The sequence below is a fragment of the Pituophis catenifer genome, unplaced genomic scaffold (genome assembly GCF_029215685.1).
Source record: "Pituophis catenifer annectens isolate HBS135680 unplaced genomic scaffold, rPitCat1.0.hap2 SCAF_5, whole genome shotgun sequence".
NCBI lineage: Eukaryota > Metazoa > Chordata > Lepidosauria > Squamata > Colubridae > Pituophis > Pituophis catenifer.
In genome coordinates, this window is record NW_027256885.1 from 74,592,892 (window position 1) to 74,664,980 (window position 72,089).

The 72,089-nt window shown below is 42.2% G+C and overlaps 1 protein-coding gene across 1 annotated transcript; it reads left to right on the plus strand.

The window, feature by feature from the left end:
- Positions 1-47,779: 47,779 nt before the first annotated feature.
- On the plus strand, positions 47,780-48,667 carry LOC139317715 (uncharacterized). Its single transcript, XM_070944790.1, has one exon. The coding sequence runs from the start codon at positions 47,780-47,782 to the stop codon at positions 48,665-48,667; it is 888 nt and encodes a 295-aa protein (XP_070800891.1).
- The last annotated feature ends 23,422 nt before the right edge of the window (positions 48,668-72,089 follow it).

Below are 72,089 nucleotides of genomic sequence, written 5' to 3' on the forward strand. Positions count from 1 at the left end.
CTTTCCAAGCCGATAGTACTTCCGCATTTTGAGAGGTGCAGACAGCGTTGCAGATGACGGTTTTGTACAGGCAACCCTGACCCGCAGCCTATGCGCAAGTATTAGCAACCACCACCACCAGAACCCATCGAACCGATCACCACTCCTAACCCGAATGTCTAACAACAATCCCCACTGCCTTTCTGTGGATTTGCCAGCTGGCCTTAGATGCCTCTCCTGCTGACAAACGTGTTGAGCTGATGTCGGGCTCGACAGCTCTAGGTTTTTGGCCCCTAGGTTCAGGTGATATTTCATCTCTGACTCTGGACAGAGTGGCACTTCCATGGGCTGAGGTGCAATTTCAGGGTCCTCCTAGACTCATGGCTTCTGCTTGAGCAGGTAGCAGTTGTGGCTGGGGAGGGGGGCTTTGCAAGATTCATCTGGTGCACCAATTGAGTCCTTTGCTGGACCAGGAGGCCTTGGATGTGGTCAGTCAGGCCTTGGTCACTTCCTTCTTCTTTTTTTTTCTTTTTTAATTTATATGCCACCCTTCTCCGGAGACTCAGGGCGGCTTAAAATGCGTTAAGCAATAGCCTTCATACTTTTGTATATTTATACAAAGGCATCCTATTGCCCCCACAATCTGGGTCCTCATTTTACCTACCTTTGAAAGGATGGAAGGCTGAGTCAACCTTGAGCCTGGTGAGATTTGAACTTGCAGTAATTGCAAGCAGCAGATGTTAATAACAGTGCTTTAGTCCACTGTACTTCCTGTTTGGATTACTGCAGTGCGCCCACCCACAGGGGTGTGATTCAGCCGGTTTGGACCAGTTTGGGAGAATCGGTAGTTACAGCCAGAGGCTGGGCCTGCCCACCCGCCCTAGCGCTATCCCGTCATATACAATTGCTGTATTTTTGATGCAGCACGCATGTGTGCAAGGCGCACGTGCGAGCAAAGCTATCCCGTCCTATACAATCGCCGTGGTTTTGACACAGCACACATGTGTACAAGGTGCACGCGTGAAGCTATCCTGTCCTATACAATCGCTGTGTTTTTGACACAGTGCGCATGTGTGCAAGGTGCACGTGCAAGTGAAGCTATCCCGTCTTATACAATCGCCGTGTTTTTGACGCAGCGTGCATGTGTGCAAAGTGCGTGTGTGAGTGAAGCTATCCCGTCCTATACAATTGCCGTGGTTTTGACACAGCACACATGTCTGCGCACGCCCTCACATTTTCGATTCTGGGCGAACTGGTTGTTAAATTATGTGAAATTTATATGGTCCAATGATGGATGCCCTTAGGTTTACCCATGTAACACCTCTGTTGTATTAGATGCACAAGCTCACAGATTCCATCCAGGTGCAATTCAAGGCTCTGGTTATCACCTTTAAATCCTACATGGCACAGGGCCAGGTTATCCACGGGACTGGCTCTCCATAAGGACATCTACCCATCCTTCCAGATCAGATAGAGTGAGCACACTCTTAGTCCTTTCTCTAGAACATTGCCATCATATGAGATCTAGGAAGCATACCTTTTCTGTGGCAACCACTACCCTATGAATGTTTTAAATAAATACATCTCTTTTTTATCGCTTTCTATTTTTTGAAGCATCAGTGTCTTCTCCAGTGGCTCTTGCCTTAGCATTGTGTGTCCAAAATATTTAAGCTTTGGCTTCATTGTAGTGCTTCCAATGTGTTTTCTGATTTTACTTCATCTGCTATTGCATTATTTGTTCTTGCTGTCTAAAGTACTATCAGCAATTTTGTTCAAAATTACAGATGAAATACCTCGATTTTTCTTCATTCGGTCCTTCTAATGATGTGGCTTTCAGAGTCATACATAAAACAAACAAGTATTGCAAAGATTTTTAATGCATTGAAAGAACTGCAGGCCCTTCTGGAAACAAGAGAGAAAGCCCTGAATCCTTTGCAGCAACTCTCAGGTCTGTTGTAAATTGCTGGGAAAGACATTCATGTTAGTATGTGGACATGATCAGAAAGGAAAGAGCAGTTGGTCACAACTTGTCTTCCTGAATGGAGAAATGTCTTACTAGAGATATTGGAGAATATATCAAACTTTAAAAAAATTAGTAACAAATGGTGAAGAAGTTGGGATATTGTGAGAGCTTCCACAACAGGACAGGAAAGTTTGATGTGACTTCAGAACCTTGATGGCCATTCCAAGTGTTTGGAATGCTGGTGAAATGCATGTTAAGAATTTCAGGGAGGCCCACCATGCTTCAGGGGGGACCACAGGCTGGTCTAAATAAAGACAGTTGCAAGATGGAGTCTGAGCTTCTCCCAGATAAATTGCACTATGATTCAGAGAACTATTATACTCTATTAGTGGCTATAAAGTAGATCAAGGTATTATATTTGAGGCTTAGGTTCTGCAAGAATGGTTTTAGTACTCTCCAAAACCTTTAAAAGTATTTTCTAGAAATACCATCCTCTGGTTGCCAGTAATATAGAAAAACTGTTTTTTTAGCAGATGCTCAATGGTTATTCTGCCATCTGGACTCTGTGATACTGCCCCCTTCCCATATTTTACTGTAATTAATTCCAAAATTTCTTTGTTCAAATTCATATATTGTCAGGAGCAAGGTAGTAACAGAATAATGCTTATGGAAAGGAAGACTAGTTTAATTAAAGATCAGCCATTGATTGCATGCTGCCCAAGAAACAATTTTATTTTGCTCTTTAATGGCAAGTTAAGTTGTAAGAAAGTTGAAGTTTAAAGTTGGATTGATTTTGCATATAATACCATTTTACATATTTATACCAGTGGTGAAATCTAAAATTTGTTACTACCGGTTCTGTGGGCGTGGCTTGATGGTGGGGGTGGGGGTAATGTGACTGGGTGGGCATGGCCAATTTTTTTTTTTTTACTTTTAAAAGCATTTTTTCTACAACCTCTTCAGCGAAGAGGTTGTAAAAAAAATGCTTTCAAAAGGCTCTGATGATCCAGCTGAGTTGCCTGATTGGCAGAGGCTTTTTAAAAAACTCAGCTTGGATTGTCAGAGGCATTTAAAAGAAAAATAGGGTTTTTTTCTTTTAAATGCCTCTGACGATCCAAGCTGAGTTTTTTAAAAAGCCTCTGCCGATCAGGCAACTCAGCTTGGCTCGTCAGAGGCATTTTTTTAAAAAAAGGGGGGGGGGGTTCTTTTAAATGCCTTTGACGATCCCAGCTGAGCTGCACGATCATCAGAGGCTTTTTTTTTTACTTTTAAAAGCATTTTTTCCGCCGAAGAGGTTGTAGAAAAAATGCTTTTAAAAGTAAAAAAAAAAAAGCCTCTGATGATTGTGTGGCTCAGCTGGGCATGGGGGGGAGGCAGGGATTTTTGCTACTGGTTCTCTGAACCACCCGCCTCCATCGCTACCTGATCGGGCGATCCGGTCTGAACCGGGAACATTTCACCCCTGAGTTATACGAACTAGCCTCCATAAATCCTAGCTATTTGCTAAATGGCACCAACTATATTTTGGAGTATAACTCCTTTCTAAGGAAGAACACTTTATACTCACACTAGATTTTCTTGTTGGAGCAATCGCAATGTGATCTGATGTTGCATCTAAAGTTACAGCAGAGGGAACTGAGGGATATACTGGGGTGCTCTGATGCACAGTCCTGCTGAAGCTTTGGTTACGTCCTGGAACCAAAGGGTAGCTGAGGCTTTGGACAGAATCGTGCCTGTGTGGCCTCTCTTGACCCATCGCTTCTGACACTCCCCATGGTTCATGGAGGAACTGTGGGTTCTGAAAAGGGCCAAGAGACATCTAGAGGGTCTCTGGAGGAAAACAAGGATGGATGACATGATTTAGAGCTGCTATTAAGGCCTACCTCATGGTACTAAGCCCGGTGAAACTGCGTTATTTCTCTGCATTTATTGCGTCCGCAGCATGTTGCTTGGCAGCCCTGTTCAGGGATAGGAGGGCTCAGGTGATCATCTTTAGGACCATGCAGAGGAATTTGTGGAACACCTGATGGACAAAGCCACTCAGATTGAGACCCTTTGCACAACTTCATGTTGTGTGCCTGTTGCACCCTTTCCTGGATCGGTAGTCCCTGTGCTCAGTAACTTAAGCCCTGGTCATTTCATACTTGACTATTGCACTGTGCTCTACATGGAGCTACCCTTAAAGAGTATTTGGAAGGTTCAGCTGGTGCAGAACACAGCTGTGTGGGCAGTTCTTGTGACCCCTAGGGTGGCCCACGTTACATCACTGTTCTGAGAACTGCACTGAGTCCCAGTTTCCCTCCAGGTCCAATTCAAGGTGTTGATTATCACCTTTAAAGCCCTTCATGGCATGGGTTTAGGCTACCTCAGAAACCAGCTCACCCCAATGGGATTAGCCCGTCCCATCCATGCTGGCAGAAGGGGCATTTATTTATTTATTTTATTTTATTGGATTTATATACCGCCCTACTCCCAAAGGACTCAGGGCGGTGAACAGCCACAGAATAAAACTGTCACGAGTGTTTTCAGAATTGCTGTAGCTACTTGATCAGTTACAAACAGTATGGATCCAATCAAGCCATCTCCTGTTTGCAATTAACTGCAAGCCTTCCCCGCCCTAGTTAATTGCAGGTTAACTCCCCATATAAGCACGGACCTTTCTGCTTGCTATTCGGGCCTAGACGCTGTTTAGGCCTAGATGCAGAGCCAGTGCTGAAGCACCTGGACGCAGAGCCCAGAGCAGAGCTGCAGAAGGGAGGAGAACTCAGACTCAGAGCCTTGATAGTACAGGGGTTTAGTGAACCCTGTTATTAACACAGCTGCCTGCAATTTCTGCTGGTTCGAATCTCTCCAAGGCTCAAGGTTGACTCAGCCTTCCATCCTTTCTAAGGTAGGTGAAATGAGGACCCAGTTTGTGGGGGCAATAAGCTGACTTTGTATAAAATATACAAAAGAATGAAGGCTATTGCTTAACGCATTGTAAGCCGCCCTGAGTCTCCGGAGAAGGGCGGCATATAAATCAAATTAAAAAAAAAAAAAAAAAAGATAAGGAGTCCTGACGGCTGCAGCAGAGATAGCAGCAGAAAAGGAGCTGAAGAGCTGTGTAAAGATACTCCCACAGAGCTAGCTGCAACTGTGAGTTGAGATAGCTGGGAGCCTTTTGAAGTCTCCAATTTCAGCTTGCCTTTTGCTGAGTTGAAGCACGCAAGCCAACATCTGAACTGTTGCTGCTGTTGGAGCTACGATCGGAGGGAGAGCTGGACAGTTTCCCTCCCAGGAGCTTCAAGCCACGTTTGCTGATTGAATTGTTTTTCACAGGTGACTTTTAGCTGTGAAGCTTACGCTGCTGTCCTTCTACCACCTCGATGATGTATCGACACCGAAGCTGTTTAATGTCATGTTAGTTTTTTCTTATGGACTGTTTCGGTATTGTGGAGAGGAATTTAGGGAGATGGCCTGGCTTCATTTAACCAAGATAAGACTTTGTTGTTAATGTGCCTTTTTTAAAGATATAGTCTTTTTTAAACGTTTTGAAGTAAAGTATATTTTTATACAAGACTCCTCTGCTAGTTTTATTTCAGTCCTAGTGTGTTTGCTTGTGAGCTGGTTCGGGGACAACCCTCAACCCCATCCTGACAATTGGTAGCAGAGGATGGTTTAGCGAACCTACACTCACGTGGCAATACACTAGACTGAAATGTCTGCAATTGAATTAGAGCAGCAAAAACAGATGTTGACTAGGGCTGCAGTGAAAAGCATGGAGTCACAAAGTGGACTGTCTGGGGCTCAGGCCAAAACTGTTTTGGCTGAAAAACCCCAAACTCTAATTGACCAAGAGTGTAGTGGAGCTACAGGTTTTGGAGCAGAAGCCTTATTTTTTGAAATGCCTTGTAAACCACCATCACCTAAAGAAGTAGAGACTAGAAGAATGCCACTTCAGACCTCAAAAACAAACTTAGAGGTGGATGATGAACTCAGGAAGGCAATCCTTCAAGCTTTAGGTTTGCCAGTAACAAGTGAGAACCCGATTGCTGATTTTAGCGAATAATTGAAGAATCCAGCCGTGATGACAGCTAAAGGAAAGAAGATTGAAGTCCTAGAAAACACCAGACCGGTAAGAGACTTTCAATCCTTTTCTAAAACCCCTATTTCGGACTATAAGTGGAGAATGGGGGATAACAGACTGCCTGATTTGAATGTCCCTGCTTCTTCATTAAACCAGCATGGCCAAGTTGATACAGTGCCACCTGCTGTCGAAACCATTATAGATCAGGCCATAAAAATTCTAGCTCCCTTGATGACGTCAATGACTTCAGCTAAAAACTCAAGAGACTCTTATGTTGAGTGTAAGGTTGCAAATGCAATAGAAACACTAGCAACCATTCTAGGTGATGGTTCGCAGGCGCCATCGGCTCAACGAATAGTAGCTGCACGTACCAACGCACCCCTGATGTCCGCGATCAATTCAGCGCACGCCACGAGTGGGACATACCCATCCGTGACAACACTGACATCCAGGGCGATTCCAGAGGCTGCCTCAACTGGAGATAGGAACCTAGGAGCGCGTCCAAAACTTCCTAGAGATGAGCACCAGAGAGGACCCTCGAACTCTTGTAATCAAACCAGAACAAGCTTTGCATCCGCACAACGTGAGGTTTTAATCCCTCCCATTGGGGAGGAACAATTGTCAGAATGCCAGATGGAAGACACTGTGCTGTGTGCTTCCATTCCAATGCCTTATTGCCCGTTCCAGGACGGACCACACCCTGAACATCAATCAATGTCTGTTTCTATGTTTAACAATGTACAGGTTCTTCCTCCTAATTTTAAAAGTTTAAGTGTGGGTGGAGGAAATTTTAAGGAATGGGTTAAGAGTATTCAAGTCATCTTAATGAAAGAGAATGCTTTATCGTTGTTAAAACCCCCACCTAGACCATGGTCCTTGGAAATTGATCTTTTACATCATAAGGCCTTTTGTATCCTATTGATGTCCATTGATCCTGCTTTATACCCCAGTATACCTTATAACCTGACTGTAACGGAAGTCTGGGTAAAACTGCATAAGTTATTTTATTTTAAAAGCTCCCATGCCACAAACAGAATTTACAGGGAGTTTTATTCTGCAAGGTTGAAGGCGGGAGTAGATATTAATGAACACTTATGTGAGTTAAACAGGTTAAGGGAGGAGTTGATGTTGAGGGGGGAAACAGTGTCTGAACAAACCCTCATTACCGTTATAATCAATTCCCTTGATTCTAGCTGGGATAATTTTATATCACAATTGGATAATGTCAATTACAACAATTTATCTCTAGAAGTGCTATCTGGTAAATTAATAGCAGAAGATAACTTGCGAAAATGTAGGGCATCTTTCCACAAGAAAGAAAAACCCTTAAGAAGGCCCGATAGTTCAGATAGAGCATATACTATCGGAGAATGCTTCAACTGTGGTTCAAGAGAACATTACAGAAGGGATTGCCCACAAAATGTGAATGCCAGGGCATGTCCAAGGACACCTTCTGGTAGTAAGTGCAAAAAGAGGTCATTCCCTCCAGGCAGAAAGCCAAGTGGAGATGTTCCTAACCAGAGAAGGGGTAAATGGCCAAATAGAGGCAACAAAAGGAACAATCTTAGGTTTAATGATGGTTCTGTAGGCATAGTAGAAACCACTGAGTCGGAACTTACGAGGGAACAACATGAGCAACTATGGTTAATGGATAGTGGGGCTAGTAACCATGTTGTGAGTGACCGAAGGTTGTTTGTTAACATGAGAAGGCATAAATCCATGGTCAAAGTTGCAAACGGTAAAAAGGTGAATGTTGTTGGCATTGGAGATGTTTATATTCCTGGGATAGGATAAATTAATGAAGCATTGTATGTACCTGAGATAGACCATAATTTGCTAAGCTTAATGAGGGTATGTGAGAATCCCAGAATAGAGATTCTGTTTTCAGAAGGAACAGCTGTAATTACAAATAACAAATGTGTGATTGGGGAGGTGTTGAAGATAGGTGGTTTGCCTTACTATTCCCCCAATGCGAATGCTGAGGCATTTAGTGCTAGCAATTATACTATCTCATCTGGTAGTAATAATGGATCCCAGCTAGAATTGGGTAGTGAGCATCAAGACTTTCAACAGAGGAAGTCTTGTAATAATGTTTGTAAAGTTAATATTAAAAATAAAAGGTTTGTAAGTTTTAATTTAAAGTCAAATAATAAGGAACCTGAGAATGCCAATACAGTTTCTATAGGTGAACCGTTGCACAATGAATGTGCTCATTTGATGCATCGCAGGTTAGGTCATGTGAGTTTTCCTATAGTGAAAAAGGTAACCGAACACTCAAGGGGAACCAAGATCAATGATTGTAACACGTTTCTAGATTGTTCAATTTGCAGGAGTGCGAAACTGAAAGTGAAATCTGCGCCCAAGAGGTCTCAGCAGTACTCCGAACATGCATTCCAGCTTGTCCATATAGACTTGGTAGGTCCATTCGCACCTTCCATTGGCAAGAGACAGTACTTCCTTACCGTAGTTGACCACAGTAGATTTAGGTTCGTCTTTCCCTTAACGTCTAAAAAGGAAACATTGGCTAAGTTCAAAGAGTTCTGTAGCTTAGTTGAGAACCAGCATAAAGTCAGGGTTAAAAAGATCTTAACTGACAGAGGGACTGAATTTAATTCAAGTCAGTTTTCTAGCTGGTTGAGGAGTAAGGGCATAATCCATTTATGCACTGCGCCTTACTCCATGTTTCAGAATGGCGTCGTAGAACGACGCAATGGCATACTACAGACGATGATGTGGTGCGCCCTAGAGGATGCCGAACTAAACTTTGCGTACTGGGTGGAAGCGGTCAGCTACACAAATTACACCTTAAATCGAGTGTGGTCTAGCGTGGTGCAGAAGACCCCATACGAGGTGCTATACGGCCATAAGCCTTGTTTGGCACACCTTCACGTTTTTGGGGTGATGGCTGATGTTCATGTCCCAAAGGAGCTCAGGAGGAAAGGAGATCGAATCTCAGTTAAGCTGAGATTTGTCGGTTATGAGCAGGGCTCCAAGGCATTTAGGTTTGCGTACCCGAATGGGAAGCTGGTTATATCGAGGTCTGCTACCTTTCATGAAGGGGCTAATTGGAGTAAGATCCATGCTAATGAGATTCTCACTCAGAACCCTTCCCGTAGTTTTGGTAAACAGATGGAGGATGTATCAGAGAACCTACCTGACGATAGGGATACATCTAGTTCTGGGAAGCGTGCATCCCATGTACCCTTGAAAGGGATATTAAAGCGTAAGATGGGGGTGGCCGGGAAGGATAGGCACCCAACTTCAGAGATGCACTACGAAGATTATGAGGAAGATGACCCATCAGATGATTCTGATGCGAATGATGCGCCTGGAGACAGACCAGTTAGATCTACCAGAGGCAAAAAACCTAGGAGGTATGATGATTTCATTACCTCAGTCAATCAGGTTTCGGCCACACCTCAGAAATATGAGGATGTGCTGGCCTTACCTAATTATGAACAACAAAAATGGCTTGCCGCTATGGATACGGAGTTAGATAGCCTGAAAAAGCTAGACGTATTCATGCCAAAGAGATTGCCCAAGGACTGTTGCCTTCAGAAAGAGGCCCAGGAAAGGATGAATGACTGCGTAAGTGAGAGACAAAATATAAATGCTTTCAGTCTTGTAGTAATTGCTGTAAAGTGAGAAATAAGGCCATAAGATTGGAGTCAATCCTGGGCGTGATATAAGCACCTGGAAGATTAAAAATAAGTTGACACACATACTGAGAGTCAGAGATCAGATTAAAAGACTGTTGAAAAAAAGTGTGGAAAGCTAAGATAGCAGCAGACAATTCTGAACGTTGAGATGAAGACTGCACTGCAGTGTAGGATACTGTTCTGTCCCCTCCCACGAGTGGCCTTGCAGAGGCTCAAATAGCCCGGCAGTAACAAACGCAGGCTAGAGAGGCTGAAGCTGGCCCTTTAATAAATAGTTCTCTTCCAAAGAGTATATCAGTCCAATAGTTACCTGGCAATGTTCCAAAGGTCTTGGCAGACGGCCAGCAGGCTAATGCAGGAATGTAGACTCTTGTCAAAAAACCCTCCAAACTAACAGTTGTAAATCCACTGCATCCAAAATGCCAACAAATTGTTCACCATGCCTTTCCAGCCCAGTCACACCCCTTTTATATTTTGTAGGGTGTGGCCCTACGTCTCCTGACCACACCTCTTGGGACGTGGCAATAGCTGTTCTCTACGACATCTCCTACATCTCTCTCTTGCATTTAATAGGGGCTCCCCCTCGTCGTTACCGGCCTCTGTTTCCTCCTCAATTTGGCTGGGGTCCAGAGGCACGTCAGCAACTGTCAGTTCTTGCTGACTCACCAGTGAAGATGGCCCCTCCGGCACATAGCTCGTGACAGCTTCCTCCTCCTCCATATCATCCTCCAACTCAGCATGCGAAGATAAATCAGCCTCCGGGGCTGGGGTCACAACAGATACTTTCCAAATATAATCATGAGGATCCTTGTAAGCAATTGCTCCTCTTGTTCGTCCTCCATCAGAAAAAACAGCAAGAGCTTGCAATAGTGGAGAAAGAGAAAGCAGTGGACGGACAGGAAAAGAGGAAGTCATTAAACAAGTAAGCTAAGGATCTTTAGGCAGATGATATGAAATACAACCCACATAGTCAGTTAGTGCACACTGAAGAGATAAGTTAGTCTGAAAATAAAAGTGAAAGTCAGATTTTGAGATAGAAAGAACAATATTTATTAAATGAGTTCCATTTAATGGGTGAGATCATCCGTGGTTTCCGGGTGAAGTACCACCAGTACGCTGATGACACTCAGCTGTACATCTCCACCCCGGACCACCCCAATGATGCCCTTGAAGTGATGTCCCACTGCCTGGAGGCTGTACGGATCTGGATGGGGAGAAACAGACTCAGGCTCAACCCATCCAAGACCGAGTGGCCGTGGTTTCCGACATTCCGATATAGTCAGTTGGTGACATTACTGACTATTGGGGGCGAGTCATTGGCCCCCACGGAGAGGGTTCGCAACTTGGGTGTCCTCCTGGACTCACAGCTGTCTTTAGAAGGGCATTTGACGGGTGTGGCCGGGAGGGCATTTTATCAGGTTCGCCTGATTTGCCAGTTGCGTCCCTTTCTGGATCGGGACTCATTAAATACGGTCACTCATGCCCTCATCACTTCCCGCCTGGACTACTGCAATGCTCTCTACATGGGGCTCCCCTTGAGGAGCACCCGGAGGCTCCAGCTGGTCCAGAATGCGGCTGTGCGGGTGGTTATGGGAGCGACGTGGCGCTCCCATGTGACCCCCCTCCTGCGCAAGCTGCACTGGTTCCCGGTGGTCTTCCGGGTGCGCTTCAAGGTTTTGGTTACCACCTTTAGAGCACTCCATGGCCTAGGACCGGGGTATCTACGAGACCGCCTTCTGCCACCAGTAGCCTCTCACTGACCAGTATGCTCCCATAGAGAGGGGCTTCTTAGGGTGCCATCGGTCAAACAATGTCGACTGGCAGCCCCCAGGGGAAGAGCCTTCTCTGTGGGAGCACCTGCCATCTGGAACGAGCTCCCCCCGGAGATATGGAGGATTACAGACCTGCGCACTTTCCACCGTGCCCTCAAAACATTCCTATTCCAGCAGGCCGGCCTGGCCTAACCTCTTTTTTAAACTGTTTTTAAATTTTTTAAATTTTAAATTTGTCTTATATATTTGGGGTGTTTTAAATTTTGTTTTCTGGGCCAAATTATTTAATTGTATTTTAATGGTTTTTTAACATTTGTATTATATGTATTTTATCTTTTGGCTGTTCACTGCCCTGAGTCCTTCGGGAGTAGGGCAGTATACAAATTTAATTAATAATAATAATAATAATAATAATAATAATAATAATAATAATAATAATAATAATAATAATAATAATTTCTTCGACAAGCTCGAGTGCGCCCCAAGGATATAATTTCAGCAATGGCTTGGATAAAGGGCAAAACATTTTGAGATGGTGTATGAGGCAAATAAAGCCATTCAATACAATATACTTTTTGCTGTTCTAAAACAGCCAATACTCCCGTGGGCAGTTTACTAGTAGGGAATATTAAAAGAGATAACTGACAATCTCTATGAGGGATTCGATCCACAAACTGAGTACTCAAGATGTTGTTAATTTTCTCAACTGTAGTAAGTACTACAGATGGAACTATAATTAAATCTCCAGGCTTTTTTCCTTTAGTCAATAAATCAAATAATGGATTAAGTAAATGCGTAGGCAAAGAAAAATATGGGCGGACCCAATTAATAGTACCCAGCAATTGTTGCAAATTTACTAAGGAAATAACTTTGGGTAAATTTAGACGAGTGAGAGAAATATGGATTATTCCTGTAAAGAGTATACCCTGAGCTACGCCATTTTAAGTACCTTATTTTACCTTGTATAACCTGATTATATAACTGAGCAATAAGAACATGAGAAGAGGAATTGTTTTGCTTCTGTGATGCTTATTTTGCAGGATATGTGATGCATATTTTGGAGGAAATGGATGTTCTGGTAAAATTCCGAAATGGGTCTGTTTGGGGCCTGCCCATTCCAGAAGGGGAAGTCCACAAATAACGATACCATTTAGCATGGAAACATCTGTGTAGGGTATTTTCGAAGGGTATTGTTGGATGGGAATTTCCAGGGTGGAACATGTGCCAAATATTTATTTATTTATTTATTTATTTATTTATTTATTTATTTATTTATTTATTTATTTATTTATTTATTTATTTATTGGTTCAATTTATATGCCACCCTTTTCTGGAGACTCAGGGCGGCTTACAATGCGTTAAGCAATAGCCTTCATACTTTTGTATATACCTGCTTAGTAGGGCTTTCGCGCCCCCCCCCCAGCGGTGTTCTTTTTTATACAAAGTCAGCTTATTGCCCCCACAAACCGGGTCCTCATTTTACCTACCTCAAAAGGATGGAAGGCTGAGTCAACCTTGAGCCTGGTGAGATTTGAACTTGCAGTAATTGCAGGCAGCTGGTGTTACTTAAAAGTGCTTTTTAGTCTGCTGCGCCACCAAGGCTCTTATGTTTTGTTATATAACAAATATGTTATATAAGACCTGAAACCAATTCCCTGGTGGACTGTTTGTATCCGTTTGTATCGGGCTTCTGTATCCTGAAAACTGTATTTAAACCGTGTAATCGAAGTGGTCAGACGTCCTCTCTTTCATGGGAGGACCCTTTTGCAAAAGCTTGATATATATATATATATATATATATATATATATATATATATAAATCTGCTGTTTTTTCTTGTTCATGCTCTCTGTGTCAATTATTATAAGGTAATGCTGATTTCTGCATTTAACAATTGGCGCCTGAACAGGGACTTGAAGACGTCCTCCTGGAGTGGAATTTTTACCTAAGGGCCGGTGGGTACCCACGCTGATTTTAGCGGTCTGGACTGGGTGGTTCTTTTCCAGAGGGAATTGCTCTTCTTTAACCTGATGTGACAGAGACCTGAACAACTGAACAGGGAAGTCTGAGCTGTGTGGGACCAGGAATACAGTGCACTGAACCAGAGTGAGTATAAGTACGGGGTACTTATGGGGTGTCTCGCTGGGGTGGTCTGACTCCTTGAATGTCTGGTGCTGTGTGGATGTTGAGATGCATTAGACGTGATTAGTACTCACGTTGAACATGCTAACCTGAGCTTTCCTCTGCGGTTCCATTTTCTGGGCGACTGGAGTGGCCAGAGGCTAAGTGTGTTGAGTGGCTTTTTAAGGGAAAAGGAGTTCAAGGAGGGAAGTATCGGCTTTAGCTATAAATAGATAAGTAACTATGGGGCCCCGATATGGAGTATTTGTTAAGGATCCTGAGAAATTTACTGATGGAAACATAATGAATTTATGTCTCTCCTATCCCTTTCACTATGTTGATGCTGTTATGGGTGGAAGGAGTAGAAATACTGTACTGGTATACAGATCTTTCTCATTCTTGAAAGAGGCAGAAAACTCTGAAAGAATGAGGGTAAAGAAGGAAAGGTTTATTGTTCTTCCTACCTGAGGTTAAATGCTAATGATTTGTCTTTGATTAATGTGATGTGATTTCTGTTGTGATAGTGATATGTGTGTGCTGGAAAATTAAGTGAACTTCTTGGCTTGAGCTTGGAGCTGTGGAAAGCAGGTGGTGGTTAGGGCCCGAAATCATGTTTTTGATTAGAAACCACATCCTAAAGTTTTCCACTGCTTGAGGAATAAGCTACAAGATGTCAAAGATGGAAAAAATGGGAATATGAAGGGATAAAACCTTCCCAGGTTTTATTCCAGGTTTGCAAATGTTGTTAAATGGTATGTATGTGTGAAGGCATCTGTGTGTAATGAGAGTTGCTCATTGGCTTGTAAAAATAATAATAATAATAATAAGACTAATAATAAAGCTCCCCGAAATGATTATGCTGACTAGTTGGCAGGGAGAAAGCATGTGTGTATGTTAGTGTACACTAAAGGGTCTGATTGTAGTACAAATATGAGTGTGTGTGGAAAGCCCTCACACAGGAGTGACAAGGTGATCCTGACACTTGTGAATGCCTGTGCGCTGAACCCCCCAGAGATCTCCTTTTGTATAATGAAATAGTAAGTGGCAAGGGTTTGTTGTTGTTGTTATGAAGGTAATAGCAAGTGTTCGAATGAGAAAGAGAGATAAGAGAGATCCTACGGAGAAGTGGGATTAGAAAGAGGTATTCACGATGTTAAATGAAGACAGGAGTAGTATTTTTCCTCCCTATGTTTCCCCTTTCTTTTTGTTTTGAACAAATGAAATAGGAAAGTGGGGGGAGGTGTGGTTTGTTTTCCCCTTTACACATTTTTTTTCCTTTGCTGAGTTTGTCTGAGAGAAAGGAGGGGGGAATGGGTGACTTGATCCTGCAGCATTGTTTCTGACTGCATATGGCAGCTACGCAGATATATTTCCTGTCCTGCTCTTAGTTGTGATTATGATTCTATTGTTTGAGGTGTTTAAATAAATCTATATAATAGAGAAGTGACATTAAAAGTTTGAAACAAATATTTTTCTGGAGTAGAGACCCAGAGTACCTCTATTAGGTGATTTTTTTTACTTTTCTTCTAAGATGTTCTTTTTATCACCCTCTTTTATGTCTTTATGTCTGTGCATTTTGAATGATTTTGAATGATGAGAAGTTAAGGAGATTTCTAGGATAGCCTGGATAGCCTGGATATTGAAGAGCCTGGTGAATAGTTATCTATGTTATTTTAGCTTAGTGTTGCCCAGATAAGGGAATGGATTTTGAGGAGTTTAACCCAGAGGTGGGAAGGAAAGACTAGTCTTCCCCTGAGGGAAGAATTACTTACTGGTAGAAGGTAAAGATGGACTTTTTGGTCTGGCTAGCAAGTTACCTGTAAGTTAGTCTGTACAGACTTGTGATTTAGACTTGTGAATTAGATCAAACTTTGTATTTCTCTGAAGCTTGTGGAAATAGTTTAGCTAACTTGTGATAGAGGTGTGGTGTGATTCCTCCGAAGTGGGGATTCCTCCGAAGTGGGGAGAGTTAGGTTATTTTTTTGATGAAAAGCCATAGGAAGTTGTTTGGAAGGAAGATTATGAGGATAGGTTTGAAGAGTTGAAGAAAGCAGTGATACAGGCTACAGTGTTGAGCTTGCCTGATTTAAGGAAAATCTTCCACTTGTCTGTAGCAATGGAAGATGGCATAGCCAAAGGAGTGTTGGTTCACATGTGGGCTGGGAAGAAGAGACCTGTAATATTTTTGTTAAAATTGATGGATCTTGTGGTGCAAGGTTAGCCCTTGTGTATACAAGCTGAAGCTGCAATTGCACCTTCAGTGGAGGAGAGTAGAGAATTAACCTTTGGTGGGGCATTGGTGGTGAGTAGTCCACATCAGGACAAACCTGATGTGGAAAACTGAGAGACGTCCGGTTGGTGCCGCGGCGAGCAGATGGGAAATAGCGGGGCTCTTTGGAGCCACGTGAAAATCCCATCTTTTAAGCCACTGCCGGCAGGTCTGCGGACCTACCCTGTCCTGGAGGGACAGGGGATTAGAGAGGGACCCCTTGGACAGCCAAGAGGAACGGGCAGGTTCCTTGGGGCCGGAGGATTGCCCTCTGCGCCGGCGGTGGTGGGAGAGGCAGCCATGGTGGCTGCCCCAAAGCTTCAGCAGCCGGGACAAGCAAAGTGCAGGAGGAGACACAGGAGCAAGATGTTTGAATGCCGGGTGAGTAGGATTAGCCCAGGCGAGAACAGTCTTCAAACATTTAAATACTAATAATGCCCTGGCCCTAACAGCGGCTAAGAACTATTTGGGCAAAGAATTTAAACAATTAACAAGGAGAAGACCCATTAAAGGACAATAGCACCAATTGACTGCTTTTGGAATTTAATGTCCCTTTGGATGGATTTAAAATTTGATATTTTTTTTGGTCTTTAATGAGAATAGATTAGCTTGGAAGGAGAAGAGGAAACAAGCAGAATGTTTTTTTTTAAAGCTATGAGAATAACAAGTGGAGGAAGTTAAAATGGCTGAGAGAGTGAAAGTGCAAATTGCAACTGTGGAAAGTTTGCTGTTTAAAGAAGAAACTTTGTCTCTTGCTTCCAGAATTGGATTATTTTGAGGAAAAATTAAGGAGGCTTGATTTTAGATGTACTTAAACTGTCTTTGGACTACTTATGGACAGTTGGAAATAAGAAATTAATTGGAACAATTAAAATCGCTGACTAATGGTGTTCTAACAGACTTCCAGCGGCGACGTCACCATGCCAGGAACAAAGGGGACCGAGCTCCATTCCCTAAGTTCCAAATTTTTGATCTGGAAGCTGATTCTCAGCGCTATTGACCACGAAGAGGTAAATAGATTAAAGGGGAAATCCCGAGGACCTCAGAGGCAACAGCAATTGCCCCGAAGGTTCAGGGAAAACCCCTTAATTCCGATCGGAAAAAACCCAGCCATCCCTGGCTGGTCTGAACGTTGACAGCTGACTAAGAAGGAAGCGAAGATCGAATAAAGAAGACATCGGCAAAAAACAAGAACAAAGCAAAATTTTGAAAGGTACAACTATAGAGTGGAGGGGAAAAAAAGCATATAATTAAGAGAGAGTCTCCAAACTAATTGGCGAAGCGGAGCCAAAAAGAAAGTGGCAAAGTAAAAGTAAACGGAGCGGAGCGGAGAAACCAACCAGAGGGTGACTAAGTGGAATTGATAGGCGATGGAAACAACATGGATTCAAAAGAACATACATTAGAGAGTTATGGATTATATATTGAATTTGACTTGATTGGGATTCGGAACCTGGCGAGGATTGATTGGACTGCGAAAGGAGTACGGGAATATTAAAGAACATTACAAGGCGATTGGAATAAGAGACTATAAGAGACCATAAGAACAGTAATTAAAGACAAGGAAACTGGAAACTAAACTAAACTTTGGGGTTATTAACAGCATCCAGCATAGACTTGAAGAAGGAAACGCTGGACTCATTACAAACGGAAATGGAGCCGTGGCGATTGAGGAGAGGTAGTCACTGAAAGTGAGAGTGGACCTATAGAACTTTTGTATTTGGAATTAACGAACGAACGGTGGACTCAAATAAGCATATTAGGGTATTTACCCTGAAATAACTAAGTGACATTGGGGTTTTGATATTGTAATATTAACACTACTGGGAAGTAAAATTGAAGGACACTTGCAATAATTTCTACAGGAGACACGTTTGAATGATGCAAGATCATCTGAGAATTACAACGACCACAAATTTGGAAGCTGAATCCAGCTATTAAGATTTGTATAGTAATTATTACTTAAGTTGATTTAGTGATATATTCAATTAATTAATTAATTCAATTAATCAAACCTTCTCTATCCTCTTCTAATTTTCCATATTTATATTATATTGTATTATAATTTATAAAATTAAATTTTTAGTACATAGCAAATTGAATTGATAAACTCAGAGAATAAGAAAAGAGTACATATTTACTTATAGGAATATAAGAAGGAAAGATAGAATAGTATTTGACTGTAGTAATATATTGATAATATTTTAGGAATTGAATAGACAGCAATATTATAATCAAATATCTTATTTTCTTTTTTTTTCTCTCTCTCTTGTCTTTCCCCTGTTCTTTTGATATAATTTATTATAAACTTGAGCCATTGATATATTAGTATATTGACAAATCAAAATAGAGTATATATATACTATTGTTTAAGATAAGAATTGACATTTAATATAGATAAGATTAAACAAATAAGCAAGAATTTAATAGAATTTAATAGCATATTTAAGATAGAATAGACACATGATTTGCTGAAATATTTGACTTTTTCCCTGCTCCCCTCTAATGATATTTTGATCCTTATATAACGATATTGAAAAGTGAACTCCTGAAAACTGATTTGAAAGTTAAATAACTATATCCTGTTCCCACAATCAACATAATCTATATAAACAACTTATCAACAAGAAATCCCAACGAATTGACTTTATAAAGTAGGTTCAACCTACTAGGTTGTGTATGAAAATTTGGGAAGCGGTGAAACAGAAAATTAAGATGACAACTACAGGCCCATCTGCAACAACTAAAACAAGTAAAAGGATAATTTCCAACCAGACATCGACCACTGCATCATCGATACAACAGAAAACGATAGATACAATGCTATCTATAGAAAAAGAGAAAACTCCCCCAACATTCAATATTCAATATATACATTCAGTTTTGGCGATGATACAAGAGGGGATGAATAAAATACAAGAATCAATAGCTAATAACCATGAGGAGAGCAGAAAGAATCATGAAGAACTGAAATCAGATGTAGGAGAGATAAAGGACAATTTTTAAAAAATGGACAATAAGATGGAAAAGATACAACAAAACATCACAAAAAATGAACAACGGATCCAAAACATTGAAACAAAAATGGACCAAGAAGAAAAAAAATTGGATAATATGGAAAGTGATCAAATAGCATGGAATAAAGAATTGGAAGATTCAATTCCGTACTTAGAAATGGAGAAGGCATCCTTCTACCTAAGATTTCAAAATATCCCTGAGACCAGAGAAGAGAATCTGAGAGATTTGATAGTGGGGATTCTAGCAGAGGCGACCCAAAAAGATAAGGAGGAAATTAGTAAAGAAATAGATGAGGTCTATAGAGTATACACAAATTACACCCGAAGGAATAAATTACCTAAAGAGATTCATATTAGATTTGCAAGGAAATCGGTGAAAGAAGAAATATATAAAATAATGAGAGAGGAAGTAATCACTTATAAAGATAAAGAAATAATAACATTAAAACAAATACCGAGAAGAATAAGTGAAACAAGGAAAAATTATAACTTTCTAACAACAGAATTGAATAAACATAAAATAATGTTCTGGTGGTTGACACCCGAGGGAATCCTTGTTTCATGGCAAGACAAAAAACACAGAATTGACACCTTAGAAAAAGCACAAGAGTTTTTTGACAGGCATTTTGCATTAGAAGAGGAACAAGAAACCGAAGTTCAACAAGATTTGGATTTAATTTTCTTTTAAATGTATTTTAATGTTTATATTATATGTTTTTTAATCTTGGCTGTTCACCGCCCCGAGTCCTTCGGGAGAGGGGGCAGTATAAAAATTTAATAAATAAAATAAATAAATAAATAAAATAAAGATTTCATCAATAAGGAGGGCTTACCAGATGAACTACAGAGAGAACGAGAAGGAAGAACAAGAATGGAGAAAGAGAAGATGGAAAGAGAGGGAGTGTGAGAAAAATAAGAATTATTCCTGTAAAAGCATAACCTGAGTTACGCCATTTTAAAATCATGTTAAGGCTTTGTTTTACCTTGTATAACCTGATTATATAATTTAGCTGACATTTAAGAACATGAGAAAGGAAGTATGTAATTCCTGTGTTTTTTAGAGGATCTTTATCTTGCAGGAAATATGCTCTTGGGTTAACTTGACCTCATTAATTAAAGGAAGTACGCAATTGATGTTTTCGAGGGGTATTTCTGTTGGGAATTGGGGAATTTCCAGGGTGGATTATGTACTACATATGTTATATGATGTTATATAAGATGTTATGTAAGATCTGAAACTGATTCCCAAGGTACTTTATTGACGTGTATTCTGATGTTCCTGAAGACTATAAAAACTCGTGTAAATTGTTTTATTTCCGTCTTTCTCTATTCCAGAGAGAAAGGCCCTTTGCAAAGTAAATAAAAACTCTGTCCCAGGATTATTTTAGTCTCTGTCTCTTCTTTAAAACGGTAATGGGATTTACCTGTCGACCACAATTGGCGCCCGAAGGGACTGAAAACATTCTGTCTGGAATGGAACTCCCTGATACGTGCGCACAAACACTGATTTCAGTGAGATGGGGTTATTTCCTTTCCAGCCGGAATTGCTTTTCTATGAACCTTGAGGCGGAGACCTGAATGCCTGGACAGAGAGGAACGTTCCTGAAGACTTCGGTGCACCAGGAGTGAGTATATGTTTTCTTTTTGGTGGTTTGGATTTGTGTATGTTTGTGTGTGTATGGCCTGTATGATTTGTGTGTATAATTAGTGTAATACAGGTTGGGGAAAGTATGGTGCCTTTACTAGGGAAAAGTGCTGCTGAGACTGAAATACCCTCCATCCCCCATATCTCCATTAGGGAAATTGTTAATACAGTGGTCAGAGGATTGGTTGAAAGCTTGTACAAAGGTATTAGATAAGGTGACTATGATTAATTATTGTAAGGAGGTTTGGCTGACGTTTGTGTTGATACAGCCTAATTATAGGTGGAGTAAGTTTGGGGAGTCAGACCCATATTGGATCAATGCTTTGAAGAACGTTTTGGTGAAAAAAGAAGTTGAAAGCTCAATTGTTATATGTTGAACCTCAGTTCCATGTTCAGTAGTTTAACCCCTCTTCCCCGAGAAGTTCTAGAGTTTTGTATGGGAAGGAAGAAGAAGAGGAAGGTTGGAATCCTTTAGCTTATGCTACATGCCCACCTCCCCCTCCTTTGTATAATCCAAGTTGTGGGTGGAATTGATGTTGCTGCTGGGAGCAGAAAGGAAGAGACTTCAGCAGGGCAGTAATATGGGCAGCTGGAGAAGGAGTTGGGTGAATTGTCAGTAACTGTGAAACAGAATCCATCCACTTCTCCTCATGTTACATGTTCACAAACTAAAGGAATGTTTCCTTTAAGAGGAATGCCGAATGGTATTGCGGCTTTTGTGAATGTGTCTTTGACATCTTCTGATCTGGAAGATTATAAAAGAAATATGCCGTCTTTATAGGCGGATCTGATCAAGTTGTCTGAGTCATTGGATTTATTCCTGAGACCTAATCTGTATACTTTTGCAGAGTTACAGCATATATTGGGTTATTTGTTCTCCCCTGAGGAGAGGTCACAAATTCAAAAGGCAGCTATGGCTTTTTTTTTTTTGGGATAAAACCCAAGTGGGGGCTGTTCAGCCCGTTGCTGCAGAAGTTAAGTCTCCATTAGTTGATCCTGGTTGGAATAATAATAAATTAGCTGATCGGGAACAAATGGAGGGAGTTAAGACAGCTGTACCTCAAGGAAGAAACTCTAACAAAAGTTTTTGAGGTGGAACAGTTGTGGGAAGAAACACCATCTGTGTTTCTGGAAAATATTAAGGACAATTTGAATAAGCACACTGGTCTTTCTCCTGAAACGCCGGCTTATGAGTCCTTAATGAAAATGAAATTTGTGACGAAATCATGGCCAGACATACAGAAGCTACTACTGATATTGCTGCTCTGTTGAAAGAAGCTCAAAAGGTCTATGTGAATAGGGACGAGGCCAAGACTAGAAGAGAAAAAGAAAGAAAGAAAAGTCGAATGATAGTGTCTGTGTTGAAACAGACAGGAGAGGGAAAGGAGTTAGGTAGAAGAGGAAAAGGTTTTGTGAAACTTTGGTTGCAATGTGGCGACAGTGTCCTGGAATTGGGAGAGGATTACTCCAGTGGAAAAAAGTCTAGTGTTGGTGGATGGAAAGCAAAAAGTGCTTTGTGTGTGTAAAGGAGAGGCATTTTGCTAGAATTTGTCCTGAGAAGAGGAAGAGAGGAAGATCATGTGTTTCTAATAGATACGGGTGTGACCAGAACCTCTATTTGTAAATTGCCTAGAGGAGTGCATCCCAAAGGTGTAACTATTAAGATAAGGGGTGTCAAGGGTATACCTTTTGATGTGCCATTGTTGAAGAATGTGAAATTGAGTTGTGGAAAGTGTATTATACGTTTGGATGTGATATTTGTTCCAGAAGTAGGTCTTAATCTGCTTGGGAGAGATGCATTGTCTCTTCTGGGATGTGAGCTTGGTATACAGATCGTTCTTGTTCTTGGATGAGGCAGAAAACTCTGTAGGAATGTGGTAAGGAAGGTTTATTGTTCTTCCTACCTGAGGTTGAATGCGAATATTTTGTCTTTGATTAATGTGATGTGATGGTGATATGTGTGTGCCAGCTAATTAAGTGACCTTCTTGGCTTAAGCCTGGAGCTGTGGAGGACAGGTGTGGTTAGGGCCCGAAATCAAGTTTTTGATTAAAAACCGCATCCTGAAGTTTTCCACTGCTTGAGGAATAGGCTACAAGATGTCAAGGATAAAAATGAAATGGGTATCTGAAGGGATGGAACCTTTCTAGGTTTTATTCCAGGTTTGCAAATGTTGTTAAATGGTATGTGTGTGTAAAGAGAGTTGTTTAGGCAATAGAGCTCATTGTCTTGTAAAAAATAATAATACTGAGAATGATAATAAAGCTCCCTGAAGTATTTATGCTGACTAATTGGCAGGGAAAAGGCATGTGTGTGTTGGAATACACTAAAAGGTCTGATTGCAGAATAAATATGAGTGTGTGTGGTAAGCCCTTAAATGGAGGTGGTAAGGTGATCCTGATATTTGTGAATGCCTGTGCGTTGAACCCCTGAGAAATCTCCCTTCGTATATTGAAATAGTGAGTGGCAAGAGTTTGTTGTTGTAGTTGTAGTTGTTATGTTGTAATAGCAAGTGTTTGAATGAGCAAGTGAGAGATGAGAGGGATCCTATGGAGAAGTAGGATTAGGAAGAGGTATTTGCGATGTTAATTGGAGACAGGAGTAGTGTTTTTTCTCTCTATATTTCCCCCGTCTTTTTGTTCTGAACAAGAGAAGTAAGAAAGGGGGGGGGGGGAGAAGGTGCGGTTTGTTTTCCCTTTTACACATTTTTTTTCCTTTGCTGAGTTTGTCTGAGAGAAAGGAGGGGCGAATGGGTGATTTGATCCTGCATTGTTTCTGACTGCATTGGCAGCTATGCAGATGTATTTCCTGTCCTGCTTTAGAGAAGTGACATTGAAAGTTTGAAACAATTATTTTTGGGAGTAGAGACCCGGAGTACCTCTATTAGGTGATTTTCTTTTGCTTTTTGAAGTTTTTTTATTACCCTCTTTTATGTTTTTATGTCTGTGTATTTTGAATGATTTTGAATGCTGAGAAGGAGATTTCTAGATACTGGATAGTCTGGGGAATAGTTGACTATGTTATTTTAGCTTAGTGTTGTCCAGATAAAGGATGTTCCCTTGAGGGAAGAATTACTGGTAGAAGGTAAAGATGGACTTTTGGTCTGGTTAGCTAGGAAGTTACTTGTAAGTTAGTCTGTATAGACTTGTGAATTAAGATTAAGCTTTGCATTTCTTTGAAGCTTGTGGAAATAGTTTAGCTAATTGTGATAGAGATGTGGTGTGATTCCTCTGAAGTGGGGAGAGTTGAGTATTTATTGAGACTTTATTGATTTATTGATAGTTAATTCTAAACTAAGTTGTTTGGAAGAAAGGTTGAAGAGTTGAAGAAAGTAATAATGTAGTGTTGCTCCAGTGTTATGTTTGCCTGGTTTAAGGAAAAATTTCCACTTGTCTGTAGTAGTGGAAGATGGTATAGCCAAAGGAGTGTTGGTTCGCATGTGGACTGGGAACTAAAAGGTGGTGCACAAATGGTAGGTTTTTAAAATTGTCTCAAGAGAGTTTGGTTCTCTTGACCAATAGGAGAGAGAGATGGGACGATGTGGAACGAAATTGTGTGGTTATGAATAAATGAATTGAGAATGGGATGAGACTGGATGGTTATGCAGTTGTGAATGGAGACACTATTGAGATATTGGAAGCTGGAAAGTTACCGTTTGAATGGTCAGTGCAGACATGTGAGGTTTTTGCTTTATTGTAAGCATTGCACATATTAATTAATGAGGTAGGGAATATTCATGCTGATTTAAACTATGCTTATGGTATCTTACATACTTTTGGGATAATCTGGATTGAAAGGGGGTTGATATTTAGTAAAAGGAATTGCGATAGGTGGAACTTATCACAGCTGTTTTAAAGGCAGCTGAGGATCCTTCTAAACTTGATATTATATAAATAGTGGATGATTAAAGATGGGGTAAAAATTTTTACTAAAGCTGTGATGTGGAATGTGATTGAATGAGTGCATGAGGGAACCTATTGGGGAACGCAAGCATTTATTGATTTTATTAAATGTATATGCATATATGTGTCTAGGGGTATGTATACAATAGTTATACAAATGGTACGGAAATGAATACATTGTGTATGTAGAGATTTGACCATTTGGCCTTTTCAATGAATCTAAGTAGATTACATTAAAATGCTGGTGGTGTGACCATTGATATATGTAATAATAATAGTGGATTATTTTACTGGATAGGTTGAAGCCTTTCTTTGTGTAAAGACAGGTGCTCAGAAGATTGTTAAATCATATTGGAGCGAATAATACCCAAATATGCATTGGTTGATCTTATTGATAGTGATAGGGGTATACATTTCATTGTCCAAGGTGATGAAGATTATGGAACAATTAGGAATTGATTGGCAACTACATTTATTGTTTATGCTAAGTTCTACAGGGTGTTGTGAATGTGCTAATCAGATAAGTAAATCTATGTTATAAAAATTAATGTTAGAGCTTCAACTACCTTGGATGAAGTGTTTGCCTTTAGCTCTATTAAGAATAGGAACTAGTCCTAGGAAAGATCTGGGGATATTTACGTATGAAATGATGTTTGGATTGCCATATGCAGGGAAAGTTGAGATGCCTAGGATAGAATTGAAGGATGTTTTTTCTGAAAATATATACAGGGACTGTCCCAGTGTTTTTCTCATTTAAAGTAAAAAGGACAGAATCCACCTCTTGATTTCTAAGAACATGAATACAAAAGTGGAGACTGGGTCCGATAAAAGCCATTACTGAGAAGAAGTTGCAGTCGGTGTGGAAAGGACCGTTCCAAGTTCTGCTAACTACAGGGTCGGCTGTAAGGACTAAGGAACAAGGTTGGGTATGCTATTCCAGAGTCAAGGGACTGGTGGCTTTGCCTTATGGAAGGACAGTTGCTACGGAACCTGCAAACCCTCTTAAATTGACTTTTTGATGACAAACCTTAGACGATTGGGGACCAATGGATAGAAGAAGAGATTTGTATTTGGCTAGGAGTGGTAATAATTCTTGTTGTGTTTCTGATTGTATTGAGGAAAGATATTATTGATTGGTGTAAATCTATGTTTTGGTATCCAGTGGATGTAAGTTCTCCTTGATTGATTGATGAATTGGAGGTAAGATAATAATCTTTCATCTCTTTGGACAATATGTTGGGGGAGCTAGTTCACTAGGAATAATGGGTTTTTTTGTGGTAATGTTTGTTATTCTACAAGTGCGGATAGGAATGGGGATTTTGGCTGTGTTGCCTAGTTACCCTATAACATGGTAGCAGCTATGTTTCCATACTGAATTCGAGCACCGTTATTCTTTTATAGAAACACCACCAACCCTAACAGACACCACTGAGGAAGCTGAGATATGTATTAAGTCATCTTTTGAAGATGGTGTGTGCCAAGTGCAACTGTACATATGAGATAGTTCCTCAATACATTGGCCTTACAAATAGAATGGAATTTTTATATAAGCAATGCACTGAGCTATTTGGTAATTATACACCTTCATACAAGAAGTTTCGGATTTTGGAGGAAGGGTTACATTTTCTATGTTTAAGGATACAAGTTCCCTCCAAGTTAATGTTTTTATGTGGTAACATGGCATTGACCAAATTACCTATTGTATGGAGAGGAGTTTCTATACTGTTACAGGATATTCATAATTTACAGGAATAAACTGATAAAGAGGAGAATTGGGGATTGTGAGAAAAATAAGAATTATTCCTGTAAAAGCATAACCTGAGTTACGCCATTTTAAAATCATGTTAAGGCTTTGTTTTACCTTGTATAACCTGATTATATAATTTAGCTGACATTTAAGAACATGAGAAAGGAAGTATGTAATTCCTGTGTTTTTTAGAGGATCTTTATCTTGCAGGAAATATGCTCTTGGGTTAACTTGCCCTCATTAATTAAAGGAAGTACGCAATTGATGTTTTCGAGGGGTATTTCTGTTGGGAATTGGGGAATTTCCAGGGTGGATTATGTACTACATATGTTATATGATATGTTATATAAGATGTTATGTAAGATCTGAAACTGATTCCCAAGGTACTTTATTGACGTGTATTCTGATGTTCCTGAAGACTATAAAAACTCGTGTAAATTGTTTTATTTCCGTCTTTCTCTATTCCAGAGAGAAAGGCCCTTTGCAAAGTAAATAAAAACTCTGTCCCAGGATTATTTTAGTCTCTGTCTCTTCTTTAAAACGGTAATGGGATTTACCTGTCGACCACAATTGGCGCCCGAAGGGACTGAAAACATTCTGTCTGGAATGGAACTCCCTGATACGGCTAAGCGGCTAAGAACTATTTGGGCAAAGAATTTAAACAATTAACAAGGAGAAGACCCATTAAAGGACAATAGCACCAATTGACTGCTTTTGGAATTTAATGTCCCTTTGGATGGATTTAAAATTTGATATTTTTTTTGGTCTTTAATGAGAATGGATTAGCTTGGAAGGAGAAGAGGAAACAAGCAGAATGTTTTTTTTTTTTAAAGCTATGAGAATAACAAGCGGAGGAAGTTAAAATGGCTGAGAGAGTGAAAGTGCAAATTGCAACTGTGGAAAGTTTGCTGTTTAAAGAAGAAACTTTGTCTCTTGCTTCCAGAATTGGATTATTTTGAGGAAAAATTAAGGAGGCTTGATTTTAGATGTACTTAAACTGTCTTTGGACTACTTATGGACAGTTGGAAATAAGAAATTAATTGGAACAATTAAAATCGCTGACTAATGGTGTTCTAACAGACTTCCAGCGGCGACGTCACCGTGCCAGGAACAAAGGGGACCGAGCTCCATTCCCTAAGTTCCAAATTTTTGATCTGGAAGCTGATTCTCGGCGCTATTGACCACGAAGAGGTAAATAGATTAAAGGGGAAATCCCGAGGACCTCAGAGGCAACAGCAATTGCCCCGAAGGTTCAGGGAAAACCCCTTAATTCCGATCGGAAAAAACCCAGCCATCCCTGGCTGGTCTGAACGTTGACAGCTGACTAAGAAGGAAGCGAAGATCGAATAAAGAAGACATCGGCAAAAAACAAGAACAAAGCAAAATTTTGAAAGGTACAACTATAGAGTGGAGGGGGAAAAAAGCATATAATTAAGAGAGAGTCTCCAAACTAATTGGCGAAGCGGAGCCAAAAAGAAAGTGGCAAAGTGAAAGTAAACGGAGCGGAGCGGAGAAACCAACCAGAGGGTGACTAAGTGGAATTGATAGGCGATGGAAACAACATGGATTCAAAAGAACATACATTAGAGAGTTGTGGATTATATATTGAATTTGACTTGATTGGGATTCGGAACCTGGCGAGGATTGATTGGACTGCGAAAGGAGTACGGGAATATTAAAGAACATTACAAGGCGATTGGAATAAGAGACTATAAGAGACCATAAGAACAGTAATTAAAGACAAGGAAACTGGAAACTAAACTAAACTTTGGGGTTATTAACAGCATCCAGCATAGACTTGAAGAAGGAAACGTTGGACTCATTACAAACGGAAATGGAGCCGTGGCGATTGAGGAGAGGTAGTCACTGAAAGTGAGAGTGGACCTATAGAACTTTTGTATTTGGAATTAACGAACGAACGGTGGACTCAAATAAGCATATTAGGGTATTTACCCTGAAATAACTAAGTGACATTGGGGTTTTGATATTGTAATATTAACACTACTGGGAAGTAAAATTGAAGGACACTTGCAATAATTTCTACAGGAGACAAGTTTGAATGATGCAAGATCATCTGAGAATTACAACGACCACAAATTTGGAAGCTGAATCCAGCTATTAAGATTTGTATAGTAATTATTACTTAAGTTGATTTAGTGATATATTCAATTAATTAATTAATTCAATTAATCAAACCTTCTCTATCCTCTTCTAATTTTCCATATTTATATTATATTGTATTATAATTTATAAAATTAAATTTTTAGTACATAGCAAATTGAATTGATAAACTCAGAGAATAAGAAAAGAGTACATATTTACTTATAGGAATATAAGAAGGAAAGATAGAATAGTATTTGACTGTAGTAATATATTGATAATATTTTAGGAATTGAATAGACAGCAATATTATAATCAAATATCTTATTTTCTTTTTTTTCTCTCTCTCTTGTCTTTCCCCTGTTCTTTTGATATAACTTATTATAAACTTGAGCCATTGATATATTAGTATATTGACAAATCAAAATAGAGTATATATATACTATTGTTTAAGATAAGAATTGACATTTAATATAGATAAGATTAAACAAATAAGCAAGAATTTAATAGAATTTAATAGCATATTTAAGATAGAATAGACACATGATTTGCTGAAATATTTGACTTTTTCCCTGCTCCCCTCTAATGATATTTTGATCCTTATATAACGATATTGAAAAGTGAACTCCTGAAAACTGATTTGAAAGTTAAATAACTATATCCTGTTCCCACAATCAACATAATCTATATAAACAACTTATCAACAAGAAATCCCAACGAATTGACTTTATAAAGTAGGTTCAACCTACTAGGTTGTGTATGAAAATTTGGGAAGCGGTGAAACAGAAAATTAAGATGACAACTACAGGCCCATCTGCAACAACTAAAACAAGTAAAAGGATAATTTCCAACCAGACATCGACCACTGCATCACCGATACAACAGAAAACGATAGATACAATGCTATCTATAGAAAAAGAGAAAACTCCCCCAACATTCAATATTCAAAATATACATTCAGTTTTGGAGATGATACAAGAGGGGATGAATAAAACACAAGAATCAATAGCTAATAACCATGAGGAGAGCAGGAAGAATCATGAAGAACTGAAATCAGATGTAGGAGAGATAAAGGACAATTTTTAAAAAATGGACAATAAGATGGAAAAGATACAACAAAACATCGCAAAAAATGAACAACGGATCCAAAACATTGAAACAAAAATGGACCAAGAAGAAAAAAAATTGGATAATATGGAAAGTGATCAAATAGCATGGAATAAAGAATTGGAAGATTCAATTTCATACTTAGAAATGGAGAAGGCATCCTTCTACCTAAGATTTCAAAATATCCCTGAGACCAGAGAAGAGAATCTGAGAGATTTGATGGTGGGGATTCTAGCAGAGGCGACCCAAAAAGATAAGGAGGAAATTAGTAAAGAAATAGATGAGGTCTATAGAGTATACACAAATTACACCCGAAGGAATAAATTACCTAAAGAGATTCATATTAGATTTGCAAGGAAATCGGTGAAAGAAGAAATATATAAAATAATGAGAGAGGAAGTAATCACTTATAAAGATAAAGAAATAATAACATTAAAACAAATACCGAGAAGAATAAGTGAAACAAGGAAAAATTATAACTTTCTAACAACAGAATTGAATAAACATAAAATAATGTTCTGGTGGTTGACACCCGAGGGAATCCTTGTTTCATGGCAAGACAAAAAACACAGAATTGACACCTTAGAAAAAGCACAAGAGTTTTTTGACAGGCATTTTGCATTAGAAGAGGAACAAGAAACCAAAGTTTTTATTTTTATTTATTTATTTATTTTTTGATTTGTATACCGCCCTACTCCCGAAGGACTCAGGGCGGTGAACAGCCAAGCAATAAAATACATAAATACACAAAATTTAAAACCAGATAAAATCAAATTAAATCATTTTGGCCCAGACAGATTAAAACACCCCAATAATTTAAAAACAGATTAAAATTTACATATTAAAAGAGGGAGGAGATTAGGCCAAGCCCGCTTGATGGAATAAAAAAGTCTTCACAGCGCGGCGGAAGGTGCGCAGATCCAGAATCCTCCGTATCTCCGGGGGGGAGCTCATTCCAGAGGGTAGGTGCCCCCACAGAGAAGGCTCTCCCCCTACGGGTCGCCAGCCGACACTGTTTGGCTGACGGCACCCGGAGGAGTCCCTCTCTATGAGAGCGTACTGGCCGGTGGGAGGCTATTGGTGGTAGTAGGCGGTCCCATAGATAACCAGGTCCTAAGCCATGGAGCGCTTTGAAGGTGGTAACCAAAACCTTGAAGCGCACCCGGAAGACCACCGGGAGCCAGTGCAGCTCGCGCAGGAGAGGTGTCACATGGGAGCGCCATGACGCTCCCATTACCACCCGCACGGCCGCACTCTGCGCCAGTTGGAGCCTCTGGGTGCTCCTCAAGGGGAGCCCCATGTAGAGAGCATTACAATAGTCCAGGCGGGAGGTGACGAGGACATGAGTGACCGTGCGTAACGAGTCCCGATCCAGAAAGGGACGCAACTGGCGAATCAGGCGAACCTGATAAAAAATCCTCCCGGTCACGGCCGTCAGGTGCTCTTCTAAAGACAGCCGTGAATCCAGGAGGACGCCCAAGTTGCGAGCCCTCTCCGTGGGGGCCAGTGATTCGCCCCCAATAGTCAGTGATGGCATCAACTGACTATATCGGGACGTCGGAAACCACAGCCACTCGGTCTTGGATGGGTTGAGCCTGAGTCTGTTCCTCCCCATCCAGATCCGTACGGCCTCCAGGCACCGGGACATCACTTCAAGGGCATCGTTGGGGTGATCCGGGGTGGAGATGTACAGCTGGGTGTCGTCAGCGTACTGATGGTACTCCACCCCGAAACCACGGATGATCTCGCCCAGTGGCTTCACATAAATGTTGAACAGGAGAGGCGAGAGGACCGACCCCTGCGGCACCCCACATATGAGGGGCCTCGGGGTCGACCTCTGTCCCCCTGTCAACACAGACTGCGACCGGTCAGAGAGAAAGGAGGAGAACCACCGCAACACAGTGCCTCCCACCCCTAACTCTTCTAACCGGTGCAGCATGATACCATGGTTGATGGTATCAAAAGCCGCTGAGAGATCTAACAGGACCAGGACAGAGGAGCACCCCCTGTCCCGAGCCCTCCAGAGATCATCAACCAACACGACCAATGCCGTTTCCGTGCTGTACCCGGGCCTGAAGCCTGACTGGAACGGATCCAGATACGTTCAACAAGATTTGGATTTAATTTTCTTTTAAATGTATTTTAATGTTTATATTATATGTTTTTTAATCTTGGCTGTTCACCGCCCCGAGTCCTTTGGGAGAGGGGGCAGTATAAACATTTAATAAATAAAATAAATAAATAAATAAAATAAAGATTTCATCAATAAGGAGGGCTTACCAGATGAACTACAGAGAGGACGAGAAGGAAGAACAAGAATGGAGAAAGAGAAGATGGAAAGAGAGGGAGCAAGGGAAAAAACACAAAGTATCACAAAAAACACAAGAAGACTCAAGACAGCAAGGAAATAGAAGGTTGGAATTGAGAAGGAACTAAAACTGATATCAATTAACATAAATGGCTTAAATATCTCATCAAAGAGAACCCGTACATTCAAAAATTTACAGAAATTGAAGACAGATATCATAACATTACAAGAAGTTCACATCAAAAAACAACATCAAAAATTACTAGAAAACAAACGACTGGGAACACTCTATACTGCACTATCGGAACAAAAAAAGAAAGGCATAGCAATACATATTAAAAATCATGTACAAGCAAAACAAATATTTGCAGATGAGGACGGTAGGACCCTGATGATTGAGATAAAAACAGGAACGAAAACCATACTATTAGTGTCACTCTATGCGCCGAATGGAAGCCAAACTGATTATTTCAAAAAAATACATAATATAATTAAATAATTGGACTATGAAAATATATGTCTCATTGGAGACTATAATGCAATCGTAGATATAGAGAAGGACTATCAAAGTAGTAAAAAAAATAAATCCAGGAAAAAAACACTACCGGATACATTTCAGGAAATGGTACAAGAATTTCAACTACAAGACGCTTGGAGGGAAATCAATCAAAATAAAAAAAACAATTCACATTTTACTCAATTCCCCACCAATCATGGTCCAGAATTGACATGGCCTGGATGACAGCAGACCTTAGGTTAGACATCAAACAAATAGAAGTTTCAACAAATACATGGGCAGATCATAGTCCAATTGTAATAACATGGAAGGGTCATCAAACATGGAGAAGATGGATGATGGATAAAGACATTATAAAAGACAAACAATATGTGGAAATGATCCAAAGAGAATTGAAAATATTTTTTCAAATTAATGTAAAAGAACATACTAGTCTTCAAAATTTATGGGATACAACTAAAGCCTATATAAGAGGCCTAACAATCACCTACATAGCAAAAAAAAATAATAAAGACAAACAACAAACAAAAGAGAACTTATTGACGCACTTGCAACAATATGAATTAAAATTACAGGAAGAGCCACATAATAAAGAAATTAAAGAGAGAATTAAGCTCACAAGACATAAAATAAACTTAATCACAACAACGGAGATAGCTAGGAAAATTAAAATGGCTAAACAAAACCAATTCGAACATGCAAATAAAACTGGCCGGTGGTTGGCTTACAAACTGAAAAAAGAAAAAGAGAAGAAAATGATACAGCAATTCAAAGACGAAGATGGACAAATATACCACAACAATGAGGATAAAAAACAAATTGCAAGGGAATTTTTTCAAAACCTATATGCAAAAGAAGAAATTTGTGAGGAAGACACTATAGAATATTTAAGCAAAATGAATATCCAGGAATTAAAAGAAGACCATACCGAATTATTGAATAGACTGATTTTCATGTTAGAACTAATAGAGGCAAGGAAGAAACAAAAAAACAACAAAACACTGGGTCCAGATGGCATACCATCCGAATTTTATAAGACATTCCAGCAATCACTAGATGACATTTTAATACAAGTATTTAATGATGCACTTCTAGAAGCTGAAATTCCACAATCATGGAACAAAAGAATAATTACGTTAATACCAAAACAAGATTCGGATCTGGTTGAAATCAAGAATTACAGACCAATATCTCTTCTTAATGTGGACTACAAACTATTTACATCTATTATAACACAGAGATTGAAAAATTTCATTAATCATTATATACATACAGACCAAAATGGCTTCATTCCCAGACAACAAATTAAAAATAATACAAGGACAATTATCGATACTCTTGAATATTATGAACAACAACCAGATAAGCAACTAGCATTAATTTTCCTGGACGCACAAAAAGCATTTGATAACCTTGATTGGACATTCCTAATAACACAATTGGAAATGATGAAATTCGGAGGACCATTCTTAAACATGATCAAAAGGATATATAATACCCAAACAGCAAAAATATTGATTAACGGAGAGACAACAGAACAATTTGATATAAAGAAAGGAGTCAGGCAAGGATGCCCCCTATCCCCCATATTGTTTATAATAACATTGAAAATATTATTGAAAGAAATTAGGGAAGATAAAGAAATAACGGGATTAAAGATAAAGAATCAGGAATATAAACTGCAAGCATTTGCAGATGATATTGTACTCATTCTAGAAAAACCATTACAATCAGGACCCAAAGTATTGACAAAAATAGAACAATATAGGGAAGTAGCGGGCCTGAAAATTAATAAACAAAAAACAAAAATGCTAACGAAGAACCTCACCAAAAATCAAGAGAAAGAATTGGAAAACATACTAGGAATACAAACAGTGAAGAAGGTGAAATACCTAGGAATCTGGCTCACCAATAGAATATCAACACTCAAGGAAGATAATTATACTAAATTGGCCAAACAAATAGAAAAAGATTTAGAATTTTGGACTAAATTACAGTTATCATTCCTAGGTAAAATTGCCTCCATTAAAATGAACATTTTGCCAAGGATGCTGTATCTATTCCAGGTGATACCAATAAACCCAGGGAAAACTTATTTCAAGGATTTGGATAAGATGATATTAAAGTATATCTGGCAGGGGAAAAAGGCAAGAGTGAAACTAAAACATTTACAGGATAAACGAGAAAGAGGAGGAATGGGGCTTCCAGATTGGCAAACTTACTACAAAACATCAGCACTAACATGGATTAAAGAGTGGATCGAACTCAAAAACAAATGCATACTAACACTAGAAGGCTTTGATTTGACAAAAGGATGGCACGCATATCTATGGGAAGAGAAACCCAAAAAACATGAACAATTCCGAAGACATATTGTGAGAGACACATTGCTAAAGATTTGGACAGAAATTAGGAAGAATCATTACGACAGAATCCCCCAGTGGCTTTCAACAATGGAAGCACAAATATACCCAAATACGATGGACACAAATAAAATGAAAACGTATCAAGAACTCTTAAATGAAGAAGGAAAACTAAAAACAAGAGAAGAATTAAGAGAACATGGTGTGGAAATTGACTGGTGGCCATAACTACAATTAAAATCCAGATATAAAACAGACATGGAGAATTATGAAATTCAAAAAGAACCAAATGAACTTGATAAAATACTACTGGGCCCAAATGAGAAATTAATAACTAAAATTTTCAATTTTTTACTTGTATACAAATTAGAAGAGGAAATAGTAAAAGAAAATATGATCACATGGGCGAAGAACTTTGGATATAGCATTGAACTAAACAAATGGGAAAAACTATGGAAAGTCAACAGTAAATTGACATTATCAGTATCATATAAAGAAAATGCTTATAAGATGTTTTACAGATGGCACCTTCCCCCAGCATGGATTTCAAAAATGTTTCCCAACACTTCTCCACTTTGTTGGAAATGCAAAATACAAAAAGGGACATACTACCACATGTGGTGGTTATGCCCAAAAGCAAAACAATTTTGGAATAAAATTAAAATCCAACTGGAAGAAATAACAGCACAAAAAATACCATTAAAACCGGAAACATATTTATTGGGTATACTTACAAATAACTACGAAAAAGAAACAATATATTTGATTACACATATTCTGACCGCAGCAAGAATAATCTTTGCACAAAACTGGGAATCGGAAGAAATCCCAACACAAGATAAAATAATATCAAAAGTAATGGAATGTGCCGAGATGGACAAACTCACTAAAGAAATCCAAGAAAAGGAAGAATCTGAATACTATCTGGTTTAGAAAAAGTGGTATCAATGGGTAGAGAAAAGGAAAACCAAATAAAAAGATGATCCTAAAAGATTTGAACCAAATCGTGTACCAAGAAAATTCAATAGAATTACAACAAAATCTCAAAAAATATCGTTATATAAGGTGAGATGTGGGAATATATATTGAGAAATACAATTTACCGACGTATTTCCTTAAGAAATAAGATATTATGTTTAAATGTTGTATATGTTGACTTCCGGTGGCACCGTAGGCGCCGAAGACGCTCCTTTTGTGAGCACCAGCCCCGCGATCTCGTAAAGCCGCTAGAACAGCGCAAATCAGCTGTCTAGCGGCTTGGAAACTTTCTCCCCGGGAAAAGGGGAGGAAGAGAGCAGACGGGTGCAGGTAGAGCTCCCCAAGAAGCCCCAGGAACAATTCTGGGGCTCGAAGGGTGAGAGCTCCCTGGAAGCCCGACAGAGCTCCGGATCCGGGATGTTTCTGCTTTAAGCAGAAGAAGATGCCGTGACCACCCCTGCAAACAACGCTTTGAATAAAACATTGGATTTGGAAGCAGGCTGAGCAAAGCCAGGAGACATCAGATTTGCAAGTACTAAACTTTAACTCCAAATGTGTATTACTTCCTTCTGACTAACTAAGGGGAGAAAGTGAAACCAAGATGGTGATTGAGTCTTAATGGGGCGTGAAAGTGAAAGTTAAAAAGGAAAGTTTTGTTTAGCGCTTGCAGCCCCTGTCTAAAATTAGAGATCTTTTCTTTGAAAGAAAGAAGATTAAAAGGCTAAAAAGACTATAGCAGTGCTTTTTAAAAAAGGATTGATATTATTTAAAGACTGGAAATTTCTGGATTTGGATGATTTGTTGTTCTGGTTGCTGAATAAACTCAAATTGGAAACTAAAAATGGCTTCAAAACAAATAAAGACTATTGTTCCTAAAAGTGCTGGGAGCTCACCAGCTCAAACGTCCAAATTGCAATCTCTCTTTGTTCCAATGGAACCACCAGTATTAACACTTGAAATGTTGCAGGAAGCCCTTAAAACACAAGCCTCTGTTACAGAAGAAAAAATTACTTCGGTGTTTGAGGATAAAATTCGAGATGTTTCTGAGGAGATGGTTCAAATTAAAGAGTTCATTCAAAAACGAAATCAGGAAATTAGAGAAGATATTATCATGGCAGTCCAAGGTCTGGCAGGCCATATTGAAGCAATAGATGAAAAAGTGGAAGAAATTAAGCAGTCTAATGAGAACTTGGAAAATAAAATGGGAGAGGTCCAGAATAAGATAGAAAGAGCAGAGGCCAATGTGATAATGATACAATACAGAGATATGGAATTTGCTTTGAGAATAAGAGGCCTCAGAGAAAATAAGCAAGAGAATTTGAGAAAGATTTTTTCAGAAGCATTTGCACAGATAATGGGAGATCAAAAAGCAAATCTGGAATGGCAAATTGACAAAATTTACCGTGTCAACTCATGGGTTGCCAGACAGAAACATCTACCAAGAGATGTCAATTTTTGACTATTAATAAGAATTGTTGATAGATTCAACGACTACAGAAAATTGTTTCTTTAAAATGGTTTAAAATATTGTTCTTTATAGAAAATAAGAAAATGTGAATGAAGCTTTGAATATTACCAAGAATTGTTTATAGACTTTATGACTATTTTAAAGTGAGAAATGTCATTATAGAAAAACTACAAAAAATGTGGATATTTTGAAAGAATTTCTTTAAAAAAATATTAATAAGCGTTCCAATGGTTACAGAAAATGGATTTGAAAGTGGTTTAAAATGTTGTTTTTCTACAGTAAATAGAATGGGAATGAATTTTTGAATATTAATAAGACTTGTTTATAGATTTTATAACTATGGTAAATGGGTTTTTAAAATGGTTTAAAATGTTGTTTTACATAGAAAAACAAGAAACAAATAAGAAATGGGAGAAATTTAAAGAAAATTAATAGTTCAGGAGAGAGTAGGAGAGAAGATATATACTAAAACACATTATTAGTTTAAATTGGCAAAGAAGTATGATTTTGGGGATCAGATGATTAAAGCTAAATTGTGAATTAGTCAAATATAAGGTTAGGAGCGGAGGAAAGCATTTCTGGAGAACAGCTGATTAGGCTGTGAACCAGCCAAAAATAAACCTAGGAGGAGCGGAGGAGGCAATGCTGGAGAGCAGTGAGAGCCAAACTGTGAACCAGTCAAATATAGGGTAAAGAGTGGAGGAAAGCATCCCTGGAAGACAGCTAAGTAAGCTGTGAACCAGCCAAAAATAAACTTAGGAGGAGTGGAGGAGACAATGCTGGGGACCAGTTAAAGCTAAATTGTGAACCAGCTAAATATAAGGTAAGGAGTGGAGGAAAGCATCCCTGGAAAACATCAAATTATGCTGTGAACCAGCTAAAAATAAACTTAGGAGGAGAGGAGGAGACAATACTGGGGAGCAGTTAAAGCTAAACTGTGAACCAGCGAAATATAGGTTAGGAGTGGAGGGAAGCATCCCTGGAAAACAGCTGAAAAGCTGTTATCCAGCCAAAAATAAACCTAGGAGGAGTGAAGGAGAAAATGTTGGAAAGCAGTTAAAGCTAAACTGTGATCCAGCCAACAAATAAGTGTCAAACTTGCATTGCGTGTCTGAGTCAGAGCGGGAAGAAGAATGCTGCCAACAGGTTTCAGTTGCTGTAATCTTTTATTCCACCTGATCAGCTCCGCTAACAACAAGTGAACTTGATGTGAAAATACACAAAGTCGGCGTTGGGAGCGGCTGCCTCCCAACGCCTTTTAAAGATCGCGCCTGCTCTTGCAGTTTGTTAACACGGGTATGGCATTCACAACGCATGCGTGAGCTGCATCCTCCTCCTTCTCAGCGGCGGGCAGAGGGCGTCAGGAACACAAAGCCTGTCCCGACCGCAGCGTGACCGACTGCCTGCAATTACACTACTCACCCCCACATCCAGTGTAAACGTGAGATCCCACTCAATAACCCAACCAACCCCCACAAGCCGCTTGCTGCTGAAGGTTTTCTAGCACCAGGATCCACCGTAAATCAGGGTGTCGAGGGATCTCGACAATAAGGTTAGGAGTGGAGGAAAGCATTCCTGGAAACCAGCTAATTAAGCTGCAATCCAGCTAAAAATAAACCTAGGAGGAGTGAAGGAGATATTTCTGAAGAACAGTTACTGATTTTGAAATGTTCTTAAGAGAGGAATAAAATACTTTATGTTGATTATTAGATGTGAGTTAAAAGAAACATTGACTTGATTTGGGTCTTTGAAGTAAGGAAAATATATGAAATACTGATTGTTAAAATGATAAATGAATATTATAAAGAGCTGTTTAGATTTGAAGTTTAAGATTTAGGGTGATTACATAATAAAATATTAAATGTTAGAATAAGATGTTAGATTGAATGATAAAAATTGGGTTTAGATTTGTTCTTTTTTTTCTTTTTTTTCCCTTTAAGATGTTAACTGATGAAATTTGGAATTTATACTTATTTTATACTGGATCAAACCCTTGCTCTAAAAAGATGCTGTTTTATGTTTTATGTTTAAAAGTAAATAAAAAAAAATTCAAAAAAACAAAAAACAAAAACAAAACCTGATGCGGAAAACCCAAAGGTGGTGCACCAATGCTAGGCTTTTGAAATATGGGATTATTTTATTGTCTCAAGACAATAAGAATCCAGTTGAATTCCTGTCAGGGGAGAGAGAAAGAAATGGGACGTTGTGGGACATAATTGTGTGGTTATGTATTAATGGGTCTTCCCGGGTGGAGAATGGAACAAGGATGAGTGGATATACAGTAGTGAATGTAGACACTGCTGGAGTATTGGAAGCTGGACGGTTTTCTTCTTATTGATTGACACAAATATGTGACGTCTTTGCTTTATTTGCTTGTGGGCTTTTAACAATGATGAAGACAAACAAATGATGGATGATGGGGTGCGTAAAGTGGATGGAAAATGGATGACTAAAGAAGGAGTGCAAATTCTTAACAAAACATTTATGCTGAATGTGATTGAGAGTGTGCATGAGGGAACTCATTGGGGAACCCAGGTTCTTATTGAGTTTGTTAAACGACAATATATTTGTAGAGGCATGTAAATGATAGCCATACAAGTGGGGAGATGCTATTTACATTGTGTACAAATGCATAAATACATTGTGTATGTGCAAACATGTAAAGATTTGACCATTTGGCCTTTTCAGAGAATCCAAGTAGATTACATTGAAATGCCAGCAGTGTGAACATTGAAATATGTGCTTGTCAGGGTAAATGTCTAATTCTCCCAGGCAGGGGCTGGCACCTCCCCATATCCCATCATACCCCCTTACCTCAGACTCCTCCCCTGGTGTATAAAAGAGTCCTACACGTGGGCATCCAGCAGTTCCAGAAGTGTACCTGCAAAGGAAAGACAGAGGTCAGTGACCATTACCCTGAATGGGCCTAGGACCACTCCAGGCGTGAAATAAAGAATTGATGAAGAGATTCCACTGTCTCCTGTGAGTTATTGGGTTAGATCCATCCAGCCTTCACAGATTGGTAGCAGAGGATGGTTGCCCATAACTCTAAATAATGACCGAACAAGCTGCTTACTCTGATAAGAAGAGCAGAGTAAACACCAGGGCATTTACCAAGAGGATGGCTGCTCAACTGACACCCAAAGGTGCCATGCCAAGAGCCACCCCAGCTGAAAGTGGACAGGACATCAAGCCGGACCCACCCCTCTGCAATGAGAGACCACGAGAGGAAGCAGATGACCACAACAGAGAATAGCCGCAAGAGAAAAACGAACTAAGAATGGCCCTGCTGAAAGTGATGGAAGTGCCCATCAGCAATGGAGAGCTCATCGCGAAACTCCAAGGCCTCCTAGAAAACCATGGAGCAGCGATGAGCACCCAGGAACAAATCCAAGAAGCCGCCAGTCCGGTAAGGGAAAGGGATTCCCTTGCAGAGGTACCGGACATAGACGGGCTCAGTTTTGCGCCAATTTCCCAGCAGCCATCTTGGAATGGCCAGCAACCAATAGAAGGCCGGGGTTTGAATTTAATGGCGGGAACCAGCCAAGGCCCTGAAATGAACGAGGGGCACCCCGAAAACAGCTATGGGGAACAGACCCAATGCAACAGGAGCTCGCCTACTGAGCTCGAAATAGAAAAAGCCATGGGGACCCTAGTGGCAGCGTTCGGCTCCGCATTCAGGCCTACTGCACCAGCCGCAGGCCGCAGGGAGGCCTCCAGTGACCAGAGAGATCCCAGGCCTGCCACCGAAGCCGCAACACCGGCCCTGCCACCCACCAGAAGAGGGACACACCTACACGACAGACACGGGGCATCGACCGCCTACGGACAGACCTCGCGGCAGGATTCGAACCTGCCACCCTTTCTACTGCCGGAACGGGACCCGAGGGAAGAAAATCAACCCAGCTACTTACCGACGCTGCAACATCCGCCGGGCTTCCCTGCACCTCCAAGGACCAGTGCTCACTGATCCGGACCAGCCGCCGCTGCCGCCGTTGCCGCCGAGCCACCAATCTTTGGGAGTCCTTGGTTAACGACCGCGAGGCCTCCGCAGCCTCCATCGACGTCCGCCGGGGATCCAGCTGCCCAGCAGTGATCCACGATGCCCAGCGAGGGACCCAGGCAGGCCAGGGGTGTGTCCAGCACCCACCTGGCCAGTCTAGGCCTGGGCCTAGGAGCCACGACCGCGAGCTCCTCACCCGACAACTTCCAGAGACAAATGAGCCTCGCGCATGCCCAGTTTTCACCTACAGAGAGAGAGGGAAGAAACATAGAGACACACCAGTACAGAGTGGGAAGAAACATAGAGACACATCAGTACAGAGTAACAGCATGCATACCCGTGCCTTATTGTGAGTTCCCTCACTTACAAAACCATGGACAGCTACCCTCAGTAAGAAACCATTCTAACAATTCTGGGCCTTTACCTGTCAACTTTCCCAAACTACAAATAGATGGAAAAAATCTTCTAGAGTGGAGTCAGCAGCTGCAGATAATATTTATGAAAGAAAACTTACTTTTCCTAATCTCAAACCCACCCCAGAAACCTTGGACTTTTGAAATTGACTGTAACCACCACAGGGCTTTTTGTATTTTGTAAACCAGCATTTCTCCCACTATGTACCCAAGCATAGGGAATCACATGACGGTGCATGAGGTGATGCAAAAACTTTATAACCTTTTTTACAGCAGAAGTAGAGGAACCACAACTAGAATTTCCAGGGAATTCCATTCTGCCAGACTTAGACCAGGGGTCCCCATGAGTGAACACCTGTTAAAACTTAACGCAACCAGGACTGAATTAATGCATAGGGGTGAAGCAATCACTGAGGAGAGTATGATGAGTATAGTCATAAACTCTTTAGACAATAGCTGGGACAACTTTGTGATGCAGCTGGACAGCCTCAGTCTGAAACACTTAACATTAGACACACTCACTAACCGCCTCATTGCAGAGGATAATCTAAGGAGAGACCGCCACATATTGAGGAGGGACCCTAGGCCTACCAAAAGGGTTGAGTTCCAGGACAGGGCAAAGGTTACCCCAGAGTGTTTTTCCTGTGGATCCAGGAACCATTTAAGGAGGGATTGCCCCAGAGGCGATAGGGACAGGGGATATAGAGAGAGACGGTCACCAGACCGCAGACATTTCAGGGAACGGGGACGTGGGTGGTCACCCAACCCTAGAAAAAACAATGAACGCAGGGATGCTTCCAGGGATAGCAACCCAAGGACCATGTATGGCTTCAGGCATGGTAAAGCGGGCCCCAAGCAAGGGACAAATGAGAACATGTGGCTTCTGGATTCAGGAGCCACTAACCACACAACCCACAACCCCAATCTATTCACCTCCCTCGTAGAGACAGACTTCAAGATCAGAATGGCTAACCAGAGCACAGCCAAGGTCATAGGGAGAGGGAATGTACATATACCAAGGGTTGGGAAAATAGAGGGTGTACTGTATGTACCAGAGAAACCCCACAATGTCTTAGCCATCGCAAAGCTCACAATAGACACAGACACAGAGGTAACATTCAAGGAAGGCAGGGTACAGTTACTCAACCAAGGAAAAAGGGTTGGCAAGGTAACCACTGTTAAGGATATTGTTGTTGTGTTACCAACCAGCAGAGTAAATGCACAAGGAAACGTTGCTGAGAGCGATGAATAAGAGTTATGCAAACTGGTTTATCAAAAGCTTACTTTATAGTAGAAAAACAGTCTCATAGTCTTTAAACAAATTCCAAGTCTTTGCCAGTTAAATCAGTCCAGTAGTTACAGAATCTTCTTACTCAACAAACAGTAGTTGGTTAGGATAACAAACTCACTCTGGTTCACAAACCACGATGGTAGCAAATCCATCCAACCATGATTAGCAGATAGCAACTCCTCTCAATGGTAGCATATCATACTCTGCTTCATACACAATGGCAGCATATCATAGCAACTTCATCATCAAACTGAATACGTTACAGTACCTTGCTTAAATACTCTCACAACCAGTCATTACCTAATTACAGCATGACTCAGCATTACAATGAATACCTTTAAAGTAACATAATACATTTACAGATTAAAGTTACAGTACACATATATTGCTTGGACAACTTAGTTAGGCTCAAACCATATCCTAACAACCACACATGATGGACTACCATATTTTACACCCAGTGAGAGCAGCAAGGGAAGTATAAACACAAGCATCACTCATGAGCAGGAGGGAAACATTGAAAGAAGAGGGGGACTCCAGAGGGAAACAAACATTGTGTCACCAGGCAAAAACAAGGTATCCATGGGAAAACCCATCCACGACAATTGTGCCCACCTCCTTCACAGAAGGCTAGGACATATCAGCTTCCCGGTTGTAGAAAAAATGCTAGAATGTACCGAGGGTTTGAAAGTAAAAGACTGCAAAAATTATTTGGAGTGTTCAGTGTGTAAATCTTCGAAAATTAAGGTCAAAGCAAAGCCCAAAAGGTCAGAGCGCACAACTGACTACCCATTTCAGCTAGTACACATGGATTTAGTGGGACCACCGAGGCCCTCCATTGGACATAGAAAAAGGTTTTTCCTAACCATAGCAGACGACTACAGCAGGTATGGCTATGTATACTCACTCAAGCATAAAAATGAGACATTCCAAAGGTTCAAAGACTTTTATAAAAGGGTGGAACTGCAACATGGGGCAAAAATCAAACAGATAATGACTGACCTGGGTACAGAATTCATGGCTAAGGACTTTGCAAAATGGTTAAGGGAGAGGGGCATATTGCATTTTAGCTCCACCCCTTTTTCCCCATTTCAGAATGGGGTTTCAGAACGACGGAACGGCGTACTCCAAATGATGATGAGGTGTGTACTGGAGGACGCTGGAATGAACCAATCATTCTGGTCAGAGGCATTGCGCTATTCTAATTACACGTTAAACAGGTTGTGGTCAAGCTCAATCAATAAAACCCCATATGAACTAATGTACAAAAGAAAACCCAACCTAGCCCATCTACACGTATTTGGTGTCCCAGCTGACATCCACATTCCCTGACAGCTAAGGAAGAAAGGAGAAAAGGTGTCCAAAAGGCTAAAGTTCGTGGGCTATGAGCCTGGGACAAAGGGTTTCAGATTTGTGGACTGTAATAACAAATTCATTGTATCCAGGTCTGCAGAATTCCATGAGCATTCGAATTGGTCAAGGCTCCATTGCAATGACATTTTCCTTGGCAGAGATATTTATTTATTTATTATTTATTATTTAAATTTCTATACTGCCCTTCTCCAAAATAGGACTCAGGGCGGTGAACAGCCAAAGTAAAAAACAATACATACAAAATTTAAAAGCAGTTTAAAATAATTAAATATTTTGGCCGTAAATTAAAACAACCCAATTTAAAATTAATTTAAAATTAACTCAAGCCAGCCCAGCTAGTTGAAATAAATGGGTTTTCAGGGCCCGACGAAAAATCCGGAGGTCTGTTATTATACGTATCTGTGGGGGGAGGTTGTTCCAGAGGGTGGGCGCTGCCACAGAGAAGGCTCTCCCCCTGGGAGCCGTCAGCCGACATTGTCTGGTGGACGGCACCCTGAGGAGGCCCACTCTGTGCGAGCGTACTGGCCGGTCGGAGGCTATTGGTGGCAGAAGGCGGTCTCGTAAGTACCCCAGCCCTAAGCCATGGAGCGCTTTAAAGGTGGTCACCAACACCTTGAAGCGCACCCGGAAGACCACCGGGAGCCAGTGCAGCTCGCGCAGGAGAGGTGTTACATGAGAGCGCCTCGTCGCCCCCATAATCCCCCGCGCGGCCGCGTTCTGGACCAGCTGGAGCCTCCGGGTGCACCCCAGGGGGAGCCCCATGTAGAGAGCGTTGCAGTAGTCCAGGCGGTAAATGACGAGTGCCTGAGTGACTGTGCGTAGGGAGTCCCGATCTAGAAAGGGGCGTAACTGGCGTATCAGGCGGACCTTATAAAAAGCCCCCCTGGCCACGGCCATCAAATGATCTTCTAACGACAGCCGTGCGTCCAGGAGGATGCCCAAGTTGTGAACCCTCTCCGTGGGGGCCAGTGACTCACCCCCAATAGTCAGTGATGGCATCAACTGACTATATCGGGATGTCGGAAACCACAGCCACTCGGTCTTGGATGGGTTGAGCCTGAGTCTGTTTCTCCCCATCCAGATCCGCACGGCCTCCAGGCACCGGGACATCACTTCAAGGGCATCATTGGGGTGGTCCGGGGTGGAGATGTACAGCTGAGTATCATCAGCGTACTGGTGGTACTTCACCCCGAAACCACGGATGATCTCACCCAGCGGCTTCACATAAATGTTGAACAGAAGGGGCGAGAGGACCGACCCTTGTGGCACCCCACATACAAGGGGCCTCGGGGTCGACCTCTGCCCCCCTGTCAACACAGACTGCGACCGGTCAGAGAGAAAGGAGGAGAACCACCGTAGGACGGTGCCCCCCACCCCTAACTCCTCTAGCCGGTGCAGCATGATACCATGGTCGATGGTATCAAAAGCCGCTGAGAGGTCTAATAGGACCAGGACAGAGGAACAGCCCCTGTCCCGAGCCCTCCAGAGATCATCAACCAACGCGAACAATGCCGTTTCCGTGCTGTACCCAGGCCTGAAGCCCGACTGGAACGGATCCAGATATGACGATTCATCCAGGTACTGGGGGAGCTGTCGCGCTACCACACTCTCAACAACCTTCGCAACGAAGCGAAGGTTGGAGACTGGACGATAATTTGCCAACACTGCCGGGTCCAGGGAAGGTTTCTTGAGGAGAGGCCTCACCACCGCCTCTTTCAAGGCGGCAGGGAAGACACCCTCACTCAAGGAAGCATTTATAATCCCCTGGAGCCAGCCTCGTGTAACCTCCCGAGAGGCCAGCACCAACCAGGAGGGACACGGATCCAGTAAACATGTGGCTACGCTCAGTCTGCCCAGTATCCTGTCCACGTCTTCGGGCGTCACAGAATCAAACTCTTCCCAGATAATACTCACAAGACCTGCCTCTGTCCTCCCTGCTGAATCTACCCAGTCAGAGTCCAGATGTTCCCGAATCTGAGCGATTTTGTCATACAGATACTGTACAAAATCCTCGGCTCTACCCTCCAAGGGGTCCTCCTGCGCTTCCTGGTGGAGCAGGAAGTGGGTCACCCTAAACAGGGTGGCCGGGCGATTATCTGATGACGCAATAAGAGTGGCAAAATAGTTATACTTCGCCACTTTTATCGCCACCAGGTAGGTCTTAATATGAGACCTTACCAGTGTTCGGTCAGATTCAGAATGGCTGGCCCTCCAACCACTCTCCAGGCGTCTTTTCCGGCGCTTCATCTCCCTCAGCTCCTCGGTGAACCAAGGAGACAGGCGAGATCGACGCCGGGTCAGAGGCCGCAAAGGCACGACCCGATCCAAAGCTCCAGCGGCCGCCCTATCCCAGGCGGCCACCAGCTCCTCAGTCGAGCCGTGTGCCAGAGCCTCAGGAAATGGCCCAAGCTCCGTCTGGAACCTATCAGGATCCATCAGGCAACCCCTATCCTGAGCCCTCCAGAGATCATCCACCAACGCGACCAATGCCGTTTCCGTGCTGTGCCCAGGCCGGAAGCCGGACTGGAGCGGGTCTAGATAGACAGCTTCATCCAGGTACCGGGGAAGCTGTTGCGCCACCACACTCTCAACAACCTTCGCAACAAAGCGAAGGTTGGAGACTGGACGATAGTTAGCCAAAACAGCCAGATCCAGAGAGGGCTTCTTGAGGAGGGGCCTCACAACCGCTTCTTTCAAAGCGGCCGGCAGGACCCCCTCACTCAAAGAAGCGTTAACAATCTTCTGGAGCCAGCCTCGTGTCACCTCCCGGGAAGCCAGTACCAACCAGGAGGGGCACGGGTCCAATAAACATGTGGTTGTGTTCAGCCGTCCCAGGACCCTGTCCATGTCCTCGGGAGCCACAGGATCGAACTCCCCCCAGGTAACACTCTCAAGACCTGCCTCAGTCATCCCGTCCGGACATACCCAGTCAGAGGCCAGCCACATTATGCACCCACATAACCAAAGCGACAAAGAACTGACCACCAAAGGACCAGAGGAAACTGAGACAAACAGGCCCAAACACCAAGAACTGAGAGCCGAGGAATGGAAAGAAGGGCACCCCACACTGAACCTAGATAGCCTCACCGAAAAAGAAGCCGAATGCCTGCATGAAGCAGATACGCCTCCTGACAGACCAGCTAGATCCAGTAGGAACAAATTACCAAAGAGACTAGAGGACTATGTCATGTCCATACACACAGAGCATCTCACACCCACTTCCTATGAAGAAATACTCGGCCTCCCCCAGGAAGAGAGAGAAAAGTGGAGACAAGCCATGGAAAAGGAGATGGAGAGCCTCCGAGACCTACAGGTATACTCACCAGCTCAAGTACCTGAAAACAAAAAACCAATTGGGACCAAGTGGGTGTTCAAGGTCAAGACACTCGAAGACAACAAAGCACTCTACAAAGCAAGGTTGGTCGCGCAAGGCTTCGCCCAAAGGTACCCAGAAGACTACACGGACACCTACTCCCCCACAATTAGGGCTGAGAGTGTCAAGAGCGCCCTAGTAATTGCCACCATCCTGGGGCTGGAAGTATTCCAATTCGACGTGCAAACCGCATATCTACACACAGAATTGGATAAGGAAATCTATGTTAAGGCCCCACCAGGATACAACGAAGGGAAGGACAACACATGGCTTCTGAACAAAAGTTTATATGGACTCAAACAGTCTGGCAAGAGGTGATACGACCGTCTAGCCAAAGCTCTCAACACCATGGGCTTCAAAGCCACCTCTGCAGACAAATGTTTTTTCACAAAGAGAGAGGGAGGAGCATTTGAAGGCATTCTTGTGTATGTGGATGATATATTGTACATAGGGAAGCAAAGGACGAAATGCGATAAATTTGCCACCGAATTAGGAAATCACTTTTCTCTGAAATCACTAGGGAAGATAGACAAGTACCTAGGAGTCCAAGTAATTAAGACTGATAAAGGCTTCCGGATCTCACAAAGAGAGAAAATCATGGAACTGTTATCCAAATGGAACATGTCAGAGGCAAAACCCTGCGAGACACCCATGCAACCGGACTTCATAAGGAGCATGTACAATGAAGCTGAACCCTTCGTTGACAACAAGCTGTACAGGTCAACAATAGGCTCGCTACTCTACATCGCCAACTGGACAAGGCCTGACATCATTCTGGCTGTCAATCTACTGTCCAGGCACGTGAGCAAGCCCACTGTCCTGCACTGGGATGCCATAAAAAGACTGCTCAGGTACCTGAAACACAGTGCCAACGCCCAGCTGTGCCTCGAACCAGATCTGTCTGTGAAACCCAAGTTAACCTGTTATGCAGACGCTGACTGGGCCGGGGATGCTAAAAGCAGAAAAAGCACTTCCGGGTACGTAGTCTTCTTAAATAATTGCCCTATACATTGGTATACGGGAAAACAGAAGCTGGTGGCCACTTCTACCACCGAAGCCGAATTCGTCTGTTTATCAAAAGCCGCAAATAACCTAGTGTGGTTCGATGATTTACTTACTGACATCTGGGCCGAGCCAACATACCCCATAGTCATACATGAAGACAATAAGGTGGCTATAGAAATATCAAAGGCAGATGCCGTGGGACAGAGATCGAGACACATAGACATAAAATAAAAACACGTTAGGCAATTCTCAGAAATGGGTTTCATTAAAGCCATACACTGTGACACTGAGCAACAAACTGCAGACATACTTACAAAACCACTACCTCAAAAGCAACACACATACCTCACATCAAGAATATATGTATATATGTAGATCATGTGTTTTATGTACTTAACGTGTATGTTCACAAATATCATATATCCGCTGTTAATTAGACATTTAGAGGGGGATTTGTCAGGGTAAATGTCTAATCCTCCCAGGCAGGGACTGGCACCTCCCCATATCCCATCATACCCCCTTACCTCAGACTCCTCCCCTGGTGTATAAAAGAGTCCTACATGTGGGCATCCAGCAGTTCCAAAAGTGTACCTGCAAAGGAAAGACAGAGGTCAGTGACCATTACCCTGAATGGGCCTAGTGCAAAGGTAAATGCTCAGATGACTGTTGAAATCATATTGGAGCAAATAATACCCAAATATGGATTTATTGATCGTGATGGGGTACACATTTCACTGTCCAAATGATAAGGGTAATGGAGCAATTGGGGATTGATTGGCAATAAACATATTGGCAATAGAAACATTCAGTGAAAAGGTTAATGTTGGAGCTCCAGGTTCTTTGGATGAAATGTTTGCCTTTATCTCTTTCCACTGAATCGGCGGTGAGAACTAAGGAACAGGGCTGGATACCATTACTCCAGAGTGAAAGGACCAGTGGATTTGCCTTATGGATGGATTGTATGAATAGATGCAACAAACCTGCTTATATTAACCTTCAGAAGATAGATATCCAACAATTGATGGAGCTTTCCAATGATTGATGGATTATTTTACCGACAAATGGAACTTTGGACAGTTGAACTGAACTGAACTGAACATTTGGTTGGGAGTAATAAACGTTTTTATTGTGTTATTGATTGTATTAAGAAAGGAGACAATTGAATAGTGTAAATTAATGCTGTGATATCCAGTGGATGTAAGTTCCCTATGATCGGCTGGAAGACTTGAAGTCTAATGGTAAGCTTTTATGCTTTTACACATCTAAAACATACTTTATTTTTTTTTTTTTGAAAAGTTTTACAAAAAACAAAAATTTTCTTCCCCCCCACATTCCCCCCACCCTTTCCCTCCCCTCATCCCACCCTCCCCCCCAGACTTCCCAGAACAAAATACAAGGTATTTCATTTAGCAATCATAAGCTAGATCAAGCTACTTATCCTCAGACTACTAACTCCCCCCCTGAAACCTTAATTCCACTATAGATAACTAAATACTTCTAATACTTAACGTTCAATCATAAGCTATATGATATTTTCTTGTCTGATACTTATTTTGAATATAGTCAATCCATCTTCTCCATTCCGATACATATCTTTCTTGTGTATAGTCCTTCAAGTACGCTGAGATTTTCGCCATTTCTGCTAGGTTCGTTACTTTCAGTATCCACTCTTCAATAGTAGGCAAAGAGTCCTTCTTCCAATATTGCGCTACCAACAGCCTAGCTGCTGATATTAGATTCAAAATCAATTTAGTCTCTACTACTGTACAGTCCGTAGTTATACCCAGTAGGAACAATTGAGGAGTAAATTTCAACCTTCTTTTCAAAATATTCTGCATCACCCACCAAATTTTTATCCAAAATGCCTTGATTTTCTTACAGGTCCACCATATATGATAATAGGTTGCATCATTACTGTTAGATCAGGCGCAGGAAATGAAGACGTGACCAGCTCGATACATTTAGTAACTTTATTAGCTACAAAGTAAGCAACCAGACTGCGGGCGCGCTGCCGGAGCTCTCCTTATATTCGCTCCGGCAGTCGCACCGCCCCTGACAGAGATTCAAACTTTCCCGCCCGGTGGCTGGCAGCCAATCCGGGCGGATGTCCTTATAAGGACATAACACTCCTCCCTCTTAGTCCGGGAACTGTCAATCCTCATTAATAAAAGTCACATAATCACGCAGGTACGTAGGACGCCTCGGCACCCTAGTTGACCTGCGCAGTCTCACTTCTTCCTCGTCCCCGACCTGGACGGACGGGGCTCCTGTGTCTCCTGGTTCCCTCCCCGGAACCGGGCTCGGTTCGGCTGGCGAGTGTGCGGGGTCACCCTCAGCGCCTCCGGCCGGACCGCAGACCTTGGATGGCTGGTTCTGGTGGTATTCCTCCTGGCCTGTGGATCTATAGTCTCGTCGCGGTTGCTCGGTTCCGACCCGGGAAGAGCGTCTGAGTCTCGGTAAGTCCCAGGCTGTCACTTGCTCCTCCCCGGTCTCCCGGGCGCTGCGGTTCGGCTGCGGTTCGGCTTGCTGTCGTTTGGGGGGTGGTTCGGATGGGTGCCCTCGGGTCCAGTCTGCCAGCTGTGGATGGTGTTGGCTCGTGTCGTGTTGTCCGACCTCGCAGGGGTGGCACTGGTCCCCTTGGTTGGGCTGGCGTTGGCCTACCCCGTCGGGTCGGCGGCGGTCGACCTGGTCGGGATGTTGTTGAGGGGCTACCTCTGCGGATCGGCGGAGGTCTCCCCTGCCGGGGTGGTGCAGGTCTCCCTGGCCGGGTTGTTGTCGGCTTTCCCTTCGCCCTAGTCCCTGGTCTACCGCCGGTTGGTGACTGGGGTCAGCTGGGTCGGGTTGTTGTTGCCGGGCTGTCTTCTGTGTTGGGTGGGGGTCCCCCTCGCCTGGGAGTCGTATGCCACCCTCACCCATGGGTAGTGGGGTGCCCGTCTTGGCTGGGTCCCGGTCTACTCGCCTGGAGCGCAGGTCTCCCTGGCCGGGCTGGCGTCGGCTGTCTTCACTGGTGGGGTGCGATGCTTCCCCTCTGGGTAGGTCCCGGTCTACTCAGGGGCTGGGTTGGTAGTCCCTTGCCCTGTCTTGCCGGGTGCCCACCTCGCTGGGTTGGTGTTGCCATCCCCTATGCGGCTGGCCCCGGTCTACCTTGCTGGACTGTCGACGTGACAGTGCCTGGTAGTGTGCTTGGCCGGCCTCGTTGGGATGGCGGCGGTCTGCCTCGCAGGGGTGTGGTAGGCCTACCTCGTCGGGGTGTTGTAGGCCTACCTCGCCGGGGTGTTGTAGGCCTACCTCATCGGGGTGTTGTAGGCCTACCTCGTCTGGGTGTTGTAGGCCTACCTCGCCGGGGTGTTGTAGGCCTACCTCGCCGGGGTGTTGTAGGCCTCCCTCGTCAGGCTGGTTTTCGTGTGCTCCCCCCCACCTTTTCCGGAGCTGGTCGATGTGACGTCTACAGACCTGTCCATCTTCCAGCTCCACGGTGTAGGACTTCGGGCCGGTTGTGCTGTCTATCTTTCCCTTCAGCCACTTAGGAGAGCCGTTAAAATTCAGCGCGAAAACTGAATCTCCTTTGCTGAAGGCGCGAAGCGGGCGGCTGGCGGTTGCGGTCACTTCTGGGCTGTATTGGGGGTGCAGCCGGTCCAAGGGTGACCTCAACCTTCTGCCCATCAGCAGTTCGGCCGGGCTCTTGTGGGTGGTGGCATGCGGCGTGATGTGCTGGGTGAGGAGGAAGTTGTCTATCCGTTCCTGCCAGTCTCCCGTGCCCATCTTGGTGAGTGCCTCCTTGGTGAGTCTCACCATCCGTTCCGCTTGTCCGTTCCCAGCCAGCCTGTACGGGGCAGACAGGGCATGGCGGATGCCCAGTCCTGCCAGGAATGATTCCATGGCCAGGGACGTGAGTTGGGGCCCGTTGTCGGAGACCAGCACATCCGGCAGTCCATGTGTGGCGAAAAGGCGGCGCAGGGCCCGGATCGTTGCTTCTGTTGTGGTAGATGCCATGGGTACCACCTCGAGCCACTTGGAGAAGGCATCTACCACGATGAGGAGGTGTCGCCCTTGCATCGGACCCGCGAAGTCGATGTGGATCCACGACCAGGGGTTGCTGGGGGTCTCCCACTTCGCTGTCTCGGTTTGTGGCGGCGCTGGGCGTACTTCTTGGCACGGGTCACATCTGGAGACCCACTCTTCGATGTCTCTGTCCAGTGAGGGCCACCAGACGTAACTCCGTGCCAGGGCCTTCATGCGGACGATGCCCGGATGCCCTTTATGCAAAGTCTCTAGCGTCCGCCGTTGCAGAGTGCTTGGGATCAGCACCCTGTCTCCCCATAGCAAACAGCCCTTCATGGTGGACAGCTCCTTCTGCTTCCTGGCGAACGGGCTGAACCTTTCCTCCGTCTTCTCAGATGGCCACCCCCTGAGGATCCAGGACTTCACTTGGCGGAGTGTGGGGTCCTTTTGGGTGTGGACGGCCACATCTGCGGATGAGACTGGACAGCTGGCGTCGTCATCTATGTGGAATAGGTGGAGCGTGGGGGCTTGGTCTTCTACGGGATCCTTCAATGGGCATCTGCTCAGCGCGTCGGCATTTCCTATGGCTGTGCCTGGCTGGTGCACGAGCCTATAGGAGTAGCCGGCTAGGAAGATGGCCCATCTCGTCATCCGCGGGGACATGAAGGTCGGGGTGGGTTGGTCGCCTGCGAGGAGCCCCAGGAGTGGCTTGTGATCGGTGACTATGATGAAACTCCTCCCGTAGAGATACTCGTGGAATCGTTTCACTCCTGCAACGATGGCCAGGGCTTCTTTGTCCAGCTGGCTGTAGTTGCGTTCCGCGCCGGACATGGTTTTTGAAAAATATGCGATTGGGGCTTCAGCGCCGTTGGGCAGTTCGTGGATGAGGACTGCCCCCACCCCGTAAGGCGACGCATCGCAAGTCAGTTTGATGGGGAGCGTCTCGTTGTACTGTATGAGGACGCTTTTGGAAGTTAACAGTCCTTTCATGGCTCGGAATGCTGCTTCCTCTTCCTGGCCCCACTTCCAGGAAGCCGATTTCCCCAGCAGGCGGTGGAGTGGCTCAGCAACTGTGGCTTTCTGTTTGAGAAAGATGGCATAGAAGTTAAGCAACCCAAGGAATGCCTGAAGTTCCGTTTTGTTTTTCGGGCTTGGAGCTTCATGGATTGCTTTCACTTTTGATTTGGTGGGGTGGATGCCAGTGCTATCTATGAGATAGCCCAGGAACTCGACTTCCTGTACTCCTAGGATGCACTTATCACACCTGACCCTCAAGCCCTTAGCCTTGAATCACTGCAGGACAAGCCTGAGCCTTTCAAGGAGTTGTGCTTGTGAGTCTCCGGAGATAAGCACATCGTCAAAGTAAGGCACCACCCCTGGAACGCCTTGGAGAAGGCGTTCCATCATAGATTGGAAAATGCCGGGGGAAGCGCTGACTCCAAATTGGAGGCGGTTGCATTTGAATGCCCCCCTGTGCGTGACAATTGTTTGTGCCTCCGCCATTTTTTCGTCCACTGGCAGTTGCTGGTAAGCCTGGGCCAGGTCCAGTTTCGCAAAAATTGAGCCAGATCCCAGGGAATGCAGCAGATGTTGCACTACTGGGACTGGGTATGCGCTCTGTGCCAACGCCTTGTTGATGGTACAACGGTAGTCGGCGCAGATGCGCACAGACCCATCATGCTTCAGTGGGGTCACAATGGGGGTCTCCCATGAAGCATGATCGATCGGTTCCAGGACGCCCTGGGCGATCAGCTTATCCAGCTGCTCGTCTACTTTCGGCCGCAGGGCAAACGGAAACCGGCGGGGCTTAAGCCTAATTGGGGTGATTCCCTTGTCCAGATTAAAGGAGATTGGCCTTCCCACAAATTTCCCCATCTTACCATCGAAGACTTCTTTGAATTCTTCGATGAGGTTGTCGAGTTCATCCCTGTGAATTTGGTGGATGCCTTCGATGGATAGCCCCAGCGGCTTAAACCACTCCACTCCTAACAGGTTCGGTCGGCTGTTCTCCACGATTGTGATGGGAAGCTCGCCTTGGAAGTCCTTGAATTGGATGTGGATGGTGGTTCTGCCCAGGACTCCGATGGGGTTTCCGCTGAAGTCCACAAGCCTCGACTTCGGGGGTTTCAGCTGGGTCTTTTTGCAGGATGGCTTCAGATGCTTCAGATGCTGCCAGTCCATGATGGAGTAGGCGGACCCGGAGTCTACTTCCATCTTGCACGGTGACCCCTCTGCCAACAGTGTCACGTGGAACTTGGTGGCACCCTCGTCGCTCGTGTGGGCGATGGTGGTCTGGTGCACTGCTCTGTTGTGGGGATATTCTTCCTCTCCACGCCGGGACTGGTTCGAGGACCGTTTGGATGTCCTCTGGGTTTCTCTGCGATTCTCGCGGAATCTTGGCCTGGGCAGTTCCGGGGCTGGATCTGCTGCTCTGCAGGCTTCGGCGATTTGTCCCCTCTTCAGGCATCGGCGGCAGGTTGCGTCTCTCCATCTGCAGGTTGCCCTGGGGTGGTCGCCTTTGCAACTGCCGCAATGTTCTCCCCGGTCGCCATGCTGAGGGTTTTCCCGCCTGGGAGGGCGGGAAACCTTGTGGACGGCCATTTCCTCATCAGACTCTGATGGTGTGGTCGAGTCATCTGATGAGTTCAGGCCAGACTTGTGGATCTTGTGGATCCCTCTTGCCTTCACCATCGCGGCGGCTGCCTTTTCGGACGTTTCGGCAGCTGTGGCTTCGTCGAGGACTTCCTTGAGTGGGATCCTCTTTCGGCTCAGAAATTTCTTCTGCAGACCCACATCCCGCATTCCGAAAACAACGCGGTCTCGGATGGCATTATCCACGTTGTCGAATTCGCAATTGGCAGCGATTTGGCGGAGCGCTGCCACAAATTCCTTGATGGATTCACCTTCCTGTTGGTTTCTTTGTTGGAAGGTGAACCTGTTGGCGATCGGGGTGCCTGTGGGTGCGTAGTGCTCCTGTAGGACTTCCTGCAGGTCATTCCAGGACATCTCCTCAATGTCCCTGGGCGCCACGAGGTCAATTGCCATCTCTAGGACATCAGACCCGCAGTGAGCCAGGAAGAGGGCTCTTTTCCGCTCGTCGTCGAGGTTCTGGTAGCCATTCCCTCGCAGGAATTGCCGGAATCTGACCATGTACGACCTCCATTTCTCTCGTGCCGGGTTGAATGGGTTCAGCGAGGCAATTGGAGCTTGCGGGTTTGCCATTCTGAAGGTCGCTGCGGTTGAGTGACTTCAGCTCGGTTGGCGATCGTGCCACGAGTCTTGCTCAGGTTCTCTTCTCTAGTCCTTCGTCGCCAGTGTTAGATCAGGCGCAGGAAATGAAGACGTGACCAGCTCGATACATTTAGTAACTTTATTAGCTACAAAGTAAGCAACCAGACTGCGGGCGCGCTGCCGGAGCTCTCCTTATATTCGCTCTGGCAGTCGCACCGCCCCTGACAGAGATTCAAACTTTCCCGCCCGGTGGCTGGCAGCCAATCCGGGCGGATGTCCTTATAAGGACATAACAATTACATTCACATCTCCAACATTTAGCTTGCAAATTCGAATACATACATGATAATTTTTTAGGATCTAAGTACCATCTATAAAACATTTTATAAAAATTCTCTCTCAAATTTTGTGCTTGCGTAAATTTAACATTTCTGACCCAAATCTTTTCCCACGTTTCCATCATCACTGGTTCCTGAAAGTTTTGTGCCCATTTTATCATACAATCCTTAACCAATTCCGTTTCTGAATCTATTTCCAATAATGCATTATACAACCTTTTAATATGCATCTGGCTTTGATCTCTAATCTGTTTCACCAGATTTTCCTCATTTTGCATAACACCAAATTTTTGATCTTCCCTCCATCTAGCTTGAAGCTGACCATACTGAAACCAAGTATAAATTATCCCTTCTTCTTTTAATTCATCTACAGATTTCAATTGCATCTTACCCCTTTCCAAAAGAAGAAGCTCTTTATAAGTAATCACCTCTGTTTTTTGCTCTATACTTATATTTTCTATTGCATGTCTGGGGTTTGCCCATATGGGTATCTTATAGTTCAGCTTGTATTGGTACTTTTTCCAAACCCTCAACAACGCATTTCTGAGTATATGACCCTTAAACACTTTATCCACTTTTTTTTCATATAACAAATAAGCATGCCATCCATATAACAAATCATAACCTTCTATGTTTAACATTCTTTCTTCAGTTAAGTTAAACCAATCACTAATTTGTGATAAAGCAGCTGCTTCATAATACAATCTTAAATTAGGCATTTTAAGACCTCCTCTCTCACGTATATCCTGTATAATTTTCAGTTTCACTCTTGGTTTCTTCCCAGCCCAAATGAAAGTATTAACCCCTTTCTGCCATTCCATCAAATTTCCATCTTTCTTAAGCACTGGTATCATTTGGAACACAAATAAAAACCTAGGTAGTACATTCATTTTTATTGCTGCTATCTTTCCCAGTAATGATAGTTGTAACTTTTTCCAATTTTCCATTTCTTTCTGTACTTTTTGCCAAAGAATTTCATAATTATTTTTAAACAATTTCGTGTTTGAGGCTGCAATATATACTCCTAGATACTTAACCTTTTTAACTACTTCAAACCCCGTTATTCTCCCTAAGTCTTCTCTTTGAGTTATGGACATATTTTTAATTATCATCTTTGTCTTATGAAGATTTACTTTAAATCCAGATACTTTGCCATATTGAGCTACTATGTCCAGCATATAGGGAGCAGCTTCTGTAGGTTGAGATAAAGTAAGAACCAGGTCATCTGCAAACGCTCTTAGTCTATAATCCTGCTGTCTAATTACAATTCCCTTTATTTTATCAGAATCACGTAACTTATTCAACAAAACTTCTAAAGTTAAAATAAACAACAATGGCGACAAGGGACAACCCTGCCTCGTACCTTTCTCAATTTTAAACACATCTGTTAAACCTCCATTAATTATTATTTGTGCTGTTTGTTCCTGATATATTGCTCTAATTGAATGTATGAAATACTCCCCAAAGTGCATTTTTTCTATTATTTTAAACAGGAATTGCCAGTTCAATCGATCAAATGCTTTCTCTGCATCCAAAAATATGAACGCTGCAGGGACCTGGTTATTTTTTTCCAAATATTCCAATAGGTTTATAATTTGTCTAACATTATATTTCATCTGCCTCCCTTTTATAAAACCTGATTGGTCATTGTGAATAGCTTGTTGCATAACTGGCAACAATATCACTAATATCTTAGCAAAAATTTTATAATCCGTGTTCAAAAGTGAAATTGGCCTAAAATTTTCAGGTTTGATACAGTTTTGATCTTCCTTCGGAATCAATGAGACAAAAGCTGTTCTCCAAGAGGGTGGAACTCCTCCCCCTAATTGAATTTTACAAAATAGACCTCTAAGCGGCTCTACCATTTCAAGCTGTAAATTCTTATAATAAACAGCTGTTAATCCATCTGTTCCTGGAGCTTTCCCTGTTTTTAACTGCTTAATTGCCGCAATGATCTCCTCAGAAGTTATTGGTTGATTCAATCCTTCCCTCTGTTCCAACGTTAATTCCAAAATATTCCCATCCTTTAAATATCTATCTATATCTATAGCTTGTATTGAGTCACTAGCATATAACTTTGTATAAAATTCCAAAAAAACCTTTTTAATCATATTCTGTTGGTAAACTTCCTTACCTCTATATTCTATCTTACTAATGACTCGTGATTTCTGTTTTTTCCTCAGCATGTAGGCCAACCACCTACCTGGTTTATTGGCATTACAAAATGTATTGTGTTTAGCATATTGTAGGCTAGTTGCCACCTGATCAGCCATTAACATATTAAATTGTCCTCGTAATATATTTATTGTTTCTTTTACTTTCTTATCTCCTGGATTAAATATAAGTAATTGTTCCTTCTTTCTTATTTCTTCCTCTATCTCTTTACACTTCTTTTGTTGTTTTAGTCTATATTTATTGTTCATATTTATTAACATACCCCTCATATAAACCTTGCTAGCATCCCAGACCATTTCCATAGGAGTACCCTTATTCATATTAATAACAAAAAATTCTTTCATTTGTTTTTTAAGCTCATTCACATTTTCTTCATATCTAAATAAATTTTCATTTAACCTCCAAGACCTCCTTTCTCCCCTCTCCTGTTCAAATTCCACCCAAATCGGACTATGATCAGTTAAGGTTATTGGACATATCTTCGTCTTCTTCACCCTGGAAATAAAATCATTTGTGGCTAGTATAAAATCAATCCTGGAGAAGGATTGATGCCTATCAGAAAAAAAAGTAAAATCTTTTTCCTCCAGGTTACGTTCTCTCCAAATATCTCTCAGTTCTATATCTTCCATCATATCAAAAAAAGATTTGGGTAGTTTTGCACGTGTTGAGATCTTTGATAAGCTTTTTTTTATCTTTCTGTGTGTCTATTACTGCATTCCAATCACCCGTTAATATTAAAGATTTATAGTCCCATTGTATTATTTTAGTATGTAAACATTTATAAAACTTGTCTTTTTGCTGATTAGGGGCATATATTCCAATAAAAAGCATTTTCCCAGTCTGTGTTAATAATTCAATTGCAATATATCTTCCTTGATCATCTGCCTCAATTAAATTAGCTGATAGTCCTTTCCTTACATATATGACTAGTCCATTTTTCTTCTCTGGCGCTGATGCCACAAAATGTGTACCTAATCTTGAATTTATCAAGTATTTTTGATCTAATAATCTGATATGTGTTTCTTGTAAGCAAATAACGTCATTGTTAAATTGTTTCAAGTAGTGAAATACTTTCTTTCTTTTTTTGTGGTGAATTTAGGCCATTGACATTCCAAGATAGGAATTTAGTTGCCATCTTTAGCCTTTCGAAGCCTTGTAAGCATCAGCTGAAGCTCCTCCTCCACCTTACTCTTCGGCCTAGCCCCCCCCCCCACTGCTTCTGTTTTTTGAACTTCTTGAGATAAATCTTGAGATTGTTGCCTTTTTGATTGTTGTTCTTGAAGTTTATAAGTTGATCGGGTCAGTCGTTGTACTTTCGGCTCTCCCTTCTTAGGTGGTTCCAAAGTTGGGGGTAAGCCCCCAAGATCCAAATCTTCTTCCACGATAATTCCTCCAGCTGCAACTTCAGCATAGGTTTGTATCTGTTTTCCATCTTTTTCTTGCTGTAACAACTCTATTTTCTTCCTTCCCCCCCCCCCCCCCGGTGAGGGTGGGTATCCAGCCTTTAAAACATTTACATAGAAATCTTTTGCCTTCCAGACTGTATTTAACCGGTATCTTTCTCCATTATAAGTCACTATTAGACCAATTGGAACGTCCCATCTGTATGCCACTTGTTGATTTCTCAGCTCATTTACCAAAAAACCAAAGTCTTTTCTGCTTCTCAACATCTTTGGAGGAATCTCTTTCAAAACCACCACCTCTTGCCCAGCCACCTGAACTTTATTCTTGTAGGAAGCTTGTAAGATATCATTTCTAATCCTACTAGTTATAAAATAAATCACCACATCTCTTGGCAGTTGCCTTTGTTTTGCCAGCCAGGAATTAACCCTGTAAATTTTATCAATTTGGCTTGCCACATCTTCTGGTCTTTCTTTAATTATCTCTGCAATAGCATCAGCACAAATATCTTTTAGATTTTCTTTACTATTTTCTTTCAGGCCTCTCAATCTCAAAGCAAACTCCATGGACCTGTATTGTAACATTATCAGTTCATTGTCCACTTTCTCTGTTCTGGTCATAACATCTCCCATTTTGCTTTCCAAATTTAAATTGGCTTGATTAATTTCTTCAACTTTCCCATCAAGCTGGATAACAAGGTTTGACAATCCTGATACAGCATAAACAATATCATCTCTTATTTTATCATGTTCCTCTGCAACCGCTTCCTTGATCAAACTTATATCCTCCTCAATTTTCTTAAATTTCCCTTCCACAAGTAGTGTTAAATTATTCATTGCTGTGGCTTGGTTATTCATAGCTTCTCTCATTGCTGTTGCTTGATTATTCATGGCTTCTTTCATAAATTCTTTAAAATCATTAAGTGCTGCATCTTGACTCTGAGTCTGGCTCTGTGAATCAGCCGGAAGTTGTGCTTTCTGTGTCACCACTGACACAACTGGAGAACCTCCCCCTCCTTTAACAACTCCTGGTTTCACTTGTCTAGAAGCCATTCCCCCCCCCCCCTCTTTTAAGGAGATCTTTAAAAGCCACAAAGTCTTTGAAGATGTTTGTAATTTATAATCTCTAATTTGCCAGGCAGAATAGTTTTTTTTTTCCTTCCCTCCACAAACTCTCAGCTCCCAGCAGTTAATAAGCAGCTAATCCACTCTCCCAGCACAAAGTTCTCAACCACTTTCGTTTCTGGCTTTCACTTTCAAAACCATAACAAAGATGCCATCTTCAGCCTCCAGCTCAATAAGATTCAAATTGAAACAAAGTAACTTCGGAGTTAAGCTCTGTACTTTTAAGGCTTGTTCTCCTGTTTTCCGCTCTGCCTGCGCTTGTAATCAGTCAAACTCACTTTTGAAAGCAGGATCGGATCGCAGCTTCTCACTCTGCCTTCGCAGAGTCGTCCTGGCTCCGGAGCTTCTTGGCGGGCTGGCTGGGGAGCTCTCATCCTCCAAGCCTCTGGAAATGTTCCAGAGGGCTTTTGGGGAGCTCTACTCTCGCCCACCGGCTCTCCTCTCCTTCTTTTCCCGAAGGAGAGTTTTTCAGCCGCCAGACAGCCGGTTTGCGCTGTCAAAGCGGCTTTTACGGAGACACAGGGCTGGCGGTCTTAAAAGACCGTCCACGGAGCCTGCGGTGCCAACCAGAAGTCCCATCTAAAACATACTTTAAACAGGGGGCCTAGTCCACTAGGAAGATGGGGTTTGCGGTGGTGATGGTAATTACTTTGTGGAATCTTATACTACAGGTGCAGATAGGAATGGGGACGTTGTCTGTGTTGCCTAGTTATCCCATAACATGGCAGCAGCTATGTTTCCATACCGAACTTGAGCACCAATATTCCCTGATACAGACACCACTAACCCTGATAGAAACTACAGATGAAGCTGGGATTTGTATTAGATCATCTCTTGATGATGGTGTACCATTGGGGAAATACCCCAGGTGCAACCATACATATGAAATAGTTTCCCAGTACAAAGATCTCTCAAAGAAAATGGAGTTCTTATACAATCAATGCACTGAGTGATGTGGTAATTATACCCCTTCGTATTGAAGTTTAGGATTACGAAAGAGGGGTTACATTTCCCATATCTGAAATTGAAGCTCCCTCCAAACTGATGTTTTTATGTGGTAATATTGCATTGACCCAATTACCTTTTATATGGGGTGATGCACTGTTGGCTATCTTAAGGCACCAATAAGATATACTAGAAGTATTGGAGAGTCGAAGAAGAAGGATGGCAATTTATTTCTGGATTTAATGAAGGTAGCCCTAAACAGTTCATCCTTTTGTATAAGAGAAGAGACTACTGTCTCTGATATATTGAAAACATGTTTTGTGGGAATGCCCATTCCTGGGGAGTCGTTATCATAGTAACCGTGTTCCTAAGAAGGTTGCTACAAAAGTAGCTACACATGATGGTATGTTGGAAACAATTGATGAGTCACATGTGCATGGACATGAACATGTGGAAGTACCTAATCCTGAGAAGGAACTACATCTAATTATTTATGCCCCTGTAAGAACCTATTAAATGACATTTAACACCTATAGTATCATATGACCATATGGGGATGGAGCATATAGAGGAATAAAATCTCTATTACAAAATCATATGGCTATGTTATTAAGAATGAGACATGGATATGATGAATTTCAAGTATGTATCCAATAAATTACAATTTCTTGAGTCTAAATTGCAAAAAGTGCATAATATCACTACATACTACATATGTAACACATATAACTGAAAACACTGCTTTTAAAGGAATTTGGGATTTGCTAACAGGAAGTTTGTATAATGTTGCAAGACATCTGCAATTTACAGGAATAATAAAACTGATAAAAAGGAAAAGGGGGGATTGAGAGAAATATGGATTATTCCTGTAAAGGGTATACCCTGAGCTACGCCATTTTAAGTACCTTATTTTACCTTGTATATCCTGATTATATAACTGAGCAATAAGAACATGAGAAGAGGAATTGTTTTGCTTCTGTGATGCTTATTTTGCAGGATATGTGATGCATATTTTTGAGGAAATGGATGTTCTGGCAAAATTCCGAAATGGGTCTGTTTGGGGCCTGCCCATTCCAGAAGGGGAAGTCCACAAATAACGATACCATTTAGCATGGAAACATCTGTGTAGGGTATTTTCTTTTTTTTTTTTTATTGAAAAAGTTTTCAATTACAAATTTTTCCCCCTTTTCCCCCCCCTCCTCCCTAACCCCCCCCTCACCACCCCATCCCCCCTGTGACTTCTTCAAAATAAAAACCTAATACATAACAGATTATGTAATATTTTACCATCCCCTTACTCCCTCCTCCAAATACTGACCCTTACTTCTAATGATATTATTAATATTATTACTTCCCCCTCTTACCATGCACTTCAAAATAACATTCTACTATAACACTGTATAATAACTTCTAATTTAACACAGTAATATTATTATGACTCCCAATTTAGCAATAATCTGCCCTTTTTTCTCCTCCCCCATACTTATGTCTGTATATTAATATAACATTTCAAAACAGCCTTCCACTTTAAAACTATATAATAAATCCTACTTTAACATTTAATCTTTTGTGTATATTAATATAACATTTCAAAGCAGCCTTCCCCATAAATTCTAATTTTACATTTGTTCTGCTCTATCCATTTCCTCCACTCCCATAAATATATCTCTTAAGCATCCCTTTTCTTGATCTATACAATCAATACACTAGCCTGTCTCCACCCACTTTCCTACAAAATTACCATACACAACAATTCTTAATATCTTTGTTCTTCTGCCCACCTACTAAAAAAAATATTCCCTTATATAGATAAAGTCCATGACTTTAAATTTATAATCCATATAATATCTTCTTTGATGTCTTTCCACTGGATTGCTGACTCCATCATCTGTATTAGGGTAACATAACATCCCAGTTGCAACAGAATATTCAAAATCCTCAGTTATCATCTGCCCCCATCAATAATGAATATCTTCATATATATAAAAAAAGAAAACAACCACCCGAGTGACTTTATAATTGTATTCCATATAATATCTGTAATAGTGGCTTTCTTCAGGATTATTAATTGCCATCGTCATAATGGGGTAACAGCCAGATCTTCTGCATGCCCCAGCATAACTCTCTTGCCTTATAGCTCAGCATAGATATAATACATTGATCAATGAAAAGAAAACCAAAATAGATGATTCCAATCCAACAATTTAAGGCCCTTTTCACATCCCAAAATTACGGCATTGCAGAGGTCTGTCACTCTCCTCAGGATAATATTAACCACTACTTCGCCTCAACCATCTTTTCATATATTCAGTCATGTATTTTTAAAAATAACTGGCTTCGCTGTTGCTTAATTTAGAAATTTTTATTTTTGTGAGACCTGTTTCTTTTTTTCCTTTCTTTTTGTGGGTTTGATCTCCATCCTAATTTCCTTTCTGCAAGTTGTATATCAACTGATCGGTTTTCATTCTGATTTATGACTTGATCTTGTTGGTTTTGCTTTTGTGACTCATATTTCTTTTCTATAAGTTGTGTATCAACTAGTTGATTTCCATGGTTGTCTGTGACTTGATGAATCATCACGTTAGAATCCAATGCCACTTCTCTCTTATTTATAAATAATCCAGCTGAGGTATCTGAAGAATCCAAAGGCAATTCATCTACAGAGGCCTCTGTAACTCGATATTTTTCCTTTATTTCTAACTCCTTCTGCTTGTCTTGTGTTGTGCATAAAGATGTTAAGTTCATTTTTAAAAATTTTTGATAAAATTCTTCCGCTTTTTCAACAGTATTTAATTGATATCTTTCTCCTTGATATCTCAATATTATACCAACTGGAACATTCCATCTGAATAAGATATTTCTTTTTTTAAGCTCAGCCACCAGAAAACCAAATTTCTTTCTTTCCAATAACATCTTAGGTGGTAGTTCTTTGTATATCCAAATCTTTCTTCCAAACAGTTGCAAAGTAGACTTAAAAGATTTTTGCACAATATTATTTCTTATTTCTTTATCTGTAAAATAAATCACCACATCTCTAGGCAATTGCCTTTGCTTTGCAATCCAGGAGTTTATTCTATAGACTCTATCGATCCTACAAAATACCTCCTCAGGTTGAACCTTTAAAATCCCAGCCAGAACTTCAGAAGATCTTTTCCTTAAGTCATCTCTGTTATTTTCCTGTAATCCTCTCAGTCTAATCGCATATTCAGTAAAATTATATTGCATCATTAAAACTTCCTTTTCAATCCGTTGTTGTATGTTTTCTACATTACAAATCTTTGGATCAACTTCCATTTTAGGTTTTTCTTCTAAACTATTGTCTTGAATATTTATCAAATCATTTTCAATTTTTTTTGTTTTATTGTCCAAATTGTCCTCAATTTCCTCCATTTTAGACTCTAATAGATTAATATTTGTATCCAACTTGATCATAAATTCTGAGAAACCATTAGCCATTTTTGTAATCTTTCGTTGCAAAATATCAAACTTTAATTGCACCAGTTCTTTAATTTCCTGCTTAAATTTCTCAAAGTTCTGATTCATAATCTCATCCCTTCTTACACTCTCCTCCAGGAGAAATTCAATTATATTAAAATCAGTTTTCTGAGACTGTAGGTTAAGAACTTGTTCATATAGTTTGTGGATGGGGGGGTCCCACCCACTGCTTGTTTGTCCGGCTTTGTAAGCCTAAACGCCATATTTCCACACAGGCAAACTTTTTTAGAAAAGAAAAAAAAAGCAAAGTAAAGAGAAAAAAGCTTCTTTCCAAACGAGATCAATATCAAATCAACTCTCCAGGAAAGAGAAAACACAAAAGTGGAGCTTTTTCTTCAATTGTAGCCAGGAGTATTTATTCCGCTACTTTGTGGCTTAATAAGAAACGGAAGGACTTTCCCTTTTCAGCTTCCCTGCTCAAACTTCAGCAGTCGCCATTTTAAAAGTTCTTTTTTACTTTGTTCAATATCCTTTGCAAAATAAGTATAAATACTTGCGATTTAGGGTCACAGGTCCAGGTCCAGATCTCATCCTCTTTGCTTAATCTGTTAATTATCTTGAAAAGCTTGTTTTCGTAGCCTTGCTCTGCAAAAATGCAGAGGTCTCCCAGCGCCCGGAGCAAACGGCGAGTGATATAGGGAGCCTCATCCGCTCGCCCCCAAGAGTAAAAAAAAAACTCTGGGGGCTTCGCAGAAAGCTCTACCTACACTCACCTGTTCTATCTCACATTTCCTCCTGGAAATGGAGTTTTCCGAGCTGCCTTTCCGTTGTAAAGGTGGCTCTTTACAGGCGATGGGGCTGGCGGTCCGAAGGGACCGTCTGGCAGCTATGAGAAGCAAACCGGAAGCCAGTGTGTAGGGTATTTTCGAAGGGTATTGTTGGATGGGAATTTCCAGGGCAGAACATGTGCCAAATATTTATTTATTTATTTATTTATTTATTTATTTATTTATTTATTTATTTATTTGTTTGTTTGATTTATATGCCATCTTTTTCCGGAGACTAAGGGCAGCTTACAATGAGTTAAGCAATAGCCTTCATACTTTTGTATATACCTGCTTAGTAGGGCTTTCGCCCCCCCCCCCCAAGCGGTGTTCTTTTTTATACAAAGTCAGCTTATTGCCCCCACAAACCGGGTCCTCATTTTACCTACCTTGAAAGGATGGAAGGCTGAGTCAACCTTGAGCCTGGTGATATTTATTTATTATTTATTTATTTTATTTTATTAAATTTCTATACCGCCCTTCTCCTGAAGGACTCAGGGCAGTGTACAGCCAGAAATAAAACCATGACAATATAAAAATTAAAACCAATTTAAAACAATTAAATCAATTGGCCGAAAACTCTAATAAAACAACCCATTAAAATAGTAAAAATTATTATTATTTAGGCCAGTCCTGCTTGTTGGAATAATAATGTTTTTAGGGCACGACAAAAGGTACGCAAGTCGGGAATCCTACGAATCTCTGGGGGCACCTCATTCCAGAGGGTGGGGGCCCCCACAGAGAATGCTCTCTCCCTGGGGGTCATCAGCCGACATTGCCTAGCTGACGGCACTCAGAGGAGCCCCTCTCTGTGGGAGCGTACCGGTCGATGGGAGGCTATCGGTGGCAGAAGGCGGTCTCGTAGATATCCAGGTCCCATGCCATGGAGCGCTTTAAAGGTGGCAACCAGCACCTTGAATCACACCCGGAAGACCACCGGGAGCCAGTGCAGCTCGCGCAGGAGCGATGTTACATGGGAGCATCGAGTCGCTCCCATAATTACCCGCGCAGCTGCATTCTGGACCAGTTGGAGCCTCCGGGTGCTCTTCAAGGGGAGCCCCATGTAGAGAGCATTACAATAGTCCAGACGGGAAGTGACGAGGGCGTGAGTGACTGTGCGTAAGGAGTCCCGGTCCAGAAAGGGACGCAACTGGTAAATCAGGCGAACCTGATAAAAAGTCCCCCTGGCCACAGCCGTCAGATGGTCTTCTAAGGACAGCTGCAAGTCCAGGAGGACGCCCAAGTTGCGAGCCCTCTCTGAGGGGGTCAAGATCTCACCCCCAATAGTCAGTGATGGAGTCAACTGACTATGACGGGATGCCGGAAACCACAGCCACTCGGTCTTGGAGGGGTTAAGTCTGAGCTTGTTCCTCCCCATCCAGATCTGTACGGCTTCCAGGCACCGGGTCATCACTTCAAGGGCATCATTGGGGTGGCCCGGGGTGGAAATGTACAGCTGAGTATCATCAGCGTACTGATGGAAATCTGCCCCCAAGCCATGGATGATCTTGCCCAGCGGCTTCACATAAATGTTGAACAGGAGGGGCGAGAGGACCGACCCCTGTGGCACCCCACAAACTAGGTGCCTTGGGGTCGACCTCTGCCCCCCTGCCAACACAGACTGCGTACGGCTGGAGAGGAAGGAGGCGAACCACCATATAACAGTGCCCCCCACTCCTAACCCCTCCAGCCGGCACAGCATGATACCATGGTCGATGGTATCAAAAGCCGCTGAGAGATCTAACAGGACCAGGAGAGAGGAACATCCCCTGTCCCAAGCCCTCCAGAGATCATCAACCAATGCAACCAATGCCGTTTCCATGCTATACCCAGGCCTGAAACCCGACTGGAATGGATCCAGATAATCCGCTTCATCCAGGTGCTGAGGAAGCTGTCGTGCCACCACACTCTCAACAACCTTCACCACGAAACAAAGGTTGGAGACAGGACGATAATTTGATAAAACAGCCGGGTCCAGGGAAGGCTTCTTGAGGAGGGGCCTCACCACCGCCTCTTTCAAAGCGGCAGGAAAGAAACCCTCACTCAAAGAAGCATTTATAATCCCCTGGAGCCAGCCTTGTGTAACCTCCCGGGAAGCTAGCACCAACCAGGAGGGACACGGGTCCAGCAAACATGTGGTCGCATTCAGCCTACCCAAGACCCTGTCCACGTCCTCCGGAGTCACAAGGTCAAACTCCTCCCAGCTAACATTCTCAAGACCCACCTCCGTCATCCCATCTGAACCCATCCAGTCGGAGTCCAAGCCCTCCCGAATCTGAGCGATTTTGTCATGCAGATATTGCACAAAATCCTCAGCCCTACCCTGCAAGGGGTCTTCCCGCACTCCCGTATGGAGAAGGGAGCAGGTCATCCTAAACAGGGCGGCTGGGCGGTTATTTGAACTTGCAGTAATTGCAGGCAGCTGGTGTTACTTAACAGTGCTTTTTAGTCTGCTGCGCCACCAAGGCTCTTATGTTTTGTTATATAACAAATATGTTATATAAGACCTGAAACCAATTCCCTGGTGGACCGTTTGTATCCGTTTGTATCGGGCTTCTGTATCCTGAAAACTGTATTTAAACCGTGTAATCGAAGTGGTCAGACGTCCTCTCTTTCATGGAAGGACCCTTTTGCAAAAGCTTGATATATATATATAGCTTTTTATATATATTTTTAATAAATCTGCTGTTTTTTCTTGTTCATGCTCTCTGTGTCACTTATTATAAGGTAATGCTGATTTCTGCATTTAACAAAAGCCGGAGCAGAAAAAGACTGCAACATTTTATGTCCTAAATACAGATAAGGAGCGTGCAGCTGTATTTTTTCCGGGGCAATTTGCAATCCATAGACACATAACTCATTTTGTATTTCAGAAAGCCAGTTAGATTGTATTTTTGGTGCTCCAATTAAAATATCATCCATATAATGATATACCAAAACATTTGCGAAAAGGGGCTAGTGCCTCAGCAACATAAAATTGACATAATGTGGGACTATTCAACATTCCCTGTGGTAAAACCGTCCAATGATAATGTTTATTAGGTTCTGAATGGTTCACCGCAGACACTGTAAATGCGAAGTTTTCTTGATCAGAGGGACATAGAGGAATGGAAAAGAAACAATCCTTTAAATCGATGACCATCACCTCATGATCTTGGGGAATCAAATTAGGATTAGGTGTCCTGCACTGCAAGGGGCCCTTAGGTTGAATACATGTATTCATGGCACGAAGATCATGTAATAAGCGCCACTTGCCACTTTTCTTTTTTATCACAAATACAGGGGTATTCCATGGACTAGTGGACGGCACAATGTGACCAGCAAGCAGCTGATCCTTTACTAACTGATGGAGAGCCGTTAATTTTTCATGTGACATGGGCCATTGATCAATCCACACCGGCTCTTTAACCATCCAAGTTAATGGGAGGGCAGTAATCTTAGTTCTCCAAAGTGATGGTGGCCCCCAGTTTACCAAGCAGGTCGCGCCCCCAAAGGCTGACATGAATATCTAATATAAAAGGATGGACCTGAATGACCAAATCTGAATCAGGCAGGTGAGCTGAAAGAAATTGCGCACTTTGGCGTGCAGTTTGATGACCCCCCCACACACACCCCACACTTGGGCAGGGCTCAGTTGGCCAGGTGGCAGGCCACTGATTAGCAGAGATCACTGAGACATCTGCTCCAGTGTCCAAAATCCCCTCAAAGGGCTTACCCTGCAACACAATGATCTGACGTGGTTGTTGGAATGTGATGGGGTAGTGATGGCAGCTATGATAGAAGTGGCAGGGTTAGCTGAACCAAAGCCGCCTTTCCCTCTCTTGCGCTCCCCCTGCTGGGACAAAATAAGGCAAATGCAGGAGTTGAGCAAGGCTAGTATAAATGGGCAAAGTTTGGGGCAAATTGGTCCACAATTGAACATAAATAATCCCAGTGTAGTCCAAATCTATTACTCCAGGAATGACAAAAATACCTTTTTTAACCATGCTTGACCGTGGAAGGACAAGCCCTACATAATTTTCTGGTAGAGGGCCTGATAATTGAGATGGAATTACTTGAACCTTCCCAGGAAATTTAAATTTCACTTCCTCCTGCAATATCAAATCAATACCAGCACTACCTTTTGTCGCTGCAGGAGTATTCTCTATTGTTGGTTTGTTGTCTCTGTTTGGACTGGGGCCAGAGACCGGCCCGATTGCCCATTTCCGGAAACCGATCGACGTTTGTTGGATGCTTATCCTACGGTTGGATAGGTAATATATAGAAAACTATGTTCTGTAACTTTAACTGCTACAAGATGACTAATTGGCTGTGCTAAGCAGACATAAAAGAAGGCAGGAAGCAGACATAAAAGAAGGCAGGAACTGTGTCTGTGTTACTGAAGAGAACTGGAATTGTAAGCAAACTATGTTTTTGTGTTGAACCGTGATTATTTGAAGAAGTGTTATCTTTGTTTTAAGAAGCCAAGTTTGTTTTTTACTACAAGTAAAGACTGTTTATTTTTCTTTAAATGTTCAGAGTCTGTGAGTATCTGTGTGTTTTGCTAAGCAACGTATCTATTCACTGTCTGGTCCATTGCACCACTTTGCAGAGGGCAGTTTTACCCTAAACACTGGTTATGGGCCCAATACCAGAGTGTGTGTACCAGTTACAGCAATAAGAGAGTTGCGACACACATTATTGCTCCAGACGTTCTGATACGTATTTAATATCCTGGTGAGGATGGCACAAGGTCAAGCTCCCAACTTATCGCTGGTTACCCGGCTGGATGGCACCAACTACAAATCCTGGTCCACCAAGTGCAGTCTCTTGTGCAAAGAAGGAGGTGGAGGTTCCGAGCAGCAACAGGTTTATATACTGTTATCATCGCTAGATGAGAGCTACGACGACGTAGTAACATCATTTGAAGTTCTCACACAGCAGGAACTAACTTTGGCCAATGTAACCTCACGACTACTAGAAGAGGCCAGAAGGAGAGAAGAAAGAAAACAACTAAGGGAAGAACCCGAGTCGATTAATGTAAATGTAAAGGCAAATAACCATGTATATGCTGTAAAACATTGTTTTAATTGTGGCAAGAAGGGTCATATAGCCAGGTTTTGCAGAAGGCTGAAACAAAAAACCATGGTTAAAGATAAAAAACAATGTAATGTAGCTATGTCTGATAAGAAACCGGTTAACCACGATTCGTGGGCTATTGATAGCGGGGCGTTGCTATGCATTGTCAGAACACAAAACTATTTTGTGAAAATGTTGCCTAGGTTCCATCCATTTGCTAAAGGTTTCTTTAGCAAATGGGTGGAAGCTAAAGGCATGTGGTGAGGGAACGGCAATATGTCCATATGTAAAAGAAAAAATGCATATGTTATATGTTCCAAATCTAAACTTTAATTTGATTTTGGTTAGAATATTGGTTAAGCTAGGATATACAGTAACGTTTAGAACCAATGATTGTTTAATTGAAAAAGGTGAAACCAAGATTATTGGAAAACTGAAAGATGGTTTATATGTATTATCTAGTAACCATGTTACAAATGTTGTATACTCAAATGTCAAACCACATGATTTTATTTATTTATTTATTTGTTTCCATTTCTATACCACCCTTCTCCAAATAGGACTCAGGGTGGTGAACAGCCAAAGTAAAAAACAGAACATACAAAATTTAAAAACAGTTTAAGATAATTAAATATTTTGGCCGTAAATTAAAACAACCCAATTTAAAATCAATTTAAAATTTAACTCAAGCCAGCCCAGCTAGTTGAAATAAATAGGTTTTCAGGGCCTGACGAAAAATCCGGAGGTCTGTTATTGTACGTATCTCTGGGGGGAGGTTGTTCCAGAGGGTGGGCGCCACCACAGAGAAGGCTCTCCCCCTGGGGGTCACCAGCCGACATTGTCTGGCGGACGGCACCCTGAGGAGGCCCACTCTGTGCGAGCGTACTGGCCGGTCGGAGGCTATTGGTGGCAGAAGGCGGTCTCGTAAGTACCCCGGCCCTAAGCCATGGAGCGCTTTAAAGGTGGTCACCAACACCTTGAAGTGCACCCGGAAGACCACCGGGAGCCAGTGCAGCTCGCGCAGGAGAGGTGTCACATGGGAGTGCCTCGTCGCCCCCATAATCCCCCGCGCGGCCGCGTTCTGGACCAGCTGGAGCCTCCGGGTGCACCCCAGGGGGAG

What these genes read in the sequence shown, in the direction of transcription:
- LOC139317715 (XM_070944790.1), top strand. Translation starts at nt 47,780, where the DNA reads ATGGGCTTCAAAGCCACCTCTGCAGACAAATGTTTTTTCACAAAGAGA.